We start from the raw sequence: 72,089 nt of genomic DNA, 5'->3' as shown, positions 1-72,089 counted from the left end.
TTTAATTAACAAATACAATTCTACTAAAATAAAATCTATTTCAAATTAGCAATCTACAAATAATTAATTTGGTTATAATTTTGTAATAAATATATTTTATAAAGTTTTCAAAAAACAAGATGTATATAAATATGTTGAGAACTAATTAGTTGAATGATGTATCTGACAAATATATATAAATTAATAAAAAGAATATATTATGGAATATTCTTTTTAGTGTAAAACATGGTGTAAAAAATTTTGTAGGTTTTTTTTTTTTTTTTTTTTTTTCGGACCACAAATCAACTTGGAAGTGGATATCATCATTTTTGATGAAACACAAGATGTCAAAGTTCGCGAATATCCGGTGTTGCCCTCCCTCATTGAGGTTGAGGGTTCAAGTCCCATCGTAGACATGCGTGGATTTAAGGAGTAGTTTAGGAATAGGTTAGATTTGCCGTTTAAAAAGAAAATAGAGACAAATTTGAAAAAGAAAAAAAATTTGGAATTCGCACAAGAAAAAGAACGATCGATCACAAAAATAAAAGTGTTATTAATGTAATACATGAGTCATCTATTCGGGAAGGATTTCAAAGTGGCTTTGAAGGTAAATAAATAGTAATTTTTACTATTTACTTGCTTATGTATTAAATGTTTTAATTTTTTATTATGTAATTCTGAATTTTAACAAATAAAATTTTAAAATTTTAAGATAAATGAAAATGTTAATGCTATTTGTCAATTTATGAGTATATGATGTGTCAAAAGTTCATTCATGGGAACAAAATGGTCTATGTCAATTGCTCTTTTTATTTTTGACCTTTTGTGTGTGTAATTGAAGTACGATTGTTTTTATTCTAAACGTATCATTACATTTCGTGAATGTCAATTTCATGTTGGTGCACCCTCCATGTGTAATCATACATTTTCAGCAAATTCGTTTAGATAATATGTTATATTAGTTTTTATTTTATATAATATATTGTTAACGTCAAACATGTCTATAGAGAACATTTGAAGAACAAATACAATGTCAAAGTTCAGTCCTATGAGATTCATTGTGGAGTAATTTGATAGAAGGATGACTCTGGTTATGGAAAGTTCAAGTTAAGACGTGTTGATTTATTTAGATTGCACAAAACATTGCGAAGGAAACTAACCCACGTTTCTATCAAGGATTCAAGCGGGACCAATAAAGTCAATGATGAAGAACATGCTACTTTAGATCTGAGAGTGACAAGTGCGATGTATTTGTGTAATGAAAAGGATATTGTTACAAATATATATGCATGAGATATCAACAAAAAAGAGCTTTGGAAGAAGATTGGACTATTGTATCAAGTCAAAGCCATCTTGAATCGGTTATAGCTCAAGGAGTAGTTTCATACTCCTTGTATAAATGAAGGTACAAAAATTTCCGAACATCCAAGTGTTCTTAAAAATATTGTAGTAGAGGCTACTAAAGTAAAAATTGAAAACAAAGATAAAGTATTGAGACTTATATTATCTTTGCTACCTATCCTTTGAGCGCATGAAGCATATTGTGATGTGTGGGAAAGAGACCCTAAAATATGTAGATGTTACTTGTAAATTCATGTACGGGGAAAAAGACTCGATGGTAACACTTATAACTTGTTAGAAAATCCGATTTTGGTATGGAAAGTCTAACCATGTCAAAAGAAATTGCCTAGATGGAGCATATTCGACTTTGGTACAACTGACATTTCTTTATTATTAACAATAGTGTTGTTTATTGAATTTGAAATCTTCATGGTATGTTCACGCTACTATAGAAAATGATATGTTTTGTTGGTAGATTCGTGGACTTACATATATGCATTGGTTTTGTATAAATGCAAGATGTGTAATGAAAATTGATGTCCTTTGTTAATGAATTTATCAGTATGGCGAATGGGGAGCTGTTCCATAAGTACTTTAGCAAAGTTCACATGTGACGATGATAAATTTGTTGTAACACCCTATTTCTGATGGTGTTTTTCCATTCTTTAGTTGGGGGTTTTATAGTCCAAAGTAAAGTAGAAGGATAGGGCGAAGCAGGAACCTATAAATTGCATTTACTAAAAATCTGCAATTTATCACATGGGACGTAGGACACCCTTTAAAAGGTGCGACACGCCTTCGACCCATGGGCTGATTGTGTTTTTAGGTTTTTTTTTGGGTATTTAAAGGCCATTAACCCATAGTGTTTGTCATTTCTCAGCCTCAATCAACCTCTTGATCAATCTTTAAGAAAGCCTAGCCCCTTTTTGAAGGTTTTGAGCATATCCTGTCACACCCCAGCTGACGGTGGAAACACCGGCTGGTGAGACGACATCATGAATCACATTAATAAACATATATTAAACACACAACAATAATGTAGTAAACAGGTACTTTATTCATTGAAAGAAGTAGGCTACAATATCCCATATTTTAGGGTACTAGAAAATGAAAGGTAAAAAACAAGCCTTAACAGATAGTGTAACACTCCGACTCTCAGGTATAAAATTTCAGTCTTATATTTACAATTCTACAAGTTGACTCGATGAGTTGGATGCCCTGACTCGTCGAGTAGGCACAGTTCTGGTCACGGGTTTTAAGTGACCAACTCGGCGAGTCGGAGGACGGACTCGACGAGTTGGAGCTAGAATGAGAGACCGTAATCCATGGGGTTTTGCACCCTATTTAAAGCATCCTTTGCCCCCTTATCCTCCCCTTACAACCCCTTGTGAGTCTAGAAACCCTAAATCGTCGTTTTTCTCTCTTTTTGTGTGATATTAAGCCTTGTGGTGAATTGTGGATGGAAGATCTTGAAGTATTCAAGCTTGGAACAAGAGGAAGGCTGTAGATCTGAGTTCTTTTTCATCTTAGCACCGTTCTGAGGTAACAAGTTGTTACCTAGACCTTCTTCTATATAGATCTATGCATGCATGAGATTATGGCAACTTTGGCAATGTTGATATGTTATTTTGGGTATTAGGCGTGATCTGAAGTTGCAACTTCAGATCTAGGATTATCTTGGTTTGTAAGATCATAAAGTTTCAGCCTTTAGTGAGTTAATACCTTCTTCATCCCTTAGAACCTTTCCCTAGCTTGATTTGGGCCATTATCACCTTGCATTGTAACATCCCATTTAAATATAACAATCAAATAATAAACCCGGAACCCCGAGAAGTGATTTTTATTGTTATTTCATATTATTATAACCCAAAACCAAATAATATCTAGTGGAGTGTTGGTTTTGGGAAGCCAAATGACAAGATTCGAAACTCCGGGGGTTAAAGTGTAATTTCAGGATGTATTTTGTAAAGATTTTTAGAAGTTAGGGTGTGTTTGGTAAGTATTGGACTCAATTTGAAAGTGATTCAGAAGGCATGGGCTAAATTGTAAAATTCAGACTTGATTTGAAAGGAATTATATGAGTAGGGGTCAAATGGGTAAATATGGGAGTTATTTTGAAAAGAGTTTGATGGAGATGGGCCATTCCTGCCATTTTAAAATGAAGTTGTCTAAGGATCGGGTATTTAAATGTTATATTGCCAAACCCTAACCCTAAATGAGACATTGGCCGTCACCCCACTCCATCTTCATCCTCCAGCCGTCTTTCCCCAACTCTCGACCACCACCATCTCGGTTGAGAGCCCAAACCGCCGGAGCAACCCCCCTCGCGTCCATCCAAATGTCGGGAAAGTGAACTACATGCATTGTTACCGCTGGTTACTCGTGGACTGCCCTCCGATCTTCCCCACCACCTCCTTCCATGGATGTCGACGAGCTTGTTGCCATGGCTGCCGATAACGGAGCTGCCGACGACAAGATCGATAGCCGCCAAGTCGAGGACCAACGACGGACATCGTGGCCACTGCTGTGACGGGCACAACAACCTCCATTCCGTGAATGGAAGTCTCTCTCTCTCTCTCTCTCCGTTCCGTTCGGGCCGCTGCTAGTGGTGGTCGCCGCCAATAACGGAGTTGCTGTCGGACTTCTCGTGTCACCGCCCCCAGGTGGGTGGCTGGGCTTATCTCGCGATCAAAATAGTGTGTGTTTTGTGTGTGTGATTGCCTTGGCCGGAGTCACAAGAGGGCCACCACCACCACCACCGTGAGGTGGTGGCTGCCACTCTCTAGCACCGTTTGTTGCCTCAAGGTGGTGGTGGGTGTAGTTACGGGAATTTTATTTTGGGTTATTGTGTGTATTATTGTAATTTGTAACCGGAATAATAATAGAAAAACTTGAAAACCACCACCGTGAGGTGGTGGCTACCGCCGTGTCGGGTGGCGGTGTGCTTGTCTCGTCGAGTTGATTCGTTTGGGGTGCTTGAAACCCTAATGGGCCTTGTAAGCCCTAATGGGCCCAATGAAGCCTAATGGGCATAAGGAAAACCCTAATGGACTTAATGATATTCTAGTGGGCCTAATGGGCCCAATAAAGCCCTAATTGACCTAAAAGCCCAACAAATTGATAAATGGGCTAGAAATTAGGTTGGAAACCCTAACTAGGGTTTGGAAAACCCTAATGCCAATAAAACCCTGACTTTGAGAATTAATCGGAACACACAAATGGGAATTATTTAATAGTTTGAAATATTAAATAATAATCATTGGCAAAGATTAATCTAAGCAATATTGTACTTAATGGATTAAGCCCTTATTGGATTAAGTCCTTATTGGATTAAGTCCTTAATGGGTTAAGTAAGAAACACTTAACCCTAATCATCATTTCATGTGAAACTGTAATTTCACTTGGGCCTTGATTTGGGCCTTCCTATAGGGTTTTGGTGGTTAGACTATTGATGGACCATCCAAGAACAAGTTATTGGACGAAAGTAATTCGATGGGCTTTAGGATATGGCCCATGTGAGGACTTGGGCCTAATTTGGAGGATTGGGCCATATGTTGGGCCTTGGCTCATTACTTGACTTTTGGGCTTTTGGAGTGTGAGTTGGACTTTGAGCTTGGAACCTAATTCTTAATTGGGTATTATTTGATGTTGACAGTTTGGGAATCTGTCAATCAGCAGCTGGAGCATACCTGCAGGACTTCAGCAGTGCCAGGTGAGTTCTCCTCACTATATCAACAGGGTCTATGACACCAAGGCCGATGCTTTATGATTGTATCCTGGTTATAGGATGTTGCTATACTATGTGATCTGTTAGATCCATATGATTATCTGTATATATGTTAGTGACCTGGTTAGGTCGGTATCCTGGTTATAGGATGTTGCTATACTATGTGATCTGTTAGATCCGTATGATTATCTGTATATATGTTAGTGACCCGGTTAGGTCGGTATCCTGGTTATAGGATGTTGCTATGCTATGTGATATGTTAGATCCGTATGATTATCTGTACATATGTTAGTGACCTGGTTAGGTTAGTATCCTGGGCATAGGATGATGCTATGCTATTTGATCTGTTAGATCAGTTGACTGTTATATATGCTAGCGTATAATATGTATGTGCACATGTTTGTTTGATTTGGGGTTTGGGTTGAGGCGGTCCTGCTTTGTGCGGAAGGCCAACATACCCAGGGCGGGCCGGATACACTATAGACCCAGGAGGGTATGACAGTCAGACCGAAGGACCGACGAGCGGTCCAGATAGGCTGAAGGCCCTACGAGGCGGTCCAGATGTGTCGAAGGCTCAGAGAGCGGTCCAGATAGACTGAAGGCCTACGAGGCGGTCCAGTCAAGCTGAAGGCTCATTATGCATGCTGTTATGTAGTTGTTGATATGATATGATTATGGTTATTTGAGGTTGGTATTTTGGGGGCAACTCACTAAGCCTTCGAGCTTACATTTATCGATTATTGTTTCAGGTATTCGGATGACCGTGGGAAGGTGAAGGCGTGATCGTGCACCTCCTTACATTTTTATGATTGATTCTGGGGATACTCTGATGTTTAAATTATTTTGAAAGTAAACTGTAATGACTTAATGGTTTTAAACGTCGTAAAAAGTTTTAAATTTGGCATGATTTTTATGGGTGTCACAAGTTGGTATCAGAGCCTTGGTTTGAGTGAATTGGAGGAACACTCGTGTGACTCCAGTCTCAAATCAAGGAAAAGATTTTCAAAATGATTTTCAAATGGTTTTCATAATAAGTAAAGGAGGATGTAGGGTGTATGATCAACCAAAGCCAGTAAGTAGACCCCAAAATACCATACAGTTATTTGATTATGTGATATGTTAGAACAACATGCTAGTGCTAGGCTAGGGTTCTTCAGGAATTGCATGATAGAATTGTCTGATTACATGATGCCTGCTAGCCTAGGGTTTCCTTTATATGAGATTGACATCATTACTGTAGTTGCTTAGTGTATGCATCACGGTTATACATAATTAAGATCTTATAGCCTGAGAATGTTTGATTTGGCCTTATGTTCTGTTCTTGTTTGATTGGGAGCTTAGGGTAGGATTGGATATTCGAAAGTCTATAAGGTCCAACGTTATGTATGGCTATTATACACTAGTGCTGCAGGGTTGGTCGAAGTTTCATTGATGGGTGGGTAGTGAGAGGCCGGGAGGCCAGTTATGAGATATTTAGCATTCCTCTAGGAGTGAGGATCTAGCGCTCGCTATGTTATGTATATTGTTAGGGTGTTGTAGTGATACTTGAGACAAATATGGGTAGGTGTGGAAGGTAGTATGGGCCCGTACTACTGAAAGCACAGGACCCATACACGTAGCAAGGAAGTCACAACCCCTATGGATTATCAGAGATCTTTCCGGAGTCTTACCAGAATGGTGGTTACGAGACGTCTTGAGACCGGATCTAGGTTAGGATCGGGAGCTGGCAGCCAGGATAGGCCAACATTGTCAGAGGACCGTGTTAGTGAGTTCATCCGGGAGGAGGTGATTGAGTTCGTCTGGGGACAGTTAACGGAGATGATTGGGTCTATTAAGACCACCATGGTTGAGTATTTCGACGAGCGCTAGGCAGCCATTGTTGAGACGGCTGCCACAGGAGCTTCAACAACTGTAACGTCGGCAGGGGGAGGAGCCAGTCGGGCTTCCTGGTATCGGGACTTCGATAAAGCAAAGCCCCGACCGTCGATAGGGTTTAGGACCCGATTATAGCCATGAGGTGGCCATATGATGTGGATGGATGTTGCTTCACATGTTCATGTCCTACTGAATAGAAGGTCAGGCACGCTCTGAACCTGCTGAGGTTCGGGGCGAAGGACTGGTGGGAACTTGTTACTGGGACGTATTCCGATGAGCAGACAACTGAAATTACTTAGGATCAGGGAGATGTTCGATACTTGTTACATTCCACAGGTTGAATGGGAGAGGCTAGCACATGAGTTACTGGATTTAAGGCTTCGGGGGTTTTGCTCGAGGCCGAAATGTGAGTTGCGAGGACTCCGGAAAGGAGTGATGATTATATTCAACTGGGGTTTTGCAGCTGGAAGTAGAATGGTTGATTGGTGGATTGGAATGTTGTTTTCTAGGGAAAGGATTGTGCCCTATCAGTTTACGAGCTCAAAGCATTGATCAGGCTTGTGACCCCAGGATCAGGTTGTATTTCGGCGCGGGGTTAGTTAGTCATCAGGATTAGCGACAGTAGTTCAATGCTGATGAGCACAGGTGGGTCAATGTGGCATAAGTGTGTTGTGAGGTCTGGTTCGCCTTGAATCTCTCGTATCGGGCGATAAGGATTGATTGTGCGATCTATTGCACTTTTGGGATTGTAGACTATGTCTTGGGAGTAGTTTTAGCCAGATTTGGGGCAAAAGTTGTTTGCAGTTCAGCTGTGGATGATTGAGCTAGTGAGTGAGACAGGGTGCGAGGCCCTGAATGATATGATTTTTTAGAGCCGAGAGCGGGAGGATTGTTGGAACACTTTGGGAAGAAGGGTATCATGTAGGAGGTCTGCGGACAGGGTCCCACAGGATGGTTATTCAACATTGTCAGGATTCTGTTTTTTTAGTAACCGTTATTGACTGGCAGGGGAAAGCGCCAAGGGAAGTAGATCATTGTTGAGACATTAGTTGGAGCATCTATTTTTTGGACTTTAAGATTTGGGTGTGGGATCATTCGGGCTTTAGGGACTATTGGTTTCCCAGGGATTCAGGAAGTGTTCATCTAGTTATTAGAAGCATGTGATCATTGTGGTTGGCTAGTAAAGGAGTTCTACTGGGAAGGGTCTGGTTGTCATCAGATCGATCATTGGAAAGTGAGAAGGATTGGGAATTCTCAAATTTTCATGTATTGTGAAGACTTAGTTGAATCTAAGTGGGGGAGAATCATCCCGGAATGTAGAAGCAGGATCGGTTCTGAAATGGGATAAGTTTCACATCGTTGTCAGGAAGGAAGACAACCCAAGTGGCTGTTTGGTTGGAGGGTTGTGTGAGTTGGGAGTTCGGTAAGACTCCCCAACATGGGAATCACGTCTTCTCGGTGCTGGATAGCAGAATTTGGGAACTCAGGTTGGGATTCTAGCAATTAATTAAGTTCAGTTGTGTGTTAGGACGAGTGCTTGTCGACCGGTATGGAAAGTGTTGTAACACTGCGGGGGTAGCCGTAGCATTCACTAGCAATCAGGTAGTATGGAAAGTGTTGTAAGACTGCGGGGTAGCTGTAGCATTCACTAGTGATCAGGTAGTATGGAAAGTGTTGTAGGACTGCAGGGGTAGCCGTAGCATTAACTAGTGATAAGGTAGTATGGAAAGTGTTGTAAGACTGCGGGGGTAGCCGTAGCATTCACTAGAAGTAGACAATGCTAGAGTGATGTAAGTCTGAGGGTGTAGCCGCCACATTCACTAGGTTGATAAATAGCATGGGCGTGTCGTTAGGACGCGGAAGGGACAGTAGTACCCACCAGTTTGGGTGTAGCGGTGCGGATATGGAAATCCATGGATTGGATTTCGGAATTTCCCAGTTGGATTAGATCTGGTTGAATTAAGTGATAAGACTGTAGAAACGCCACTACATTTATGAGATTAAGGAAGCAATGGATTACTCAAGGTTGTTTGTGATGTAAGGCCACCATTGGTCATGTAGGAATCGCCTTTAGCCGTGGATTTGGTAACGACGGGATTCGACACATGGATCCGAGTGGTTGGATCAGAAAGTTGTTAGAGTCGCAGTGACATGATAACTAGTGGCAACTAGTTCCAGGGAAGGATTTCGTTCGAAAGTCATGTGAGGCAACTATGTGGGAGACCTTTAGCTCCGCGACCGGGCTGGAACCCGGTATTTCAGATGAGTGGTACTCGGTTGTGACGAATCAGAGGATTTTAGATGGGATGCAAGGATAGGTCCTTGGATTTCACGTTATGGGTTAGACCCGATTTATGTATATAGTGGTATTCCAATCTAGGGTATTCCATTCTTAGGATGACCGAACCCTATGATTGATTGGATATGGTGTGTTTGGTATTCCAACCCGAGGGTTGATTGGACCAAACATGTGCATGATACGAGGGTATTCCATCCTAGGGATGACTGGACCCGTCGTAGGCATGCTTGGTATTCCAGCCCGAGGCTGATTGGTCCAGGTATGAGTATTTGTGCTTATGATCCGGTTATTATATGTATGTGGTTCGCGAACTAATGGAAACATTGTTTTGTTGATCCTAAAAGGGTTCATCTCCCAGTTTACACCCCGTTGTTCATTATATCCCTGGGAATTGATTACCAGAACGAGTTACTCGTGAAGGAGTACTTAATCTCTTGTCAAGAAAAGGATCATAGTTAGCAGTGTGGGATTTGTGATTCTGTTTTCTAGTGGGAACCTCAGGTTATCAGAAGTTGAGCAGCCAGTTGGGAGTTAAGTGCAATGCATTCGACAATGATCCAGTGTGGGCAATCTGTCAGGAAGCCAGACCATCTTGAGACTTCAGATTTTGGATCGAGTAAATGTGATCATATTGCAAGGTATTCGTTATTTTCAGGTTTTAGAACCCCGCACGGGTTGGTTACGGTTGCCTTGGAAAGGCTAGAGTTTTGCTTGGGATTGTAGTTCAAGTTATTTTGGCATGTAAGGAATGAGAAGAAACAATTTCGAGGACGAAATCATATTTAAGTGGGGGAGAGTTGTAACATCCCATTTAAATATAATAATCAAATAATAAACCTGGAACCCGAGAAGTGATTTTTATTGTTATTTCATATTATTATAGCCCAAAACCGAATAATATTTAGTGTAGTGTTGGTTTCGGGAAGCCAAATGACAAGATTCGAAACTCCGGGGGTTAAAGTGTAATTTCAGGATGTATTTTGTAAAGATTTTTAGAAGTTAGGGTGTGTTTGGTAAGTATTGGACTGAATTTGAAAGTGATTCAGAAGGCAGGGGGTAAATCGTAAAATTCAGACTTGATTTGAAAGGAATTATAGGAGCAAGGGTCAAATGGGTAAATATGGGAGTTATTTCGAAAAGAGTTTGATGGAGATGGTCCATTCCTGCCATTTTGTAATGAAGTTGTCTAAGGATCGGGCATTTAACTATTATATTGCCAAACCCTAACCCTAAATGAGACATTGGCCGTCACCCCACTCCATCTTCATCCTCCAGCCTCCTCTCCCCAACTCTCGGCCGCCACCATCTCGGTTGAGAGCCCAAACTGCCGAAGCAACCCCCCTCGTGTCCATTCTAATGTCGGGAAAGTGAACTACATGCATTGTTGCCGCTGGTTACTCGTGGACTGCCCTCCAGTCTTCCCCACCACCTCCTTCCATGGATGTCGATGAGCTTGCTGCCATGGCTGCCGATAACGGAGCTGCCGACGACAAGATCGATACCGGCCAAGTCGAGGACCAATAACGGACGTCATGGCCATTGCTGTGACGGGCACGACAACCTCCCTGCCGTGAATGGCAGTCTCTCTCTCTCTGTTCCGTTCGGGCCGCTGCTAGCGGTGGTCGCCGCCGATAATGGAGCTGCTGTCGGACCTCTCGTGTCATCGCCGCTAGGTGGGTGGCTGGGCTTATCTCGCGATCAAAATAGTGTGTGTTTTGTGTGTGTGATTGCCTTGGCCGGAGTCACAAGAGGGCCACCACCACCACCGAGAGGTGGTGGCTGCCACTCTCTACCACCGTTTTCTGCGATAAGGTGGTGGTGGGTGTAGTTATGGGAAGTTTATTTTGGGTTATTGTGTGTATTATTGTAATTTGTAACCGGAATAATAATCGAAAAACTTGAAAACCACCACCGTGAGGTGGTGGCTGCCTCCGTGTCGGGTGACGGTGTGCTTGTCTCGTCAAGTTGATTCGTTTGGGGTGCTTGAAACCCTAATGGGCCTTGTAAGCCCTAATGGGCCCAATGAAGCCTAATGGGCATAAGGAAAACCCTAATGGACTTAATGATATTCTAGTGGGCCTAATAGGCCCAATTAAGCCCTAATTGACCTAAAAGCCCAACAAATTGATAAATGGGCTAGAAATTGGGTTGGAAACCCTAATTAGGGTTTGGAAAACCCTAATGCCAATAAAACCCTGACTTTGAGAATTAATCGGAACACACACATGGGAATTATTTAATAGTTTGAAATATTAAATAATAATCATTGGCAAAGATTAATTTAAGCAACATTGTACTTAATGGATTAAGTCCTTATTGGATTAAGTCCTTAATGGGTTAAGTAAGAAACACTTAACCCTAATCATCATTTCATATGAAACCCTAATTTCACTTGGGCCTTGATTTGGGCCTTCCTATAGGGTTTTGGTGGTTAGACTATTGATAGACCATCCAAGAACAAGTTAATGGAACAAAGTAGTTAGATGGGCTTTAGGATAAGGCCCATGTGAGGACTTGGGCCCAATTTGGAAGATTAGGCCATATGTTGGGCCTTGACCCATTACTTGACTTTTGGGCTTTTAGAGTGTGAGTTGGACTTTGAGCTTGGAACCCAATTATTAATTGGGTATTATTTGATGTTGACAGTTCGGGAATCTGTCAATCAGCAGCTGGAGTGTACCTGTGGGACTTCAGCAGTGCCAGGTGAGTTCTCCTCACTATATCAACAGGGTTTACGGCACCAAGGTCGGCTCTTTATGATTGTATCCTGGTTATAGGATGTTGCTATACTATGTGATCTGTTAGATCCGTATGATTATCTATATATATGTTAGTGACCTGGTTAGGTCGGTATCCTGGTTATAGGATGTTGCTATACTATGTGATCTGTTAGATCCGTATGATTATCTGTATATATGTTAGTGACCTGGTTAGGTCGGTATCCTGGTTATAGGATGTTGCTATGCTATGTGATCTGTTAGATCCGTATGATTATCTGTACATATGTTAGTGACCTGGTTAGGTCAATATCCTGGGCATAGGATGATGCTATGCTATTTGATCTATTAGATCAGTTGACTATTATATATGTTAGCGTATGATATGTATGTGCACATGTTTGTTTGATTTGGGTTTGGGTTCAGGCGGTCCTGCTTTGTGCTGAAGGCCAACATACCTAGGGCGGGCCGGATAGACTACATACCCAGGAGGGTATGATAGTCAGACCGAAGGCCCGACGAGCGGTCCAGATAGGCTGAAGGCCCTACGAGGCGGTCCAAACGTGTCGAAGGCTCAGAGAGCGGTCCAGATAGACTGAAGACCTACGAGGCGGTCCAGTCAGGCTGAAGGCTCATTATGCATGATGTTCTGTAGTTTTTGATATGATATGATTATGGTTATTTGAGGTTGGTATTTTGGGGGTAACTCACTAAGCCTTCGAGCTTACATTTATCGATTATTGTTTCAGGTATTCGGATGACCGCGGGAAGGTGAAGGCGTGATCGTGCACCTCCTTACATTTTTATGATTGATTCTGGGAATACTCTGATGTTTAAATTATTTTGAAAGTAAACTGTAATGACTTAATGGTTTTAAACGTTGTAAAAAGTTTTAAAATTGGCATGATTTTTATGGGTGTTACATGCATGTACGTAAAGTTTGCAACTTTACGTAAGAAGTATACCTTAAGATCTTAGATATGCATTATGGAGCTTTAAAGTGGCTTAAAAATCGTCTGGATGGAGAAAGGACTGAAGGGAGTCGACGAGTTGCATGGTCAACTCGACGAGTCTGATGAAGATTGTCGTGCAAGGATTTCTGCATGGACTCGGCGAGTCAGTAGAGTGACTCGGCGAGTCAGCTAGGGTTTTCCCGACATTTGGACATGCATGAACTCGACGAGTTGCATGGAAACTCGACGTGTCAACCAGGGATTTCATGACTTCTCAAGTTCAGGAAGGGCTCGACGAGTCGGTGAACTGCACTCGACGAGTTGGGTCAACATGGACTGTTGACCTTGACCATTGACCTTGACTTTGACCAAGGATTTACTAGTTGAATTCTCAGGATATTTTGGTAATTTGGAAATTTATGGAAATGGTTTTATGGTAACTATAGGTTGTGGAGTTAGTGGCGGTGGTTCGAGAGTTTGAGCTTATCATTTCAGTTTGACAGTTGTGAGGTGAGTTTTCCTCACTATGCTTAAGGGTCTAAGGCACCAAGGCCAGCCTTTTTTTGATTGTGACTCTGATATGTTATGCTAGTATGAGCTGTTAGATTAGCATCCTGGTAGAGAGGATGGTATTATGTTGCTATGATCTGTAGATTAGTATCCTGGTAGATAGGATGATGTTATGCTAGTATGATAAGTTAGATCGGTTTGTATGTCTATAGACTATTATGTGATTATCTAATATATGTACACATGCTGATTGGTGGTTAAGGCTCCTCTTCTTTGTGAGAGAGCTAACAGACCTAGGCATTCCAACCCGATGGTTGTGGGCGGTGAGTATTCCATCCTGATGATGATTGGACTCTTAGTATGAGGGCATTCCAACCCGATGGTTGTGGGCATGGGGTATTCCATCCCGAGGATGACTGGACATATAGTATGAGTGGCATTCTAACCCGATGGTTGAGGGCTTGGGGTATTCCAACCCGATGGTTGATTGGACCCATAGTATGTTGTTTGTAATTATATGTGTATTGTTGTGTATGGGTATTTTGGGGGAAATCACTAAGCTTCGGGCTTACAGTTTCAGTTTTGGTTTCAGGTACCTCAGATGATCACAGGAAGGAAAAGGCATGATCGTATAGCTCCTCACATTTTATGACTATGTTTCTGGGATACTCTGATATGGAACTATTTTGGAAACAAATTTGTAATGACTATTGGTTTCTAAATGTTTTAAAAAGTTTAAATTTGGCTTGATTTTTATGGATGTTACAAATTGGTATCAGAGGCTTGGTTTGAGTGAATTGGAGGAACACTCGTAGGAATCCAGTCTCAAACTAAGGAAAATATTTCTAATATGATTTTAAATGGTTTTCAAAATGAGAAAAAGGAGGATGCAAGTGTACGATTAGTCGGAGCCAGTAAGTAAACCCCAAAATACCATGCTGTTATTTGATTATGTGATATGTTAGATCATTATGCTAGTACTAGGCTAGGGATCTTCAGGAATTGCATGATAGAATTTCCTGATTGTATGATGCCTGGTAGCCTAGGGTTTTCATTATACAAAATTGACATCATTACTATAGTTGCTTAGTGTATGCATCACGGGGTTACATAATTAAGATCTTATAGCCTAAGAATGTTTGGTTTGGCCTTATTTCCTGTTCTTGTTTGATGAAGGGCTTAGGGTAGGATCAGGTATTCGAAAGTCTATAGGGTCCAGCATTATGTATGACTAGCATACACTAGTGCTGTAGGGTTGGTGGAAGTTTCATGGATGGTTGAGTCATGTGAGGTCAGTAGACCAGTTATGAGATAGTTAGCTTCCCTATAGGAGAGAGGATTGATCGATGACCATGCATATGTATATTGTTAGGGCGTTGTGATGATACTTGAGACAAATATGGGTAGGTGTGGAAGGTAGTATGGGCCCGTACTACTAAAAGAATAGGACCCATACACGTAGCAAGGAAGTCACAATCCCTAGGGTTTGGTTGGGAGTTGGTTCCCTGTTGTTTACACGTATTATCTGATATCTTCCTGGTATATTTTCAGTATGGTGGTTATGAGGCATTTCGTGACTGGATCCGGATCGGGATCAGGACAAGACGATCAGGGCGCTCCAACAGAGCCCGAGGTGATCAGCCAGGGTGGGCCAGCATTGACAGAGGATCGAGTCAGAGAGATCATCCGCGGGGAGTTGGTCGGGATTATCCGGGGTCAGATTCCGAAGATGTTTGGTTCTATTGAAACCGCTATGATGGAGTACTTTGATGATAGGTATGCATCCCTTGTTGAGACGGCTGCCGCAGCATCTACAACAGCTGTAACAACGACAGGGGGAGGAGCTGGCAGAGCTTTTAAGTACCGGAACTTCGATAATAGAATGCCCCCGAAATTTGATGGTACTCAGGATCCGATCAGATCCATGAGTTGGCTGTCTGACGTGAAGGGCTGTTTCTTCACGTGCTCATTTCCTAGTGACCAGAAGGTTAGATGTGCCTTGAACCTGCTGAGGTCCGGTGGAGAATAATGATTGGGTCTTATTCGGATGATCAGAGAGCTGCTGTTAGTTGGGAGTAGTTCATGGATATGTTCCACGCTCGCTACATCCCACGGTGGAGCGGGAGCGGCTGACACAAGAGTTTTTGGACTTGAGACAGGATGGCGAGATAGTGGTGGAGATCACCCGCATGTTCATTGAGAGGGCGATGTTCTGCCCGAAGTTTGCTTATGATCAGGATCATATGACACGTTATCTGAGCATGATCAGGACGGATATACGACAGTTTATGGCGACCCAGCGTTGTGATATGCTTCTGGAACTACAGGAGGCCTCTAGGCGGTGTGAGTTGGAGATTGAGCTGTAGTTGAGGGAGCAGCGGCAGGCCTCGAGACAGTCACAACCGGCACTAAAGCGGTCTAAGACCGCCATTACTAGGACTGGAGGACAGTTGGGCCGCACTTGTAGGAAGCGCGGGAAGGCTCACTCGGGGGTTTGCCGATCGGGGAGTGGGTGACACAAATGTGGCAAGTAGGGCCACAATGCTAGGGATTTTAGGCAGCAGACTCCAACTCCTAGGGTCAGATTATGTTATCATTGTGAGCAGATGGGCCATATGAAGGCCCAATATCCCTTACTAGCTGCCAAGCCGACGTAGGCTCCTGTGCCGGCTAGACTGAGGATCATTGACGGGGGTCATGGTCGAGCAGCGCCCCCGAGGGCCCAAGTATGCGCCTTCCAGCTTACAGCAGAGGAGGCCAGAGCAACGCCAAACGTGGTTGCTGGTATGTTTTACTCCCTTATCTTACTGATTATCTCAACTTTATGCTTATATGTTTGTACCTGTGATTTTAGGTATGTTTTTAGTGAACTCCTTACCTGCTTTGGTATTATTTGACTCAGGGGCGAGTCGGTCGTTTGTTTCTCAGTCTTTCAGTAGGGAGTTCGGGTTGCCAGCGGGAGAGTTGAAGTGCCCGTTGCGAGATGCACGAGAGATGCACGGGCTGTCATCACAGCTGTAGGAACTCCTGGGCAAGAAGTTCATTCGTCTGAGTAGTTCGCCATGGGGAGCGCTGATACTCTTCATCAGGAAGAAGGATGGTTCGCACCGGATGTGCATCGACTACCAGGAGTTGAAGAAGTTGACGGTGAAGAACCGTTATCCACTCCCGAGGATAGATGATCTTTTCAATCAGTTGTAGGGAGCATCTTGGTTCTCCAAGATAGACCTGAGGTGCGAGTACCATCAGGTTAGGGTCAGGGAGGAGGACGTGGAGAAGACCGCATTCCGAACTTGTTATGGACATTACGAGTTCATGGTGATGCCGTTTGGGCTTACCAACGCGACAAAATTATTCATTGACCTGATGAATCGGGTCCGCGGACGAATCCTCAATCGCTCAGTCATAGTGTTCATAGAAGATATCTTGGTATATTCCAAGACCCGAGAGCAGCACGAGGAGCATCTGCGGGAGTTATTGGGAGTTCTGAGGCAAGAACGGCTTTATGACAAGTTCTCAAAATGCGAGTTTTAGTTATGAGGGGTCCAGTTCCTGGGACATCTCTTTAACTAGGAGGGGATTTTGGTCAATCCTACCAAAATCAAGGCGGTTATGCAGTGGGAAGTTCCGAAATCTCCCTCAGACATCAAGAGATTTTTGGGATTAGCAGGGTACTACCGGAGATTCATATATGATTTCTCTAAGATTGCAGTACCCCTCACTCGTCTGACGAGGAAGGGGGCGGATTTCCGGTGGCGCACCAAGCAGTAGAGGGCGTTTAAGACCCTCCAACAATAACTATGTGATGCTCCAGTTTTGACTCTCCCAGAGGGAGTTGAGGATTTTGTGGTGTTCTGTGATGCGTCCATCACGGGACTGGGAGTGGTCCTCATGCAGAGAGGACGGTGATAGCCTACGCGTCATGGCGGTTGATGCCGCACGAGACGAGATACCCTACTCATGATTTGGAGTTAGGAGCAGTGGTATTCACACTCAAGATTTGGAGACATTACCTCTATGGGATCTGCTGTACCATCTACACGGACCACAAAATCTTGAGACACATCATGGATTAGCCGAACCTGAACATGAGACAACATAGATGGCTAGACGTAGTCAAGGATTACGACTGTGAGATCCTTTACCACCCAGGTAAAGCGAATGTGGTTGCGGACGCTCTGAGCCACAAGTTAGCTGGATCTTCTACTCCAGTGACATGGATGAGGATTTTAGTGGATTCTCCACTGGTGGGCTTGATCAGGGAAGCCCAAGCGGAGGGTATGCGTCAGGAGAACTGGAAACTTTAGAGGATCATTCCTTACCATTCCTATCAAGCCAAACAACTTGAGCAACTCGACGACAACTCTTAATATGCCGCAGCCTTCCCAAGGAAACCGAAAGCAACCCTCGTAGGGCTCTACGACCCAAAGATGAATGAATTCGTTGCGACATAATCATATTTATTCAGTTTGAAACCTGAAGTATCGAGATGGTCTGACTCCCTGACAGACGCCCATACTGAACCAAAGCTGCATCCATCCCATATATTTCCCAACTGACTACTTAACTTCTAGTATTAGGGATTCCCATGATAAGTAGAACTACTTGACCAATTATCCCTGCAGATCACTTATACTTGGTAGTAAGCTCATATAATCCTTCAAGTAGGAGACCCATCCCTGCAACAGTTTGACTCAGATGAGAGCTGTGCAGTAGGGTCAAATCAACTACTATGAGATTATTTAATCCCATTGTGAGTGACTTATCACTTCCCAATCAACCAGTCACCTTGTCCGTACATGACATCCTATAACACCATTACTGCTCGAGACACTGAAGCTGTCCGAAGCACTGAACTTCCTGTAACACTAAACTGCCTGAAACAGTATGATGACTCCTTGCTGCTTTCCAAAATTCACCGAGACCTTCCTGGCCTCAGTTCGTCTGCAAGTCATTTGAAATACTGGGGTCCGGCCCGGTTGTTGAGCCTAAAGATTCCCACATAGTCACCTCACACGACTTTCGAACAAAATCCTCGTTTGACAATAGTTGCCACTAGTTATCTTGCCACTGTGGCTCTAATGACCTCCTGATCCAACCGATTGGGTCCATACGTCGAATCCCGACGTCACCAAATCCAAAGCTAAAGGTGAATGCTACATTGCCAAAGATAGCCTTATATCACAAATGACCTTATACGATCCATCATTTCCTTGATCCCATGGATGTAGTGGTGAGTCTACGGTCTCATCACTGGCTCAACCAGATCTAACCCATCTGGTTAATTCTGTAACCCAATATTTGGATTTTCCATGTCATCACTGTTGCACCCGAACTGGTGGGTACTACTGTTCCTTTCACGATCTAACAACACTCCCATGTTATCTGCCAACCTAGTGAATGCTACTGCTACACCTATAGTCTTACAACACCCTAGTACTACCTGCCAACCTTGTGAATGCTATGGCTACATCCGTAGTCTTACAACACTCTAGCACTATTTGCTAACCTTGTGAATTGGATACACCCACAGTCTTACAACACTCTATCACTATCTGCCAACCTTGTGAATGCTACGACAACACCCGCAATCTTACAACACTCTAGCACTATCTGCCAACGTTGTGAATGCTACACCTACACCTGCAGTGTTACAACACTTTAGCACTATCCACTAACCTTGGTCCTACCACCAATCCATCTATACCCATCCTAAGTCGAACACGTACTCGACCTAACACTCAATTGAACTCGATTCCTAATTGGACCCCTAACCTGGTTCTCGAAACCTGCTATCCGATGCCAAGGAAAAACGTGAACCAAATGTTGGAACATCTTCCGAATTCCCAACTCACACAATCCTCAACCTAGATGGCCACTCAGCCGCCTTCCTCCCTAAAGGGGATGCGAAAATCATCCTATTTTCACACCTATTTCTGCTCCTAAATACCTGGTCGATTCCCCCCCAGTTAGATTTGACTAAGTCTTCACAGCACGTGAGAATTGGAGGATTCCCAATCCTTTTTGATTTCTAATAATCCACTGTTGAGAACCTGTGCTCACCAATGGTAGTGACCAATTACCAGTCAAACCCTAATATCGTCCACCCTCTAAAATCTTTAAGAGTACTCTTGAAATCTGATCCAGTCCGATACCTCAATCCACCTCCCATGCTGGCGAATGGAGGCCTCAATCTTTACCCTGGCTGAAGAATCTTTGCTCCCATTTCCATTATCACAGCACCACTGAACTCTAACCGAACACAACCCATGCAAAAATACAATTCTCTTGGAACATCTAATGACCAAACATCTATGCGTCTAACACCTGTATACTTCTGGTACCGTTCCCAAACAAATGATGAAATCACTATACCCAACGATACAGGGGAGCTAGCCCGATGAACTAACCACAAACCTCTTACGCAATACCCCGGAGCCGGTCTCAACCTTAACCCAAAATGACATATGAACACTTGGAACTTGCTTATTCAAGATACGAACCCATGTTAATCCACCAACGATCCACGGTATGCAAATGACATATAACACTTCATGTTGATAAAACCATGAAGGGAACAAAAGATAACGTCTCCGAATTGTCGCCTGTTGGAGTCCTGGCCTCCTCTTTCTGACACTACAAAACCCGACTACTTTCTGCTGGGGCTCCTGCCCTACCCTCTCATCCTTCGGTGATTCTGAAAGTGGCCGGAACAGGCACACTCACTGCTCATCCCCTCAACATCGGACAGTCGGTCTTCTTGCGTCCACCTGGCTGCATAGGAGACATATCGAGCTTGCCCCTGGAGGGAAAACCCTGCTATCATGACCAATCCTGCCACACTCATTCCAACCCAAACCTCTGGAATGACAAGTCCCCTCGCGTAGTTTCCCTCACATGCTGCACAAATTTAGCCCTGCTGGCCTTTCATGTACTCGTCAGAATCTTGGATCTCTTTCCGGCACTCTCTAGTGTCTGCACCTGATCTAACCCCTTCTTACCAATGTACTCCAAATCTATCTCCCACTTACGGGCTATAGAAATCATATCATTCAGGGTCTCGCACTCTGAAAGACACACGAACTCCCTGATATCACCTCGCATCGTCTCATGATTCCTTACTTTCTTCATCAACTCTTCTGCTGCATGCTGTGGTACCAACAAAGCCCTCTCCTGGGACCTGACAGTGACCTCTACCACAGCCTCAGTAGTCTGGCGGAGACCCAAAAACTCTCGTGAAGATTGCTACAACTAAATTGCCGGAGCAAACTCCGCTAGAAACCCGGTCGAGCAATCATCCTATGACACATCATCCACCGCATCATCACCCAACTCACTACCAATCTTTTCCACCAATCACGTGCTCGTTCCTTCAACAGGAAGGAAGCACATCTGAACTTCACCGCCTCAGGGCAGAACTTGTCTTGAACGCGTAGTCATATCTACTAACCACCTTCTATTGCGAATGAGGTCCCCAATCCAATGATAGTCTAAAGTTCCACAACTTCGGAACTCCCAAAACGTCATCGCGCGCGTCCCTATCATAGTCATCACCTCAGTGTGAAATGCGATCATCCTCTCATCAAGAATCTATGAAATTCCCTCCTTGACCATACCGAAGATCACAAGAGTTTGGTCTATAACACTGCATGTAATCTCAACTGGGATAAGCTCCCTCATCTGATCATCGAGCTGCCCGGCTCCAGAGCCCGAGCCTGATCCCTCGCCGACACCAGAGCTGCCATTTGGTCTACCATGTAGCATTACCATGATGGAAACATACTATAACATCCATCCAAATACTACTCCAATACTGATGGATCACACACGCATTACAAGTTTCCTAGTTTCATCTCAGCCCTCCTTGACTCGAGTATGGATCCTCTGCTTTCAGTAGTACGAGCCCATACTACCTTCCACATCTATCCGTACTTTCCTCAAGGATTTCCTTGACTTACCAAGTCCCTTCTACTACTATTGCTTCCTATGCTAATCTCATCCCAGGCTTACCCTAGGGTAATCTACGACCTACTCTCCTCCATCAGCTGCATAAGAAGTCCCTGCTACCTTTCCCTTACTAGCTCGCGAATAACATCACATATTACTAAGACTAGATAATTATTCGAATGAGAGGTCTCTCCCTACAACGGTTAGAATCAAATGAGAGCTACGAAAATAGGGCTAAACCTAACCTTCTGAAATTATTTAGTCTTTGTAATATGTAACTTAACATATTCGTTTACTAGTTATCTAAAGATAACTAGAACTCTTAAAAGCACAAAGCAAGCAGCTTTCAGGCATTGGGTAACCAAAACAAAGCATATCCTAATCATGCCATCATACCACTAACTAATCAGTACTAGCATGTAATTCAATAAGCACATATAACAGGCACATAAGGCATATTCCTAGATCCTTATCCCTAATGTAGCATGCAATTCTCATACACATATAATAGGCAGATAAGGCATTCTTCCTAGATCCTTAGCCCTAATCTAGCATGTAGTTCTCATAATCATATCATATCATAATATAACATGTACATATATCTTGGGGAAAAATTACTTGAGCTCGGTCGATTGCATGCATCACATACCTTGTTCTTTATTCAAAACCCTTATTTTAAATTTTGGAAAAATTTATTTTTCTTGTAAAAATCTTTCAAGCCCTCGATTTGAGTTCAGACACCCCCGAAGGTGTGTCCGAATCCCTCAAACTAAGGCTCTGATACCAACTTGTAACATCCTAAAATTCAAGACAAAAAATTTCAATTTTGATTTAATAATTTATAAAACAGATTATTGAAAACATTGTCAAATCATCTCATTTCATAAAAATCCATAAGTCATATATATTAAAACATGTCATACGATAATAATGTCAGAGTACAAATCCCAGGAATCTCATGTGTGGAAAATCATATGTGTGATGCGCTGCAGTCATGCCGACTCCTTTCCTGTTGAAGAAGAGGTACTTTTCAACCAAAATTGTAAACCATAAGCACGAAGCTTAGTGAGTTCCCCCATCATACCACATACCATACAAATCACATACTGTCAAGCATACCGGGGTGCCCGACCTACCCCATGTCAGGCATATCTGGGTGCCCGACCTACCCTGCTAAGCATACCAGGGTGCTCAACCTACTCCATTGTCAGGCATACCGGGGTGCTCGACCTACCCCATGTCAGGCATATCTGGGTGCCCGACCTACCCTCCGGTGTATCTCAACCGGTTACAGGGATTATTACACCCCTTACGACTACCACATAATAACATAACATAAATGTACTGTTAAGCATACTCGGGTGCCCGATCTACCCCTTTGGTCCTTTCGACCGAATACGGGGACTATTCCCCTTACTACCACTATTACATGACATCATACCATACTAGCACATAAACATAACATATAGTGGCACACCAGACAATTATCACAAAGACAATGATCTAAAAAATATCTCCTACTAGTTGGTCGACATTATGGCCTTAGACCCACTTCTACTGGAAGGTAACTCACCTCATGGTACTGAACTCCACTGCAAGAAATCCTTAGCTGTTGTCCTGGCAACTCTTCGGACTATCAATACCAAAATATCACCCAATTAGCAATTGGGTTCCATACCATGATTCATAATCCATACTTGGGGTAAAATGACCATTTTACCCTTGGCCCACAAGAAACTTAACTAAGGCCCAAGTCCAAAACCAATCAAGTCCAAAACTCTAAAATCCATAAAGGCCCACTAATGGCCTAATTTTCCAAATTGGGCCCAAACCCTTACATGGGCCTTTCCTTAAATCCCATTTACTTTTTTTGAATCATTATACATGTCTATAGCTAGCCCATAAGAAAATCTAAAATGGCCCACAAGGCCCAATAAGGCCCAAATCCATCTTGGACCTAACCCAAGAAGGCCTAATCTCCAAAAGGCCTGAAATACTAAATGGGCTACCCTAACCAACTCCTGGTCCATGGTCCAAGGCCCAAAAATGTCAACAAAACAAAGTGAGTCAACCAGGCCGAGCACGCCCTGCGTACTCAGATGGTATGCCCAGCGTATCCCACTTTGGGCCAGTACGCGCAGCGTACGAGATGTACGCCTAACATACTCCTCTGAAGTCCAACCCTCTCCAAATAAGCACTTAATCACTTCAACCCTTGCTCAAACTCTCCAGTTTGACTTCTATAGGTGACTTTTCGAGTAAAGTTGGCAACTTTACTAACATGCATGGCTTAATAGGACTCTAGAACTCAAAATAGCTTTATGGATGGTCTTAACTCATGCTTGGACTCAAACACTTCACAAAGCTTGCACCTTTATGAGAGAGAGAACCTTAGAATGTCCAGATCTACAAGTTTGAGTCCCTAAAATGATCCTAGCTCACTAAGACCAAGAAAAAGGCTAAAAATGGCCAAAAAGCAACCCGAAAGAGGATCTATGAAATGGAAAGTCAAGATCAGAGCTTTTTACCTCCAATGGGTTGCAAAATATGAGAAATTTCTGGATCTACAAGCTCCCTTCCATGATGAACACTTGAACACCATCTTCTCTTCTTGTACACACACTAACAAGTCTTCTTTTAAGCTCCAAGGTCCATCCAAGGCAAATCTAGGGTTTCATGGACGTGAAAAGGGTGGAGGATGTCTTGAAATAACCTAAGGAGTGGTATAATGTTGCTTATATAGGGTCCAAGTTGGAAAATTAGGGTTTTGGTCTGAAGGGAGTACCCCCCGCGTACCCCTTTGTATGCCCGACATACTCATGAACCACCCGTGACTCATCTCCTTTATATGCTGGGCATACGCCAGCTTACGCTGGGCATACCCAACCAGGCACATGCATGCTTCCATGCATGGGACTGATCCGCCAACTCTTTCTATTAGGGGCTAATTCTGCCAAAACCTTCAAAGTGTCATAACTCACTCGTCCGAAGTCCATTTCCAATGAACCTTATATCCACGAAAAGGTGGTGAGAAGCCATACGCCCCTAACAACACGCCCAAGCCTTACATCCTTCTGAATAAAACCCAAAACCCCATAAAGAGCTCAAATTTCCACTTTACTGATATACCCTTAGGCTTCAAGACACAACCTAGCTCTAGGATCACCTCAATTACATTATCCATACTTAAATGGGTTTAGATCTCTCTCTTCAAAAGTCCCTAATCCTTCTGATAACCTATCCTTAGGCTGCAATCTAGGATTAGGAAAGCGATTCGGAACAGGGCATTACAATATTAATAACCCAACTTTAATAGCAAGTTTTTTGTTATTAATCCTGCAATAATATACAATACGACAAATATTACTTAATTCGAGGTTCCACACTAAGACCACTGTATTAGGTATTGAAATAGCATTATTACAATACAAAACTACTATTCTCTTGATTAAATAGATTCCTAATATAGTTTCAATAACATTTCTATAAAACTAATAGAAATAATACAATTATTTCATGTATTCCGCCCGAAAACGATAAAAAATTTTAAATTGGGTCGTAACACTCACTTGGTTGAAGTGTATGCGACAAACCAAAGATAATACGATTTTCTAGAAATTGGCAGCTTCACAGCCCAATGAATAGTAACTTTGACCGGTGAATAACGATCTTGACCGACATGAATAGTACTCAATCAGAGCTTGATCAGAAAATTGCCCAAAACTGATCGGAAAACTGCTCCGGAGACGACAGACGACGGTCGTCAGCGTGTTTGGCTCGTCGGAGGCTGCTGGTCGGTAGAGGCTGATCGGAGGAAGCTTCGTCAGAGATTAATCAACGGAAAAAGGGTTGGAATCTGGTTGTCAGGCTCGCTTGCTTTTTTCTGGTGCGACGACTCTTGGCGGCCGACGATGTGTGTGTGTGTGTGATAGATATATAGATTGATATATATATATATATATATATATATATATATATATATATATATATATAGAGAGAGAGAGAGAGAGAGAGGGAGTGAGAGGAAAGATGAGAGAGAGGTGAAAAGAAAAGAGGAGGGGTCCTTTCTTTTTATAGTAAACTCCAATTCGATCCAAGGGATGAGAACAAAAGCAATCCGACGGTGAAAATTCAATCCTAATTTTCAACCTTATCCTGCCCAGGCGACAAGATTTTGGGAAATTTCGAGTGGCAACGTTTTCATGAATAAAATCAAATGCTAGACATTTTTCTAAGAAAAACCGTTCAATTTTTAGTTGTGAATAAATAGCATAATTATCCAAACAAATCATTTGAAAATGTTTTTCAGACATTATTCGTTTATAGTCCCGAGCTTTCACTTTGTAAAAGATTAGATATGATGCATGTTGGAAAAGTTAGCTCTTGAATCAATTACTGCATCAAAACCTGATTTATAATATATAACTAAGTTTTTGATACGAAACTCGAAAATAATTCTACAGGTCGTACGAAGATTACTTACAGAAGAAGGCAAACCTTAGCCGGTCAACCTTATCCTTAACACCTCAGGGTATTTTTGGCTATAAAAAGCTAGGAACATGATAATCTCCTAAACTGAATGAGACTCATGGGAAAGCTGCTCGGGAGTAAAAATTCATTTCCTAATACATCTTGTTTTTCATTTGAAATCGGGTTTTGACACCTATCAGAAGGTAGGCTATTACTCGGTTGTCCTCATTCTTAAAACAATTGTATCTTTTGCGTAGAAACTCCGTTTTCGACGTACTTTATGTCCAAATTTTCCAATTTTCATCGACTAGGTGATGAGCCTATTGATACCACATAATAATGTCTAATACACATATCTCTTTCAATCTTATGCATTAACCTATACCTTATGTATACTAAAACTATTCGTTTATTAAGGATTCATATCAATCCAAGACACGAGTAATATTTTAGATGTATTTTAAAGTATAAAACCCTATAAATAACAAAACCTCCACTTTATTACACATTAGGTCTATTACAATAGTGATTAGGTTAACACTATTCGTTTAATGATGATCTAAATTTCTACAGTGTTCAAATTCTCCCCATTTTAAGAAAATTTTGTCCCAAAATTTTAACTTGTACTCCTCTCTAACACAACATTAATAAAAAGTTGAGGGTACTTGATCTTCATATGATCTTCCCTTTCCCAGGTAAACTCAGGTCCTTGCCTCAAGTTCCATCGTACCTTTACTATAGGAATACGAATTTGTTTAATCTCTTGATGTAACATCCTGTTTATAAAATAAATAAATAGATAAAAATTGATCAACGAATAGTCGCCCTAAATCCATATTATTTACAGGAGTGTTGGTTTTGGGGAACCAAATGTCATAAATTACATTATTTGGGGGGCTAAAGTGTATTTCTGGGATTTAGTGTGTGAAGATATTCAGTAGTCAGGGGTTGTTTGGTAAGATTGGTGTAACAACGAAATTTTCAAAACAATTTTTCATCAACCAAGTTCATATAAAAATATTCTCAAATATTTCCAATAGTATTTTTTGAAACATAACATATCCCAAGATCATAAAAATCAAACTCTCTCTAGTGTGTACGAGTCACGCCGGTACCTTTCCACGGTCCTCGCTAGTACCTGAAACACAAAACACAACAACTGTAAGCATAAATGCTTAGTGAGTTCCCCAAAATAACACATACGCCACTCGAGGCCATAATACGACCCTCCGGTCGATGTGTCTCAGCGGGACCCTCCAGTCTCGTAGCTCGTTGGACCCTCTGGTCTGGTCATAGGTCGTTGGGCCCTCCGGCCCGGTCTGTAACATCGGACCCTTCGGTCCGATCTATAACAACATACAACATTCATATAACACATAGTACATAATCTCATACATAACACATAAGACCCTCTGGTCAGCATATAATATACCACCCTAGGTACGTATAGTGAGAAGACTCACCTCAGGTGTCTCGGTAAGTCCCTGACTCGGTAGAAATATGATCTAGCCTCCGCCTAATCACATAAAGTAAATACTATCATAAATATAACTATACTCAAACCTTTCTTAACACCCTTAGAAGGGTAAAAGACCATTTTACCCCTCTCTTGGCTTAAAGGCCTCATTGTTGACCAAACCCTAAAAGTCAACAAAAGTCAACGGTCAAACTTTGACCCGACTTGTCGAGTGCACTTGGGCGACTCGGCGAGTCTACACGCGTTCGCTAATTCTTTAGTCCCGCTTGGCACGTCGAGTGCCTCCCCTTGCTCGACGAGTCACCCCTTGCATGAATCGCGGGGCCACCCCGACTCAACTCGCCGAGTCTCAAGAACAACTCGACGAGTTCTGCCTTGAACTCCAGTCCTTTAATCCCCCTCTGACTCACTGAGTTATTTCCCCAACTCGGAAAGTCTACCCACTGAGTGGTTTACGGGAAACCCTAACCCTACTCGCCGAGTCTGATCTTTGGACTCGGCGAGTTCATGCCATGCACAAACTCCATAGACCTCCTGAGGTCAGATCTGTTCCATTAATCCATAGATCTGACCTTCCCAAGCATGATAATCACGTAAAGTTCAGACCTTGACACTCAAATAGCATCTAGATGGTCTTACTTGGTGATTTAGTCCCAAAATAGCATCCTAAGTTCATGACTCCCAAAATAACTCCAAAAGCCCCAAGGGTTAAGGTCTCTGGACCTCTTTGAGTCCAGATCCAAAGCATGAACTCGAGAAGGGACCAATTGTTCCACAAATCCATCCTCTAAAGGGGTTAGAAAACCCTAACTCTAAGAATCAACACCAATCTGAAGAAGGTCCGAAAAATGCCTCAAGATGAAGTCTATGAGCTCTAAAATCACCAGAATCACACCTCCTTCAGCCTCCTCTTGCCTTGGTTTCCTCCTTCTTGCAATTACACCAACAAAATGATCACAAATGGCCTCTCCTTCCTCACAAACGCTCTAGATCTCTTAGGGTTTCTCTCTGGGGTTTGGTAGCCGCAAATGATGGCCCTAAGGGCCTTTAAATAGGTCCCAAACCCAGGAAATTAGGGTTTCATTAAACAGCATGGACTCGCCGAGTCCACTCATGAACTCGTCGAGTCCAGCTGTGAACTCGGATAAGAATCCGCGACCATACTCGGCGAGTTTAAACACCAACTCGCCGAGTCCCCTCTAAACTTCCAAAAATAAAAGAATAAAATATTATACCTGAGAATCCGGATGTTACAACTGGGACTTAAATTGAAAAGATATTGAAGTGTTGAGGGCTGCTTGGTAATTATTAGGATTATTTATGTAAGGAATTTTTGAAGTTAGGGTAGAAATGCCATAATGATGCTTTATCCAAACTAGTGGAAGAATCGATACACAATACATTATTTCCTAGGTTATCTACAACCGACACAGTTTCATACACACCATCACAAGGTAATGCTTTAAAATAAAGAACATTATTAAAGAAAGCATTAATACCACCATTATCATTATCAAATGAAAAGGTAAAACCTTGTTTTTACAAACCATGAAAGGAAATAATATTTCTTGCCATTTCAGGAGAATAACAACATTTATTCAAATCTAATGTTAACCCACTACTTAGAAATAAAGAATAAACTCCAATCTTGGTGACATGTGTCACTTTCCTATTTCCCATGATCAAGTTTATCTTCCAATGCTCCACATTCTCACTTCTCCTTTGTCCCTGCAAAATCACAACATATGTGAATACCACAACCTGTATCAAGGACCCAAGAATTAGAATAAGGTGAGTTATTAGACAATATAGTGTAAATACCTGCATGGTTGGGTTTTACTTTCCCATTCTTAACATCTTGCTGGTATTTTCGGCAGTTTCGCTTCCAGTGCGACTTTTCATGACAATAGAAGCATTCAGCCTCTTTAGGGTTAGCAGAAGGAGTGGCGAAACCTTTCTTGGTTCCACTTGAAGAGGAGCCATCAAGGGACTTTCCCTTGGTACCCTTCGAAGGTCTCTTCCTCTTCTTTCCTTTGCCTTGCCCGATTGCCAAGACAAGGGCCGTAGTAGGAGTAGGAGTTGTAAGAACCGACTTACCTTTAAGACCACTTTCCGCGGTCTTCAGAAGTCCTTGAAGTTTGCTGAGTGTAACTTCCTCCTTGTTCATGTGGTATGTCATGCGGAATTGATCATAACACGAGGGTAAGGAGTGCAAAATAATATCTATTGCCAACTCCTCTGGGAAGTTCACATTCAGTTTCAGCAAATGGTCCACATACCTTTGCATTTTCTGCATGTGGCCCGTGATGGGTTCACCATCCTTCATCTTGGTTGTTATCATGGAGGAGATGATCTCATATCGCTCTTGACGAGCACTCTGATGGTAGCAGTCCATCAAATCCTGGTGCATCTCAAAAGGATAGTAGTCCTCATAGGACTTTTGGAGCTCGGCTATCATAGTGGCCAACATGATACATGACACTTTGGTAGCATCTATTTCATGGGCTTGATATTCAGCGACCTCCTTAGGAGTAGCGGTTGGCTCGAGTTATTTAAGCTCCTTGCCGAGGACATATTCCTTGTCCTCATACCAAGTGACCATTCTGATGTTCCTGATATAATCCATAAAGTTGGATCCATCAATGATGACTCTACCACAAAGGTTCATGAGAGAGAAGGAGCCGGTAGGGTTTGAGCCAGAAGCAACATTGTTGGAAGGCATCTGAAAGGAAGAAAGACAAGTTTAGATTAGATATAAAGATAGAACTTAATAAAACACCCAAATGTAATATTAAGGCTAGGATCCAACACAATATTTTATAACTTAGAAGAGGGATGCCGTAATCCAAGCTATAAAATATTTGAAGGTAGGAGAATGACGATTCGCCAATTTCCACCATGAAAAACGAAATAAATTATTAGGTTTTAATTGGTTTTTGAAACTCCTAGATTCTTTGAGATTCATTGAACTTTTCAACGGCATGTTTCAATCTTGAGTGTGCCCTTCAGGTTTTGTGACCGGGATGCCGAGGATTACAAAACAAGGTGTGCAATAAACATGCAAATTACTTGGTACCCTCAATATTTACCCCTCAATCGATGTGCTAGTTAACCACACGTGCTCCATCGATACTATGATAAATATTAAGTTACCCTTTTCCTACCTTGTTAAGTCCAGGTTAGTGTGTCAGTTAACCACACACGCTCCACTAACGACTTAATCAAAGTGAAAACCGTAACTTCATGGGTTAGCACCTTATTCACATTTTCCTAAAGTAACTAAGATTGGGAATTTATAAAAAACATTTAGTTACTTTATTTTCATCATACTTTTAATGAAGATTTAGAAGTCCTTGTCCTACCCGTTCGGCTAACGACCCTCCGCCAGTCAAGGAAGCGGTGGGTGAGAGAGGACACCCATTAAGCTGTCATTTTATAGGCAACAACCTTATACCCCCTTATAGACCGACTTCGTGAATGAGGCCTACTAACGGTAAAACGAATTGTTCTTTTATATATATATATATATATATATATATATATATATATATATATATATATATATATATAATTAAGTTTAAATGAGAACTATTTTTAAAGTGAAAAACATGAGGAGAAATCTCAGTCAATCAATATATATAATTAATTAAATATAAAAATTATAATATTTTACATTAATAAAGGCAATGTTTGATTGTTTAACCAGCTTTAAAGAATATATCAATCAAACTCCTATAATTAAGTAACGTTTTATATTATCTCTAACAAACATTTATTAATTCTTCAATCATCAATCGTGTGTATCAGTCATCAATATTAACAAACCGAATCGTATACTCAAGTTAAGCTGTTATGAAAGTTGTCCGTAAAAATCCAATAATGGATTTGTCATTCTGCAACGAGTTTGATGATATAAACGAGATCAATGAAGAGGACGAGATCAATTACGCTCAAACTGCATCAGTCGATGACGATTTTTTGTCAAGTGATGATGAAGTTTATTCGATTGATGATGATAATAACACATTTGGAAAAGTCGACATCATGGATGACCACAATCAACAGGATTTCACATTGCTTGAAAATATTCATCAATCTATTCAAGTTCCTGGTATGTTTTTTTTAAGTTTGTTAAATATGTGTAAATTACATTACACAATTTTGTATATTGTTAGAATACTATAAAAAAATTGACATTTCAGTATCGTATACTATCTATTTAAGCTTACTTCATTAATGATTTGGTTTTTCTACTTACAGCTTTGGATTACATATTCTTTCTTGAATTTACAGTTTTGGATTATACAACATTAATATCACATTCCACGACATGTCCATTAAAGTAAAAACTCTAAAAAAATTAATTGCTGAAAATCGAATTAACTTTTACCTTAAACTAAATCATTTCAGACACATTGATCAAACAATCAACACATAGTCAACATAATAATCCATACATAACTAGTAGTAATAAAGGTTCAAATCACAACCAACATAATAACTTTAGACACATAACAAAAATAGATCCATACTACATTAACCATAAACAAAAACCTACCATCCCACCAAAGAAAGTTGTTTGTCAAAAAAAAAAAATACTAATCAACAAACTAGACCCAAAAAAACAAACACCTTCCGCATCAGCTTTTAACCAATTGCTTCATCAACGACTACTCTTAGATTCTCTTGAACTATTCTCTTCCTTGTCGCGTTATCCATCTTAACAAACTTTGCATACTCCTTTTCAAAATCACACTTCAAAATATTAAGATCTGACAAAAGCAACCTCACCAAATACTTGTACCTTAACTTCTGTAAATACATATTGTATTTTTAAATCCACAACTAGCCCACAATCCCACTTTGATGTTTGATCCCCCATAAAACTCTCCATATGTCGCATAAGGTAGATTCCACCATCATCTGAACGGTTGTGTGCTTGACACTTCATTTTCAACACCACCACATTCCTTGTCATCAGGGTCTTCACCTTCTTCTTACAGACATCATTTAGAAAACGACAGAATTTTTTTTGCTGTTAACAAAACATTACAAACAATCATTAATCATGTAACACAAATTGTACTAACCATTTATGTAATTACATAAACATATATTACGATTAATGATCTTATTTTCATACTTACCAGCACACGAGGTATGTTCCCATAGACCGACTCAACTGTTCCCACCAATCTCCTTTGATCAATTATCAAAATTGAAAAAAATTGAAGGTTAAAACATATGAGGTAGTAATTCCCATCAACAATGGGGAAGAAAAGCTACAACATTTTAATCAACATATAACACTTAATAAAGAAACAAATATATGTAATATTAAATATTTTATCATCATATTTTTATTACCAAATTCACGTTTTTTTAGCTCAGAATCATTTGCAAGATCTTCAATTGATGAGGAAACCATAACTTCAAACTCCTTGTATCTTACATCTTCATTTACCCTCTCGTCATACATTGATTCACGTTGGACATTACAATTAAACAACACAATAAGTAACACTAAATTTTTTAAAAACCGTTATTATATTTTTTAAAATAAACCATACTAGTGTGACTGTTGTATAAAAAGTCTAGAATATGATGAATCTTCCTTACTCTCTTCCAATTTGTTTAGTAGAACACTCCAACAGTCTATTACATTTGAATGAATATTCACTTTTGCTGCAATAGTTCTGGCATATTCTAGATGCATTCCAAACCCTTCTTTTGATTCCCATACGAGCTCCCTGCCTTTGTCATGGTTGTATACATAAGATATTTTACACAACATTAATCATAAAAAACAAATAAAAAAGTATGCAACTACACCTTTTATCCATTCCTAATCCAATAAAGCTTGTGTAACCAATAAATCTGTTTGCTCAACTAAATCTTTCAAGTCCACAACTCTTTGTACAAAAGGTGACTTCAATGTAGTTCCATGCTTCATTTCTCCTTTTTCTCTCATTTTAATCCCTACTACAGCTTCAACATTTCTCTTTGTCCTTTTAGGACATTCTTGTTCAACAATTGCATCATCTTTACCTTCATTCCCTTTCGAAGTATTCATCTCATCTGTACATTCATTAAGTCTAGCTTCAAACGATAGACAATCATTATTAAACATACTACTCTTTTTAGAGATGTTCCTTTCTATTTCATCAGCTTGCTTTATCTAACCAGGTGTTAATATACAAGGAGAATCAAAAGCAGAATTCCCATTGTACATTACAACTTCCATTCCTATATTCTGTTGATGTGAACCACCATGATGCTCAAATGAAACCTTATCTTTGCACATACCAGTTGGCTTCACAATTGTCGGGGACATTCCTTCCATTCCCTGATCTGAAGTATCCACATTCGATTCAGAATAAACTTTTAGTCCACTAAGTAAATCCTCCCCCATCTTATTTTTCAAATTAGTAATCATTTGGTTCATATCCTCAGTTGATTTTCCTCCTTCTGTTGCATTCACACTCGTACCATCAACCTCCATTCTATCTTCATGCCGATCAACAATTAAGGCTTTTAGTGTTATCCCATTAAAGATGTAAACAACCTTCTTAATCACTTCCTTCATTTTATCATTATTCGGATGTATTTCCATACACATCAAACTACTTGCCTCTACAACCTTTTTCTGCTCAACCAACCTTCCTACCATACTCTCAATAATCCCACAACTCTCCCACAATAATAATAAATGAACTGTTACTTTAACAATCTAATATTTTTTAGTGCTATACAATTAACAAACAATAAAATAAAATAATTACTATTCCTATTATATTTATTATAAAATCATTTTACCTCAACTGATCTATCTTTTGAATGATCTTGATTCATCATCGCATCATAAAACACACCATCCACATTTTCCCTTAAACTTAGATTCCCAAATACACCCCTGCTTACTTCATATTCTTCTAACACTCTTAGGTGCTCTGAATCAATTTCTATGATGAAGGGCCTATGCCTATGAAAATTTACATCTTCACATATCACTCTGTCTGCATACGCCATCTGCACAATTATATTCAATAATTTTTTCATTACAATTAATTTTTAATGATAAAAAAATTTAAAAGATTAAATCAATATTCAATATCATACCATTAGAAACGCTACACGTCCTGTGAAGTAGCAGTTTTTGTTATTTGGCCTCCATTTATTCTTGCTTTTTCCTAAACAGTCCACTATGCACTCACACCAGTTAATCCTTGACACATCTTTGCATTGAATTAACTTTTCAATAAAATTAATTCTACAAGACCCCATTGTCTCTGTTTCAGCAAAAGTCTTAATGAATAACGTCAAGAAATTCAGCTTAAACAACTCATTTGCAACATTTGTTTTCCTTATATTTTTCAAATAGTTCCCATTATAATAATTTCACTTACCATATTGTCCTTTCCAAGCTTCAAGCAAAGGATCATTCTTATCACATTCATCCAGTGTGTTAAAATCCAAACCCTTATTTAGAAGTCCAAACATATCTTCCACTGTCTCGTTTGTTATGGCCACTTCACCACTTTTAACCCTTATGGAATAAGAACTTGTTGTGAAGCTATCTACAACAAAATATGCTAGCTTTCCAGGTAGTGTATCAATCTTCATTCCCAGAAAAGATCCAAAACCCATATCGCGTACCATTTCTCTCTGGCTTTTTGACAAACTTTTCATGGCTAGATACAAAGAATTTGGAGACATACGAGTACTCAACCTTTGAAATTCAGTTCCTACCTTCCCTTCTTTACATTTTCCTTCAACTCCAATTACTTTTTTCCCTTTCACATTAACCTTTTTATCATTAACACTCTTGTCAACCCTTTTCCTTTTCATTTTCTTTTCATTCTTTCCAGAATCCACAAATGAATACATATTCATGTGCAAAAAACTAATCCCTCATATCATGTACTCATAAAAGGCTACACATTCACTTCCTATAACAATAACCATATTCACTTCCAGTTTACTCATTCACTTCCACATTCATTGCAGATTCCTCATTCACTTAATCAATAACAAACTGTAGGCATAAAACTTATCCCACAAAACTTCATTCACATTCATTACAGAATATTCGTTCATTTCCACACACATTCACTATTGCATAGTCATTCATATTCATTATTGATTACACATTCATTTACTTACCACATAAAAAACATTTATCATATTCAACACTTACCAATCTCAACAACTCTTATAAAAGACTACACATTCATTTACTCACACATCCACACATGCATTCAGATTCAATATAGATTACTTAGTCACTTCCATTCATATTCACTATTGAATGTACTTTCATTTACTTACCATAAATAACAACACTACTCATGCACCCATTCATACACGCATAGACATTGCTAAAATTATTTATTTACAACATCAAACTATGGCCTTAGAAGTAACACCATTCACTCCTACACTTATTAGATGTTGAATTTTTTATGCATCATTACTCATATTCTAAACAAGAAAAAACATTCATTAAAGCATCCACATAAATCCGCACAATCAATATTACCAAACTCAACAAAGAATATCACCTTCTACATAACAATTTCATAAACACATCTACATTTTTTCTATTGTTATTTTTCTATACAAACGTATGCGCCAAAAAGGAATACACATTTCAATCTTAATCATGGAACACAATTTCTAAAATTGAACCAATTTACAGTTTACGAATACCATTTAAGGTTTTACGAACTCTTTTTTTAAAAGATCAAACAAAATAAAGTTCAAAGTTTAATCAAACAACTCTATCACATACTCTACAATCACATGTAAATACGCATTCATTCAAAACAAAATTATAGCTCATATCACATTCACAACCAATTTTTTTTCAAGAAAACCAAACCAAACCTACGATCAAAACACACTCACTACCAACTACTTGTTACACAAAAAAACTTCGATTAACCGAAAAACATCCTAAACATCATAAATCCTCAGAAACCCCTAAAACAAAACCCTATTTCCGATCGTTGATCAAAAAACAAAAAATTAATCTTAATGTTACTTGATTCAATGTACAAGACTTCATCTTCTTCAAGATCGATAGCATTGTTAGTCGTATTAGTAAACTTTGACTGAGATCCCGCTTCCATCATTCTTGGACTCCTTCTCAAGCTCTGTGCTCTCGTCTACGTCATTTCGCTTCAATTTTATAACATAAAATGATTCACATAATATCTTGGATTTTTTTTGAAGATTCTATCAAGATCGTTTCACCCAAATGGAAACGATTTGGTTAGATTTTTCTTGGAGGGTTTATCGGGAACCGTTTGCAATTTCACACTATTACCTTATTTAACAATATCGTATGTTACATAAACCTCATTAAATACATAAATATCACTGTTGAATATTACCAGTATTAACAAAACATGTTAGAATACATATAAATTAGGAATACTTAATCTTGACCCCTTAAATACACCAAATCTAATGGCTAAAATTAGTCCTCATGTTCTCACATAAAAAAGTGTTCTCAATTTAACCTAGCCCTATATATATATATATATATATATATATATATATATATATATATATATATATATATAATGGTTAAATTTTAACTTTTAAAATTGTAGGGGTTGGAACTAAAGTTTTTTAAAGTGACTTTACATGTTCCAAAACTTGAGGGCAAGTTTTGTAACTTTCAAAACTTTTCATCTTTCATAACTTATGAGTTAATGATGTAATAAAACGAGCGACTTTTCATTTTATGTAACCTATGTCACTACTAGAAAAACAGTCTTTATGACGCGCAATGTGTGTCTTAAAAGGCTCAGACGACGCGCAAATGCATGTCAAGAAGGGCCCTGTCATAACGAGAGACGACACGCTTTTGCGCGTCGTCTATTTACGACGCGCAATTACGACTTGCATTTATGACGGGCGTTTACGATACACATTGCGTATCAAGGAAGGCCCTGTCATAAATGAAAATGACACGCATTTGCGTGTCGTAACCTTACGACGCACATTTACGACTCGCATTGCGTATCATTAAAGCCCCTGTCAAGAAAGGTCATGTCATAAATGAAGATGACACATATTTTTGCGTATCATAATTTTATATGTTTTAAAAAAATATTATTTATAGATTTACTAATTTTCAAATTAAATTTGTATTTAATGTCTCATAATAGAAAATAAAATATCATATACAAAAAAATACAATCCATTGCATAAATTTAATGTCATACAAATAATCGTTACATGGAAAGATAAAACAAATCAATAGAAGTTGTAACAAAATTTACAAACTAATTAGATACAAGAAATATAAAAAAATATACCCTCAAATGATTTTCAAAGTCTAATCTTCATGTCAGCTCTTCAACTCACTTCTGCAGTTTGTCCTTAGCTTCTCTAAGAGCTCCAGCATCTCTTGCAGCCTGTGACAACATATTATAATTTTTTAATTACTTTTTATTCTTATAATTCAAAGCATTTAGATAAAATTGTAATATATAATACTTAGATTTTTTTTACAGAAAATCCACTCACCAGCTTCAACATTCTTAATTCTTTCCTTGCTACCTTTGAGGAAACTCTCTTTACTTGATAACTTTCAGATGCATTAAGACAAAATACAAATCATTATATTTCTACCTTGTTCTTATTTTTAACCTTTAATTGAATTTCAAAATGAAAATGACAAGATTTTCTTACATTGTCCATTTAAGAAGTCTAGGCCTCTCTCATGTAAAATCTTCAAGTGAAAAACGTATCCAGACAAGAAAACATCAACACCTGCTTCATATGGACAATATTTCATTCCATAATCCTTCTCAAGACTAAACACAACATAATCAGAAACATTTGAATTTATCAAAACAAGTAAAGATAATATGCAATCCAGGGAAAACATGAGAATAATGAAAAGGAAAGAGCTAAACTTGGACTTTGACTTCAAACCGACTCCTTTTTAACTTCAGTATTCAAGCTTTTCTAGGTGAATTCCCTAACTCCTCTTTTGACCTGTACTAAAAATCATGTCTAGTAGTCTTACCAGGCATGTTAACTAATTATAAAACAAATCATATCAATATCTCAACTTTTTAACTAATGACAAAAATAACCTTGTCAATGCAGCGATCCGCATCCAGAAGATAATAGAAGTAAGAGAGTTGCTTGTACACATCAACCTCTGAATACTAGTCAACAATTAAATTTTCAATTTTTGATGAAGGGTAATGACAAAAATAGTGTTTTTGACTTTGAGATAACAGAAGCACGCTGGTTACTAATTTTTTGATCATAGACTGATACAACCCATAATTGATTATTAGAGGCCGGACGATAAAAGTTTGGCTTGGGCCTGTGACTTGTTAAAATATAATTAACTCCCAACATTTCATTATTTCTAATCATATACAATTTTCAAAACCTTGAGTTATTATTTATCAAATATATATAAATCTTACGAAGGTGTGTAAACAGGTCTTCCAGCCTCAAGATGCAACGTGACATGATTTTCCATAGATGATAAGAGTGACATGTGCTTGATTTCAGTATACCCCTGTAAAAAATAAACCATAATATCTCCAGCCTCAAGATGCAACGTGACATGATTTTCCATAGATGATAAGAGTGACATGTGCTTGATTTCAGTATACCCCTGTAAAAAATAAACCATAATACAATAATGAAAAAATATAAAATCAAATTTTAAAATACAAAAAATATAAAGACTCACAATGCTCTTGGCAAGTGCCTTTGCAAGAAGCTCTACTGGTGTTAGGCCGGAATCAACTCCTGAAAAAAATAATAGTTTAGTGGCTAAAAAAGTATATTTACAAAAATAATATAAATGTAAAAAAAAGGTTTAATACCTCTTTAGTGTCCTCTTTTTGCTCGTTTAGCTTCCTCGGGATAATTAAAATAAATAAAAACCATAATTTAACCTCACAAATATTAATTACGTCAAAGTTAAAAAACAACTTCATGAGTTTTTAAGAGATACTGAACAACTGCATTAACATATTTGAGGTGCAACTGCAAAAGAAATTGAGAAAGGAAGTATGAAAAACAATTTGCATCAATTATCATTTAAACAAGCCATTTACTAAATAGTTTTATTGATATAAACAAAAAACACCTCATTGCCCTTCAGAATCCCTACGACATAATCAGTTATTGATGGTGGCTTCCATGAAGTTGACAATACCTGTATATAAATACGCACAAGTTAATAAGTCAACCATGGAACTAGAAGAAGAATGAAGAAGAAGAAGCTGAAACAAATACAGACCTGGTTTGTCATTGTTTTGTCACCATCGACATTAAGATCAAAATTTTCAGAACCAACTTGAACAGACATATCAATCTTCACTTCAGCAGTTTGTGGGTTCAATTTAACCTGTAAAAATAGATTATTCAACTCCATTATTAGCATTTAAATAAATCCAAAGTATAATCCATTTAACATCAAAAACCCTTTGAAAAAGTATATGCAAGGATCAAGGGTTGAATATATAGTTACCTTCTAACACCTCTGCTGTAGATTGTATGGCCGCCATTGTTGCCTTAAAGGATATTGCAAAGCGTATAGCTGCAGAAGAGTAGCAAATCAGAGTTATATAGAGAACTTGGTTTGATGACAATTCCATTTATTAATACAAACTAACTAAATACGTCGACCTGCATTACATTTTTTTTGTTATACTGATAGAATCAGGTGCTCTGTTGCAGAATTTGGGTGCTTTTCTGTTAGAGATTGGACGAACGACCATGACACTGCGATTGGGACAGTCACCCGTGGGTTTTCATAACTTTTAATTATGTTTCCAAGTTTCTTATGTTATTTAACTAAAAACAAAAACCAAAAAATAAAAAAAAATATTACCTTGTTGTTGAGTGATGCAGTGGTGAATGCTGGACTTGCTGTTTTCATATCAACATCCGGACCGAATCCAATCATGGTGCATCCTCTACGTTTTCAACCTGGCACGAGTTTTCGAACAACCACACATCCACCTCCACCTCCACCTGTAGTTGTGACAGGGTCAGCCTCCGGCACTAGTAGTTTTGGTTCTGCTTTACGTCCAAGGAATATTGATATCAGAATACATACAGGTATGTATTACTATTCTCATATTCTGATATTAATGGGCTTCAATTCCATTTAATTCTTATATGCCCTTTCTTTAGGTTCAGCTTCAAATTTCATTAACAAGCCTTTAAGTGCAAACAGAAAAGAAATCTCTAGTTACTGAAACCCAAATCCATTAATCTACTAAATATTATTACAGGTATAAACAGGGAACATGTGATGCAACTAATTCATCCATCCAGTAAGGCATTACCAACCACACAGTCCTCTCACCAAATTACTATAATAATCCAATCTCTTATGTGAAATACCTTTTATAACCCTGACCTGGTTATCCTCAATAACATAATAATTAATAGTAAGTCAACATTCAACTATTATTTTAATTATTGAAGTGAAAGAGCTCACTGACATGCTGGAATTTGTATCTTATTTTTATGCAACAACTAAAACATCCCACTTCTTTCAGGCTATGTGGCTAGGAATTAATAGGAAACTGATAGCTTAAGAAGGAAGATGGGGTCAGTAACAGGTTGGGGAAGGAATACAAGTTAGTTCTACTTCTACACCGAAAGGAAATGAGTGTTTCTCAACTCAAGGAAAGGGGGTGTTGAGGCAGCCATAAATGCAAGGAGGCAGGTAGTGTTAGTCTAGGTATGTTGTATGGGTTAGAATGTCTACAAATTAACTCACAAGTCAAAATCAGCAACCATTAATGAATTTTGAAAAATTAAAGTGATTTCATTGTCTTGTCCCTCTTCTTCTTTTTTCATCTCCCCCGATTATCTTTTTTTCTAATAAGTTAAGAGAGAGGCAATCAAACTTTATTATAGTATGTCTAGGTGATTAAGATGTTTTTCAGATAAAATGACAACATAATGAACAAGAAAGCTAATTACTACTAACTCACTTACAACTTAGAAGAAGAAATCAATACTCAGCTAGATAACAAAACTTACTCGAAGAATTGATTAAACACTCAAATCAACAAAGCTAAATCCCTAATGATTTGCTAGAGATTCTCCCAAAGGTTCCAAGACCAGAACTAGCTAGAACTTGACAAAAGATAACACTCCTTCCATATACTACTCCTTTATAAACATTCTAAAGAAAATACCTAAAATGCCCCTCCACTAATAAGATGCTATTTATTTTCCCATACTACCCATTTCTATAATTGGATGTGTAGCAGTAACTAACACGTTTATCTATCCAATGTCTGGCCCAATTAGACTTTAGACATCTATTTAGTGCTTATTGCCAAAAAAGGTATGCCTTAGGGTGAATATTAAGGGTTCTGGATATGAGGAGGAATTCTAAGGTTACTTATATACAAGGGAAGCAGGTTTTGTTGAAATGATTATTAAAACAGCAGATTGTTTTATGTGGAGAAAAGAGGATAAAAGTTACTCGTCATATGCAGATGCCCAATTATCAGCAGAATCATCTCCCGGAATCCCTTCACCAACCTGGCGGCTAAATTCATCTGCCCATTCGTGGACTTCCAACCATGTTGTCGTTCAAAGGATAAAGCCCCAGCATTTGGGTCCCCACCGTGTTGTTGGGATAATTCATCATTCCAACCATCTGCACGGGGCCCCATGACTTGCGACTCCCCCCAATACTTGCGACTCCCCCCAATACTGATCCAGCTCTGCGTATCTACCAGGCATGTGCTCCCTAACCAACCCCCCATGATTATCGATCTCTAAAGAAGATAATAGAGCATTCACCTGAACAAGTATTTGTTAACTTAATTTTCATGGCTTAGAATTTGCTAGAATCCTGAAAAATCATTATACAAACATCAAAACAAGATATATATATATATATATATATATATATATATATATATATATAGAGAGAGAGAGAGAGAGAGAGAGAGAGAGAGATAAACATGTAACAAGGGTGAAGGGGTAGTTTAGACATTTACTAGATGGGACCGTACGCGTCGATTGAGTCGATATAATTCATCACAGAACAAAAATTTCTATTCAATTTAGAGAAACTAATCAAAGTTGTTATAAGAAATAATTGAAAAGTGAAGAAATTGTAGGTGTTACACAAAAAATTAAGAAATCGGGGAAGAAGAAGAAGAAGAAGAAGAAGAAGAGAATGTTAAACAAGAACCCTAGGCTCGCTCACAATTTGTCTCAGAGAATTGTAGTGAGCTATCGATCTAAATCAAAATGGAAGAGAATGTTGCTTAATTTTTGACTGCTAACTATAAAGAAGAAGAAGAAGACGAAGACGAAGATGAAGGCCTAGGGATTTTTCTTGCTAATTGGAAAGAGGCGGGGGGTTTAATTTTTGGGATTTAATAGGAAGGTGAAATCCCCCTTAAAAATGTGTGTTTCATTAAAATGTTATAAAGCGACACATTTAGACGACATATATTTTATGAAAGGCTCCCCCCGCATTTCTTTTTTTTTTTTTTCTTTTCTGACACTAATTTTAGGGCACACACAAATGCGTGTCAACTATCCTTCAAATTTTGCAAAACTGACATTATTTTTTAGGGCGCGCACAAATGCGCGTCCTCTATCAGCGAGTGTCGTTGTTTGCGCGTCATTAAAGGGCTGTTTTCTAGTAGTGTGTGTTTCTTTAATGGAATTTAAAAGAAAGACTTTTGGTAATCCATAACTTGAGGACAAATTATGGATTCTATTAAAACACATAAAGATCATGAATTAAACATTAAACAAGTAATTCTTATGATCTATCAAGAACTCATAAGAACATGAATATTTCCATCAAAATTTCAAGAACATATGAACACATATAAACATGAAAATTTGATATTAGCCATTGTAAATGGATTAGAACAACCATTAAACCATCTAAAACAAGTTTTATAACACCAAAACAGTTTAAGGTAATGTTTCTAGTCCATTTCCAGCAGCAAAACTCGAAAATCTGCATTCAGAGGCTCATACTCGTCGAGTGCAAGAGCCTACTCATCGAGTATAATGAATTTGGTCATGGACTCGTCGAGTCCCCCCATGGACTCGGCGAGTTCATGCTTCAGAGTGTAGAAAAAATTGAGTTTTTTTCACAATTTTGCATCAAGTATCAAACAAACAAGCCTTGGCACTGATACCACTAAAGAGTTTTGAGCATTCTAACACTCATATGGTGTACATGCAACCCTAGGGACCTTGGATCTATGTTTTATCTATGATACATGCAAATTCTTTTTTCCAAGGTTTATAACCTATCTAGCATACATGGGGAAATTTTAAACATAAAAGTTAGTAGGAAATACATACCTTGTAGTAGTTAGGATTCCTTGAAAACCTTGTGAGCGTAGCACCTCAAGTGTGATGCCTCAAATGTCTCACACAACACCAAATACACTTGGAATAACTTAGAGAGAAATGATACACTTCTTGAAATCAGCTAGCCCTCACTTGTATGCTTAGTGGCTGATTTTGGTGAAGAACATGAAGCTTATATAGTGTGTTACAATGAGGGTTACAACATGTAAACCCTAATTGTCATGACTTTTCATTTCCATGACCCATGGGTTATATAACCACCATGGAGCATCCTATGGGTTTTAGCCAAACTTGATAATCCATGGAGCATTAGCCCACTATATAAGTATGGGTGATTTACACCATCAACCCATATATTTAATTAGTCTTCTTTTGATCACTTAATTAATTCCAAATTAATTCTTGATCAATACTAACTAAATAATACTATTAATATATTAGAACTTATAATATATTAATAAACCTTAAGTGTTATTTCTCTCATTTTAGTCTATCCAAATGCATGATGCCATGCAACCCAAATGAACCATGCTAACCGGGTAACTTGACAATTTCCTTAAGATAATTTTTGGTCAACTTTTGCATTTTATCCGTCTCTTTGATTGGTAAGAAGTGAGCAGACTTGGTGAATCGATCGACCACTACCCATATGGTGTCATAACCGTTTGGAGTTTTAGGTAACTTCGTTATGAAATCCATATCTATTTGTTCCGATTTCCACTCAAGTATTACTGGCTGCTAGAGCAATCCTGATGGTTTCTGATATTCAACCTTAAATTTTGCACAAATTAGGCATTTTCGTACATAGGTGGCAATTTCTGCTTTCATATTGGGCCACCAATATAATCTTTTTAGATCCAGATACATCTTGTCTGAATTGGGTGGATGGAGTATATCGATCGGTGATCCTCATCCGTGACTAATTTCCGTAGATCACCAAACTTCGACGTCTAAATTTGCTCCATTAAGTATTGGGTCCCATCATTCCTAAGCTCGAACTGGTTATCCATACACCATAAGAGTTCGTTTGCAACATTCTCCTATTTTATAGCTTCGAGTTGTGCATCTCATATTTGTATGGTAAGGTTTGACTAAATCATCATTGTTAGAGCTTGAACCCTTCTAGTCTTGGTTCTTTCCTTTCGGCTCTAAGCATCCGGTACCACATTTTCTTTTCCAGGATGATAACAAATTTAACATTAGTAGTCATTCAACAGCTCTATTCGTCTTTGTTGTCTCATATTGAGTTCCTTCTGGTTGAAGATGTGCTGAACACTCCTGTGATCTGTAAATATAGTACATTTCATACCGTAAAAATAATGTCTCCATATCTTTAGTGTGAAGACTATGACTCCCAACTCAAGATCTTTGGTAGTGTAGTTATTTTCATGCACTTTGAGCTGCATAGAAGCATAAGAACTGACTTTGTTGTTTTGCATTAACACACATCCTAATCCTTGATGTGAAGCATCACATTACACTGCAAAATCATCTGTTCCTTCTTGTAGGGATATGAGTAGTGCACTATGATGGGTTTTGAGCATTCTAACACTTCCTAAGTGTACATGCAACCCTAATAACCTTGGATCTATGTTTGTCTAATTATCATGCAAAGTTGAATTCCAAGGTTATATTCCTATCTAGCATACATGGGGAACAATTTTAACTTGAATCATAGATAGAATAACTTACCTTGTTGTTGCTTGTGTTCCTTGAAACCTTGTGAGCCTAGCACCCCAAGTGTGATGCCTCAAATGCTTCACACAACACCAAATGCTCTTGGAAAGACTCTTGAGATAACACACACTTCTCAAAATCGGCCAAGCCCTCTAGTTTCTTAGTGTTCAACTTGTGTTACTTTGTGTAGCCAATTTTGTGGAGAATGGGACTCTTATATAGTGTTGGCACATCTAGGGTTACACCATGTAAACCCTAATGTGTCATGACTCTTCATTTCCATGACCCATGGGTTTGTAACTCCCATGGAGCATCCATGGAGTATCCTATGGGTAGAACCCAACTTGATAATCCATGGAGCCTTTTAGCCCACTATACAAGATATGAATGATTTACAAAATCAACCCATATATTTAATTAGTTATCCTTTGATCACTTAATTAATTCCAAATTAATTCTTGATCAAACTAATCAAATAATATTATTAATATATTAGAACTTATAATATATTAATAATCTCCAAGTGTTATTTCTCTCATTTAGTCTATCCAATTGCATGGTGCCATGCAACCCAAATGGACCATGCCGGGTCGGGTCAAGTACAAGCCCGAAATAGTTATGGACTTAGACACCTTATCCAACAGTCTCCCACTTGGATAAGTCTAATAACTATATCTCTAGTACTTCAGGAACCGACCGGCAATCGTAGCTCTTTCAAGGTCTCTTGGAACTGAGAAGATGATGATACGCCATTTAAGATAAGTGATCATATAATCCTCTGTTCTAGATATCAGCCGGACAAATACATGGAACATGTCTTGCTTATTGTCCAACATTTGTTTCCCGATTTCCGATTTGTTTGACATAGAACTTAATTGAACACATCAACTTAGTTCTGACCGGGCCCGATACATGGGTCAAAACAAAATCATCGAGGGGCCCAGATATCAGCTTCTAATCCAAGAAGGAACAGATAAACTTCGACTCATATGTTTGTTCTACCACTTATTGAATTACACACAAAAGTACGTTTTATAACATCGAGTTACCAATGCGGTTTTGTACAGTCAATGCATAACCAACTTGTAAGTAACAAATCATATCTCTAAGTTTGAAGACTTATATGATATTACCGTCTCACGATCACTCGAGATAAAATTCCATGAAGTGATTCCAGTGAGCGTGGGTTGTGTCCAATGCTCAGAACTTATGAGCACTCATGATTGTTGTAGCCTTGTCCAACACCTTAGACCTCTACAACCAAACATGACAGTCTTGATTCATATCTACTTCCAACATATGACCGACTGTGGAGGTTTGAATAATATGTTATACCAAACAAAATTATTCTGGAAGTCAAAACATGCAAAAGAAATATAGTAAACGATTGACAAGAGATAGCAACACTTTACTCATAAATAAAACACCTTTTATTCATCATCAAATGTCAATTACACTTTACAAATTTCCGGGTTATCTAACTACTAAAACTTATATCATCCTTCAGCCCTATGCTCCGAGCATGCTGAAGATGCTTAACCCTACTCAGTCCCTTCGTGAGGGGATCTGCTAGGTTCTCATCCGATGATACCCTCTTTGCCACGAGGTGTCCTTCTTCGATCCGATGTCTAATGAAATGGTATTTTCTGTCGATGTGTCTGGATCTCCCATGATCCCTTGGTTCCTTGGCTAAGGCAACAACACTTTCACTATCATAGAAAATCTCCATTGGCTCTTTAATAGCTGGTACAACTCCAAGGTCTCCAATGAAGTTCTTCAGCCATATCGCCTCCTTTGCTGCTTCACTAGCTGCAATATACTCTGATTCACAAGTAGAATCTGTCACTGTCTCTTGCTTGGAACTCTTCCAAGAAATTGCTCCTCCGTTTAGGGTAAAGACCCAGCCCGACTGGGAGCGGAAATTATCCCTATCAGTCTGGAAGCTAGCATCACTATACCCAACAACTTTCAAGTCATCACTCCCACCGAGGGTAAGGACCCAATCCTTAGTCCTTCGTAGGTACTTGAGGATATTCTTTACCGCAATCCAGTGTGCCTTGCCAGGGTTCGCCTGATACCTGCTAACCATGCTCAAGGCAAAAGCTACATCGGGTCGAGTACACGTCATAGCATACATGATCGATCCTACAGCCGAAGCGTAAGGTGTTCGACTCATTTCTGCTATCTCAGCCTCAGTGCTAGGGCTTTGTGTCTTACTCAATCTGGTGTTACTCTGGATGGGTAACTCTCCTTTCTTGGAATCCTGCATGCTGAATCTCTTCAGCACCTTATCCAAGTAGGTACTCTGACTAAGTCCAATTAGTCTTTTACTCCGATCTCTCAAGATTCTTATCCCTAGAATATAGGCAGCTTCACCAAGGTCCTTCATAGCAAAACACTTCCCAAGCCAGGACTTTACTTCCTGCAGGGTTGGAATGTCGTTTCCTATGAGTAGTATGTCATCCACATACAATACCAAAAAGCTAACTATACTCCCACTAGCCTTGACATACACACAAGATTCATCTTCACTCCTAGAAAAGCCAAATTCCTTGACCTTTTCATCAAAGCAAATATTCCATCTGCGAGGTGCTTGCTTCAATCCATAAATGGATTTCTCAAGCTTACACACTCTATTAGGGTACTCGTTGCTGACAAAACCCTCTGGCTGACTCATGTAAACATCTTCAGCCAACTTTCCATTAAGGAAAGCGGTTTTGACATCCATCTGCCATATTTCATAGCCATGAAATGCAGCTATGGCTAACAGAACCCGAATAGACTTAATCTTGGCTACCGGAGAAAAGGTCTCATCATAATCCACTCCAGGAATTTGAGAGAAGCCCTTTGCAACCAGTCTAGCCTTATAAGTGTGTACTTTACCATCCATGTCGGTCTTCTTCTTGAAGACCCATTTGCACCCTACTGTCTTACGACCTGGTACATTTTCAACCAAGTTCCAAACTTGATTGTCATACATGGATTGTATCTCGCTATCCATAGCCTCTTTCCATTTAGCAGACTCGGGGCCTGCCATGGCTTCCTCGTAGCTGTTAGGGTCATCTTGACTTACTAGTGTCTCATCACTAATAAGTGTCTCACCTTCTGCAGTAATATGGAATCCATAGTAATGCTCAGGTGCACTCCTAACTCTCGTGGAACGTCTCAGAGGTACAGATTTGTCAATTGGCTCAATAGGAGTTTCCTCCTCAAGTTGAGGGCTAGAGTTTGAAGTTCCTTCACCGCTTGATTCTTGAATTTCTTCAAGATCAATTTGCCTCCCACTGTCTCCTTGGCTTATAAACTCTCTTTCTCGAAAGACACCTCTTCTTGCTACAAAGACCACATTGTCACTAGGTCTGTAGAAGAGGTAACCAAAGGATCGCTGTGGGTAACCGATGAAAATACACCTCTCGCTTTGAGGTTCGAGCTTATCATGAGTCTCGCGTCTCACGAAAGCCTCGCAACCCCAAATCTCGATGTGGTCTAGTTTAGGTACTTTACCAGTCCACATCTCGTGAGGAGTTTTGGCAACTTTCTTTGTAGGGACTAGATTAAGAATATGGGCGGCAGTCTCTAAGGCATACCCCCAGAATGAGATTGGTAGCGTAGCTCGACTCATCATGGAACGAACCATATCTAGCAAGGTTCGATTACGCCTCTCAGCCACACCATTCAACTGTGGTGTCCTGGGAGGTGTCAATTGTGAGACTATCCCACATTCCCTTAGATAGTCGAGGAACTCTGAACTAAGATACTCACCTCCACGATCGGATCAAAGCATCTTAATGTTCCTGCCCAATTGATTCTCGACTTCCTGTTTAAATTCCTTAAACCTCTCGAAAGTCTCTGACTTATGCTTGATCAAGTAGACATATCCATATCTACTATAATCATCAGTAAAAGTCAAATAATAACGATTAGCATCCCTTGTGGCATGTTTGAATGGTCCACACACATCCGTGTGTATAAGGTCCAACAAACCTTCACCCCTCTCACACGAACCTGTGAAGGGTGACTTTGTCATTTTTCCAAGTAAGCATGATTCGCAACTATCATCTGACTTTAGGTCAAACGACTCCAAGACTCCATCCTTTTGGAGTTGGCCTATGCGCTTCTTGCTTATATGTCCAAGACGACAATGCCATAATGATGCTTTATCCAAGTTATTATTAGTAGAATCAATACACAAAACATTATTTCCTAAGTTATCAACAACAGATACAGCTTCATACACACCATCACAAGGTAATGCTTTAAAATAAAGAATATTATTAAAGAAAGCATCAATAGAACCAACTTCATTATTAAATGAAAAGGTAAACCCTTGTTTGTACAAAGCATGGAAGGAAATAATATTTCTTGCCATTCCTGGCGAATAACAACACTTATTCAGATCTAAACTAAACCCACTACTTAGCGATAAAGTATAAACTCCAATCTTGGTAACAGGTATAGCTTTCCTATTCCCCATGATCAAGTTTATCCTTCCTTGCTCCACATCCTCACTTCTTCTTAGTCCCTGCAAGTCACAACAAATGTGAATACCACACCCGGTATCAAGGACCCAAGAATTAGAATGGGGTGAGTTATTAGAAATGATAGTGTAAATACCTGCATGGTTGGGTTTAACTTTCCCATCCTTCACATCTTGCTGGTATTTTGGGCAGTTCCGCTTCCAATGAGCTTTTTCATGGCAATAGAAGCATTCAGCCTCTTTTGGGTCAGAAGAAGGAGTAATGAAACCTTTCTTGGTTCCACTTGAAGAAGAGCCATCAAGGGTCCGAGCCTTGGTACCCTTCGAAGATCTCTTTCTCTTCCTCCATCGATTCTTCCCAATTGCCAAAACCGGAGTAGAGTTTTGAGTAGGAGTGATAGCAACCGACTTCCCCTTAAGACCTGATTCTGCGGTCTTGAGAAGTCCCTGAAGTTTGCTGAGGGTGACTTCTTCCTTGTTCATGTGATATGTCATGCGGAATTGATCATAGCACGATGGTAAGGAATGCAAAATAATATCTATTGCAAGATCCTCCGGGAAGTTCACATTAAGCTTCAGTAAACGATCCACATACCTTTGCATTTTCTGCATGTGGCTCGTGACAGATTCCCCGTCCTTCTTCATGGTTGTTATCATGGAGCAGATGATTTCATACCTCTCTTGTCTTGCACTTTGATGGTATCTTTCCATCAAATCTTGGTGCATGTCATAAGGGTAGAAATCCTCATAAGACTTTTGGAGTTCCGCTGTCATCGTGGCCGTCATGATGCAAGCCACTTTCGTAGCATCCCTTTCATGTGCCCGAAATTCAGTGATCTCCTGAGGAGTTGCAGTGGACTCATCAATCTCCTTAAGCTCTTTGTCAAGGACATATTCTTTTTCCTCGTAGCGGGTAATCATCCTGATGTTTCTGATCCACTCATTGAAGTTGGATCCATCAAAGGTGACTTTCCCACACAAGTTCATAAGGGTAAAGGAGCCATTAGGATTAGAGCCATAAGCATTGTTGAAAGACATCTGAAGGAAAGAGGACAAGATTAGTTTAGATATAAGAGAGTCCTTAATAAAACACCCAAATGTAGTATTAAGGCTAGGATCCAATCACAATATAATATAACTTAGAAGAGGTATGCCGTAATCTAAGCTATATCATATTTGAAAGGTAGGTGAATGACGATTCACCAATTTCCACCACGAAAACCGCAATATTTTAGTATTAGGTTTTTGAATGGTTCTTAGAAATTCCTAGATTCTTTGAGATTCAATGAACTTTTCAAAGGCATGTTTCAATCTCGAGTGTGCCCTCCAAGTTTTGTGACTGGGATACCGAGGATCACAAAAAGAGGTGTGAAGTAACCATGCAAATCACTTGGTACCCTTAAAGTTTATCACTCAATCGATGTGCCGGTTAACCACACACGCTCCATCGATACTATAATAAACCCTAAGTCACCCTTTACCTACCTTGTTAAGTCCAAGTTAGTGTGCCGGTTAACCACACACGCTCCACCAACGACTTAATCAAAGTGTAAAGTGTAATTTCATGGAATAGCACCTTATTCACATTTTTCCTAAAGTAACTAAGATTGGGAATTTAATAAAACATTTAGTTACTTTATAATATTCATCATACTTTGAATGAGAATTAATAAGTCCTTGTCTTACCCGTTCAGCTAACGACCCTCCACCGATCAAGCAAGCGGTGGGTGAGAGTGGACACCCATTAAGTCACCATTTTATAGGCAACAACCTTATACCCACCTTATAGACCGGCTTTGTGAATGAGGCGTACTAGCGGTAAGACGACTTTGTTCTTATACATACATATATATATATATATATATATATATATATATATATATATATATATATATAATTATTAAATCATAATAATATAAGTATAAGGGTTGAATTTTAACTTTTAAAATTCTAGGGGTTGGAACTAAAGTTTTAACTTAACTTTACTTGTTCCAAAACTTGAGGGCAAGTTTTGTAAACTTTCAAAACTTTTCATTTCTTGTAACTTATGAGTTTATTAGAGTAATAAAATGAGGACTTTTCATTTTTCCTAACTCTTGTGTTCTTTTAATGGTTTTTAATCCAAGAGACTTTTGGTTTTCCATAACTTGAGGACAAGTTATGGACTCCATTAAAACACATTATGATCATGAATTAATCTACCACATAGGTTACAAATAATTCCTATGATCATCTAAACATCATAAGAACAAGAATATGAATATGAACACTTTCAAGAATCAAAATCACATTTAATCTTTGTAATTTCGATAACTTGTTGTTGTAAATGAGTTAGAAAAGACATTACACCTTCTAAAATAAGTTTTCAAGTACCAAAACATTTTAGGGTAATGATTCTGATCCATTTCCAGCAACTCAAGTCGAAATTCTGCACTCTGTCGACCCTACTCGCCGAGTGCATAAACCTACTCACCGAGTAGGTTGAAGATACACATGAACTCGACGAGTCCTCCCCATGGACTCGCCGAGTCCATCAGTCAGACAGCAGAATTTTCGACTTTCTTCAACTTTTAAGCACAAATAACAAACAAACAAGCCTAGGCTCTGATACCACTGATGGGTTTTGAGCATTCTAACACTTCCTAAGTGTACATGCAACCCTAATAACCTTGGATCTATGTTTGTCTAATTATCATGCAAAGTTGAATTCCAAGGTTATATTCCTATCTAGCATACATGGGGAACAATTTTAACTTGAATCATAGATAGAATAACTTACCTTGTTGTTGCTTGTGTTCCTTGAAACCTTGTGAGCCTAGCACCCCAAGTGTGATGCCTCAAATGCTTCACACAACACCAAATGCTCTTGGAAAGACTCTTGAGATAACACACACTTCTCAAAATCGGCCAAGCCCTCTAGTTTCTTAGTGTTCAACTTGTGTTACTTTGTGTAGCCAATTTTGTGGAGAATGGGACTCTTATATAGTGTTGGCACATCTAGGGTTACACCATGTAAACCCTAATGTGTCATGACTCTTCATTTCCATGACCCATGGGTTTGTAACTCCCATGGAGCATCCATGGAGTATCCTATGGGTAGAACCCAACTTGATAATCCATGGAGCCTTTTAGCCCACTATACAAGATATGAATGATTTACAAAATCAACCCATATATTTAATTAGTTATCCTTTGATCACTTAATTAATTCCAAATTAATTCTTGATCAAACTAATCAAATAATATTATTAATATATTAGAACTTATAATATATTAATAATCTCCAAGTGTTATTTCTCTCATTTAGTCTATCCAATTGCATGGTGCCATGCAACCCAAATGGACCATGCCGGGTCGGGTCAAGTACAAGCCCGAAATAGTTATGGACTTAGACACCTTATCCAACACACTACAAAGCATTTGCTTCAGCTTTTGAAACAAAGACTTTTGTTTTGTCATCCCAGTCAAATTTCTTATCTTTTTAGGTTAGCGTTGTGATAGGTTTGGTTATTTTGGAGAAATTATATATGATTCTCCGATAATAACCTACAAGCCCTAAAAATGGACGCACCTCCGTTGGAGCCTTTGGTGCTTCCTAATCCTTAATTGCCTCTATCCTGGAGGGATCTATGTGAATTCCTTTGTTACTGGCCACGTGTATTAGAAAATGTACTTCTCTAATCCAGAATTCGCACTTAGAGAGTGTGGTGTACAACTTTTCCTTTTTTAAAAGTTCTAAGATCAGCTGTAAGTGTTGACCATGTTCTTCTTTGGTTTGTGAATATATTAGTATGTCAGCGATGAATACTATCACCAATTTATCCAAGTAAGTTTTGCAAACATGGTTCAACAGATCCATGAATACTGCTATTGCATTGGTTAATCCAAAAGGCATAACCAGGAACTCGTAATGACCATAGCGAGTCCTAAATGCAGTATTTGGAATATCTTCCTCAAGCACTCTGGGTTGATGGTATCCTGATCTTAGATCAATCTTTGAATAATAGCTAGATCCTTGGAGTCGATCAAATAGGTCATCAATCCTTGGGAGTGGATATCTTTTTTCGATGGTTAATTTATTCAACTCCTGAAAATTGATACACATTCTGAAGGATCCACCCGTCTTATTAACGAATAACATTGGTGCTATCTCTGGTGAAAAGCTTGGTCTAATAAATCCATTGTCAAGAAGTTCTTAAAGTTGACTGGATAATTCGTGCATCTCAGATGGTGCTAATCTATAGGGATATTTCTCCACCGGTGGTGCTCTAGGTATCAAGTCGATACATAACTCAACTTGTCTCACTGGAGGTAATCCAGGTAAGTCTTATGGGACAATATCCGGAAAATCCAATACATATGGTGTCTTTGATCTCCTTACTCTTACAACACTTATCTACAGTACGGGCTAGAAAAGCGTAGCATTTATTGAATAAATATTTATGTGACTTTATACACAATATAATTTTAAGGCTTTTTCTTGACTTATCTCTGTAGATGATTAGGGTTTCATTGTTAGGAAAGGGTAGCCACACATGTTTCTCATTACATAATATCTCAGCTATACGGAGGGATAACCAATCCATGCTGATAATTATATCAAAGCTCTCAATTGTTACTGGCATTAAATTAGTGTGAAAGGCGTAGTTATGTAGAGTTAGTATACAGTTCTATAATATTTCTTGAGTATGTTGAGGTTAACCATTACCCATTTCTACCACATAAGTTTCATTAAGTATAATGGATTTATGACTTAATAATTCTCTAAAATTAGGGTTATAAAGCTCTTATCAACGCTTCAATCAAAAAGTACCGATGCATATATTTTGTTAACAGGAAACATACTGATCACATTCGGGTCATTTATTACATATCTAGCGCATATCACAAATGCCCATCCTTTGCCATCTCCTCCATGGTCCCTCAACGTTATACATTCTCTTTGGAAATGGCCTAGTTCCCCATATTCATAACAACCGTGATTTCCACTAGCATTGTTTCCAAGTTTGATGACCAAAGTTAGATTCCTACATTACTTAGCAGTATGACCCTTCTAGTTATAATTTTTTCATTACATCTCTCGACATGCACCCGTATGGTGAAAATTGCATTTGTTACACTTTGGTTCATTTCTGCTGTATTGTCTTTATATAGTAGGTGTATGTACAACTATCGTGTTCACCTTCTTAATGTTGTGCCTTTTCCTTGAGGATTGTGATCCTCTCGAGTTTTCATCAAACCTTCGTTTATTATCTCCAGCACTGTGTGCCTTGACGAATACACTAGTTAGTTAAGCTAAATTCTAGATGCTTGGTACTATCAAAAGGTAATTGTCCTTGAAGAAGTGACATTCACTTGAATATGAGGAATTGAACGGAAAATATACCTCCCAATCTTTGTATGTTAAGGAGTTACAAATACCAGGCACATGGTGGCTATACCATTAAATAGAGTGGTATAGGCTATAATTTCTGCACCATTCATGGTGAGATTCCATAGTTCTTGTTCTAACTTCTGCATTTCTTCGCTGGGGAAATATTCTTTTATGAGCATTTGTTTAAACTCATACCATGGAAGAGAATATGTTGCATCCATACCCATAGTCTTGGAATGATCATTCGACCATGACAGTGCCACATCCATAAACGTGCAAGTGGGGATTTTTACTTTACAGTCTTGGGAACAAGAGTTAATATGGAATATGGATTCCATTCTTTCTATCAAGCGGGTCACTCCTAATGGTTTTTACATGTAATAATGCGGAAAATACCTTATACTCTTAATGGTACATGCAACATAATTTGATCTATGTCATACCACTATTGAAGCAACATACTATTGAACAACAAAACTTCTATACCCTAATGGAAATCAAAATTCACAAAAGAATAATTTACCTCTTTATTGCAAACAAACCCTTTGATCCAAATAGATCAATATAATAGTCATTTTAAAACTAGATTCAATTGTGTGCAAGCCTCTAATGGTTCACACCCACAACACAAGCACCCTAGAAGAATGACGAGAAAGAGGAGAGAAGGGGCATATTTTTGGATTTGGTGTGTGGAATAGCATGGTCAAAAATTCCTAGGTATAAGGACCTATTTATAGTTGATTAGGAAACACCTAGAAACCCTAATATGAACATAAATTAATATTATTTCAAACAAGGCAGTTATCTAGTTCATTGATTATCTACGTGAAGGCTTCCAAAAGGCTCCAAGAGGAGCCTCCAACCGTCCAACATAGGAAGGTTCTGGAACATGTACTCTGCTCAACGTTTGAACAATTACAACTATAATCCTTTAATTTTTAATTAATTCTAATTAACCCAGAGTTAATTCCAAATTAATTCTAATTAATTATAACTAATTCTAAATAATATATTATTCATATAATATATTAATAAATCATATCTCTTTCTCTCTCTCTCTCTCTCTCTCTCTCTCTCTCCTATAATCAATCTAAGCAATTTCTTGGTTATGAGGGTAACCCCAAAAGGACTATACTTTTATTCACCAACAGTATACCAATTTAGTTAGGACCCTAGACACCTTAATCCAACAGTCTCCCACTTGGATAAGTCGCTAACTACAACTTCTTGTATAACTTCGAATAACAAGTAAATAGTATTTTGAAAGACACCACCATACTTTGTTGTCCTAAGAGAAGTGATCAACTATTCCTTTGTTCTTCCAAATATCGAATGAACATGAGCCATGGATTATAATCAATCTCTTGTCCATGATTCTATTTTGCGATATTCTCATTTTGTAATGACGTCATTAGGCTACCAATTGAACACATTAAATTAGCCCTATCTGGGCCCAACACTATAATGTTATCATCAAAACACCGAGAAGCCCAAATATATCACTTTTCCTATTAAGGAAAAAGGAACGAATAAACTTCAACTATATAATTATACAATTTCACTCATTGAGTCATACATGGAAATACCCTTTATTGGACCCAGTTACGAGATGCCTCGGAGTAAACCAATGTACAACCGACTCGTAAAATATGACTTACATATATCCGTTTTAATAATAAAGGATATTATCGTCTTAGAATTTCTCATGATTAAATCCATGAATTAATCTCTAATTGCGGGTTTAACCAATACTTAAAATCTCTATTTCTAAGTACTCATGAATTATGTAGCAATCCTAATGCAATGTCTAGTCTCTATGGACAATCTACAAACAATTCATGACAGTCTTAAACCAATACTTACTCCCAAAGTATGACCAACTGTGGTGGTTCGAATAACCTAATATCCTGGAAGTAAAACTTTCAAAGTGAAACACAATAATAAATTAATTGACAAATAGCATCATACATATTGAATATAAAGAAATCCCCATTTAATTAATCACTATTCAGTTACAATTTTATTGCTATATAGTTTCAAAATAACGTCAAAAATAACATCTAAAATTTAATATCTTCTCTCAGTCCAATGCTTCTAGTATGCTCAAAGTGCTTGAGCTTGCTCAGACCTTTCGTGAGAGGATCAAAAGGATTCACTTCTGATGATACATAATTCACCACAAGTGCACCCTCTTCAACCATATGTCTAATCTAGTGATATTTCCTCTCGATGTTCCTAGATCTACCATGATCTTTAGTTTCTTTTATTTAATCCATCGCACCCTCAATGTCATAGAAAATCTCCATTGGTTCTTGGATTGATGGAACAACTCCAAGATCTCCAATAAAATTCATTAACCACATAGCCTCCTTTTTTTCCTCGCTTGCTACGATGTATGCTGATTCACAACTAGAATCAGCCACCGTTTGTTGCTTGGAACATTTCCAAGTTATTGCTCCACCATTTAACAAGAAAACCCAAATAGATTGAGAATAACTATTATCTCGATCTGTTTGATAACTAGCATCACTATACCCACCGACCTTAAGTTCATATTTGCCGCCAAAAACTAAGATCATATCTTTCATTTTTTGCAAATACTTAAGAATTTTCTTTATTGCTGTCCAATGAGCTAAACCAGGATTTCCTTGATATCTACTAATCATGCTCAAAGCGTAAGCCACATCAGGTCGAGTACATGTTATAGGAAACTTGATCGATCCTACAGCCAAAGCATACGGAATCCGAATCATAGTAGCTATCTCCTTATCAATACTAGGGAATTGAGTCTTGCTCAACTTAATAGTATGATGCATGGCTAAGTCTCCTTTCTTGGAATTTCCCATCTTGAATCTTTTCAATATTTTATCCAAGTATGTACTCTGACTTAGTGCTAGTAACCGTTCCTGCCTGTTCCTGTAGATTCTTATAGCAAGAATATATATGTTTATATATATATATATATATATATATATATATATATATATATATATATATATAGCTTCTCCTAGATCCTTCATAGCGAAACATTTCCCAAGCCAAGACTTGACTTCCTGCAAGGTTAAAATACTATTTCCTATCAGGAGTATGTCATCCACATACAAAACTAGAAAAGTTACTATGCTCCCACTAGCTTTGACATACATGCAAGATTCATCCCCACTTCTATAAAATCCAAACTCTTTGATGTTTTCAAGGAAGCAAAGATTCCAGCTACGAGATGCCTGTTTTAGTCCATAGATGGAATTCTCAATCTTAAACACCTTATTAGGGAATTTGGCATGTATAAAGCCCTTTGGTTGAGCCATGTAAACATCCTCAACCATTTTCCCGTTAAGGGAAATAGTTTTGACATCTATTTGCATACTTCATAGTCATAGTGAGCAGCTATGACAAACATTACTCTAATTGACTTAATCTTAGAAACTGACCTGGTTTTGTAAATCTATACATCACCATCCATGTCAGTCTTTTTCTTGAAGACCCATTTACAGCCTACTGTCTTTTGAAAAGGTGTTTGATAAACCAAGGTCCACACTTGGTTATCATATATGGATTAGATCTTGCTATCCATTGCGTCTTTCCATTTAGCAGCCTCAAGGTCTGCCATCACTTCCTTATAGTTAGCAGGCTCATCCAAATTTACCAGTGTTTCATCACTAATAAATGTATCACCTTCTGCAGTTATATGTAAACCATAGAATTAAGGTGGCATGCTAACCCTACTGGACCAACGACGGGGAAATGAATTATCAATGGGTCAACAATTTCATTCTCAGGTTGAGATTTATCATCTTTAAAAGTTGTTTGATTGGCTGACTCTTGAATCTCTTCAAATTCAATCATGCTCCCACTATCCTCTTTGCAAATGAGCTCTATCTCGTGAAAGATTTCTCTTTGAGCTACAAACATGTTGGGTTAGTCATTTTTATAGATTTGATGATGCAAAATATATACATTAGAGTTAGTTAGTTAATCTGAAGATATGCTGATGGAAGTTCATATGTCGAAGACTAAAGAAAATCCCCTGATGACTGGAAGACCCTGAAGACTCTATCAGCACCATTTACTGAAGACTGATCAATGTGTCCATACGCTGATGGTTATACACTGATGACACTCACTGATGGTCATTCACTATCTGCTAAAGCTGAAGTTGAGCAGCTTGACCCTGATGCTGATGCCCTGATCAGCCTGACTCTCTGAAGCTGATGTTCTGATCAGCTTCTGAAGTATTGGTGTTGATATCCAAATCTGGAGAAGATCTATTTTGATACATTCCTTAATTAAAGGGATTCTCTAGATTAGATTAGTATATATACCACATTAAGGTGAAACCCTAATATATGGCTTGGTGCCGTCATTGTCTTGGTGACCGTCTTTGTGACAACCCGTTTTCTTGGTGAAACAACCTATTTCTTGGTGAACGAAGACTTTGTGCTACTTCTATGTTCTTTATTGTTCTTCATTGTTTAAATTCGATACGAATCTACAAAGGTTTTGGGACTTACAATTGGTGTTAGAGCAGGCTAGAACATTTGTTCTAGGATCTGTTGAAGATTCAAAAGTTCATTCCGTTCAGAAACTCGAAAATCAAAAGAAGGAGAAGAAGAAGATATCTTTTACATTCATCCAGATATGAAGAATACATCAGACATTTATAAGAGAGAGAATGGTATGCTTTCTTATCTTTGGTATTATCTAACTGTATCATGTATGTTTGATCCATATAATATTTCTCAATTGAGAGAAGAATTTCTTTAACACCCCGTTATTTCAAGTCTATGTAAATCCATATCATAGCATTAATACCATAGGAACTTGAATACCTTAAGGACAAGTTTCTATAAGTTATTTTATATACATACCTTGTAAATCATATTTATTTATAAGTTATGAACACTTATATTGAAACTAAACATTTATAACTCCATATACAAGTAAATATGAGTGAAGGGATCAAAGTTTAAGGCACAAAATGGCACACCACAATGAGTTAATGGTTCAAGAACATCTAGAAAGCAAGTTCACGGTCCAAAATAATAAACAAAGGAGTGTTCATGGTTGGAGTTTGAAGAGTCAAACCGTGAACACCTTTTAGATTGAAGAGTCAAACCGTGAACACATTAAGAGGTAAAAGTCAAACCGTGAACCCCTTTACACTTTGACCATAAGGCCGTAAACCCTTCACCATTTGATGTCTAGGCCGTAAACACTTCATTTTGGTAGTGTATGACCGTAAACCATCTTTAAATATCTTCATAATATTATCTAAAGTCATTTAAACTTACCAAATTATTTACAATAAAAAAGTTCCCATTTTAGTAAAACACCAACATATAAACTATAATAGGTATAGTTTTTTGGAACTTACATGTTACTTTTCAAAGATCAGATTACAATAAGAAAAACAAACATACAAACTATAATAGATATAGTTTGTGGATCATATATACTACTTTACAGGTTCAGAATAGCTTACGGGTAAGAAACCTATAAACTATGTTCAATATAGTTTATGAGATATACTTACAGTTTATCTATTACAAAGTGACTTTTCATTATTCTACACGTAACCGTCAATATAGCATTTGTGAGACTTACTTCAAGTACTTATCTAAGTACCAACCAAGACTTGAAATTATAACTAGAGTCTCCTTGAGGGAGAGCGTGCCACTTGTGTATAGATCTATACGAGACCGACAATCCCGCACCTAAGCTGCTTGCAACAGCTAGGCCGACAGGCCTGTGGTGACAAATGTCGTACTGATTGCGATGCCTGAAGACCGTCGTGTTCAGGCCATCTTAGGTCATCAAGCATGGTTATATTAAATCACAATTTGGTATTGAACTATACGATTAGTGTATGAATAAGTAAACAACTTCACATAGTTTTATTAAATAATGAAACTATAATACAATATTTTTACAAGTACAATGGGTAATCCAGATAGTTACAAATGTAAACGGTTCAAACGAGTACAAACACAAAACACTATTTCAATGTTGAGAAAATATACTTTTCATAGTTTTAGTGTGAATTAAAACTTTGTTATGTCATTCCAGAATACAATAACAATTACAGGTTTTTGAATAGAACACTTTACAACAGAAAATAGAGGATTTTATGAGAAAACACACTTACATTTTTAAGGAACAAACAACAGATTTCAATTACAAACATGCTTATGAACTCACCAACTTAATTGTTGACACATTTTCAAAACTACTTGTATTCTCAGGAAATCAGTAGACATGTACATACACAGATTTTTGAGAAGATGGAGCTTCATTGACTCATGTCTTTTAACTTTTTGGCGTCATGTATACAATGACTTGAACACATATGTAAAACTTATAGTTTTTTAATATATGGTTGTTGTACTTTGATTACTATCATGCAATTGTTGTGATACTGTACATGACGTCATCCACCCCTGAACGTTTCCGCTGTTCCGGTTTGGGGGTGTGACAGATTGGTATTAGAGCATTGTTTATAGTGAACTAAGTATATCAAACCATGAACGATATACAACTATAAATACAATGCGGTTGAAACGCTCTGAATAAAAGTTTACTTTTATAATCTAAGTATTTTATAAGAAGTATACTAACATGCATACATACAAGAAACAATATCACAGTGAAAACTATACAAATGTATTTAGATGTTGGACACTACAATTAAAGCTGGACAGTTATGTAATCATATATAGGATAAATGTAGCCTGATCAACTATATTTATTTGAGATACAACCAACATGTGTTTGGGAGTGATCGTGGTGTTGCAACAAGTCTAAAACATACCAAACCAATATACCGGAAGAATTCTAGAACCAAACATAAAGTTAAAATACTATAGGAGTATTTTATGACACTATAACACTGAAACAACAAGAGTCAAGAAGGTCATTTTTACTAGAAACAAACATGTTAAAACAATGAATCATTACTGGTAAATCTATAATTACTAAGTGTATACATAAGAGTTATATATAATTAAGATTTTATAGACATAGAATTTGTGATTTAGCTTTATTTCCTGTTCCTTGTTTGGTTGTGGACTTAGAGTAGGATCATTTATTCGAAGGTTTATTTGGTCTTGATTATTTATAGTTCGTATGCACTAAGTGATTATAGGAGGACCTAGTATGGAATACATTATACAAATTCCCTAGAAGTGTTGCTACAAATTTCATAAACTGAAATTGCAGTTGTTTACTTATATTAGTAAACTCCTATTATAAATCGCAAAACATTATGAAAGTAAGAATATGATGTGTTTAGAACTAATATATATTTGTTTAATATCACACGACTCATAATTTCTATAGAAAACTTATCATCATTTTTCTCGTAAATTATTTTAGAGAAAGATGCCTCCAAGATAGTGTAACAGAAAGAACAACAATCCACCAAATCCACCACCACCACCACCTCCACAATATGATGCTACTGTCTTTCAAGCAACAGTAGCCACCACCGTGGCTGCTGCCATGATGCAAATTAATGCCAGTAATGCCAGAGCTGGCAGTGGTGCTCACAATTCAAATCTTAGGGAAAGTCTTAGACGCCCTAGGGAGTGTTCATATAAAGAATTTATGAATGCCAAACCCAAATATGTCGATGGCACCAGAGGTGTCATTGCTCTGACTCGCTGGTTCGAGAAAACCGAATCAGTATTCGAAATTTGTGCTTGCCCTGAAGCAAGCAAAGTAAAGTTTGGAACATGCACCTTTCTAGAGAGAGCCCTTTCCTGATGGAATGGCTATGTCAAATCGCTATCTCTCCCAGTAGCCAATGCCATGAGTTGGGAAGACTTGAAAGTTCTGATGCTGGTAGAATATTTCCCCAGAGGCGAGATTCAAAATTTAGAGCAGGAGCTTTGGATTTTAATGATGAAGGACTCCGATATTACTGCTTATACAACCAGATTTAGTGACCTGGCTCTACTGTGTCCCGTGATGGTCACCCCGGAGAGTAAGAAAGTAGAAAGATACATCTGGGGGTTAAATCCCCCGACTCAAGGAAACGTTATTGCTGCCAACCCCATTACATTTGACAATGCCAAGCGTCTGGATCAAACACTTATAGATCATGGAGTTCGTCAAGGCTCCATGCCAGCTGTTCCTGAAAAGCTCAAAGAAGGAGGCAGCAAAAAGAAATTCTGGAATAAACAAAAGGGACAGTCAATACAAGAGCCTTCTAAGAAGCAACAAACGGTGGCAGTACAGACTGCTATTGTTCCAGCTACTGTTTCTACTCCTACTCCTACCACAGTTTCTGCTACTCCAGCAACCCCAAGTAGATATGCTGGAACTTTGCCAAAGTGCAACAAATGCAACATCCATCACACGGGAGTTTCCAGGGAAATGTACTTTAAGAATTACAACAGAAAGGGGCACACCGCCCGTTTCTATAAAGCACCCACACAACCAATCTCTCAAGTCCCGGTTGAGGGTGTCATTCAAGCTTGTTATGAGTGTGGCGAAACTGGGCACTTCAGGAGAAACTGTCCAAAATTAAAGAATGCTGGTGGTGTAGGGAGAATTCTGGTAATTGGCCATGAAGAAGCGATGACAGAACCTAACGTGGTTACCGGTACGTTTCTTCTCAACAATTCTTAAGGATGCATTCTTTTCGATAGTGGTGCAGAGAAAAGCTTTGCGAGCCATAAATTCAAACATCTACTAAAACAAAATCCTTAATCATTAAAAGACACATTCACAACAGAGATGGAAAACGGAAAGAATGAGAGCACAACTGACATAAACATAGGAGGCATACTTAATCTAAACAACCATTCATTTCAAATTGACCTTTTTCCGGTCTCGATTAAAAGCTTTGACATTATAATCGGCATGGATTGGTTAAATCTTCATTGTGCTAATATCCTATGTTTTGAAAGAGCCATTCGTCTTAATCTGCCAAGTAACGAATCTCTCGATATCTATGGTGACAAATCCAGTGCTAATCTTCAAATCATTTCTTGCGTCAAGTCCGAGAAGTATCTTCGAAAGGATTATTTGTGACAACCTGAAATTTCTTCCGTCTCTGTAACCCGTTTCTGTCAATAAAACTCGTCTTTATCGAATTGTTCTGTTAACATTTTTGGATTAGGTTATTTAAATTGAGACTTTTATTATGACTTCATGAGTGTCCAAACGCATAAGAAACACGTGAAACACCCTCGATATTCTTTTTAAAAGTTGCTAATTCACGACCATGTCGAGTTACGACAACTTAATTGGGTACGACCATAAGCTCCGTTTAACGTCGGTATCAGGTAGATTTCCACCGGGCCACAAACTCAAATCCTATATAAGGGTGAGTGGACTTCATTTGAAGCTTTTCCCACTCATAACACTCTCTCTCTACTCTCCCTCTACAAGCCAATTTTGATCCAAAAACACCCCTTTCAAGCTCCAAATTGGTAAGTGATCTATCCTAGCTTGTAGTTTAGCTTGTTTAGCATGCAAATCCATGTTTAAATCATCCAAAAGTATCAAAAACTTGTGTTTACAGCCTAGTCACAGCTCCAAACCGCAAACAACCATAAATGGGGTTTTGAAGCCCCAAAACCCTTCCAAATCACTTCTAGTGCTTACCTATGACTTAGGGACTTGCATGTACGAGTTTAGAACAACAAAATCTTGTCATTTGGGGAGTAAACATGAGTTTACGGTCCAAGAAAATTCTTGGACCGTAAACCCTCCTTCATAGCCCGTAAACACATTTAAGGTGTTAAATTGCCCCTTAAACACCTCCTATGGCTTGAGATAATGTCAAGAACCAACCACCATCGAATTAGGGACCTTAAACTTGAAAGAAAACATGACCATAAAGGGATTACGGCCGTAAACCCCCAAGGGAATGGTTCTTTGGCCGTAAACTCCCTTAAGGAGGTCAAATGGTGCCCTAACTTCCCCTTATGGCTTGGATTAATGCATAGAACCTTGTATTCTTTCATTTGAGACCCCAAATCATGAAATAAAGGGCCAAGTAAGAGTTTACGGCTATAAAATCTATGTTTACAGCCGTGAACTCCTCAAAGTGATCAAATTGAAGCCTTAGTCATTTCCTATGCCCTAGAATTGAACCTAGTCTAATTCTACAAGTGTTGTAAGACCTTTAAACATCCAAGAACACACCACCCATGAGTTTACGGCCGTAAACTCATGGAGATATGGTCAATGGGCCGTAATCTCCTCTAAGAGTTTACTCTTGAAGAGAAAACTCCATATCTAGGCCATACACCCCTTAGATGCAACCCGTATCATCCCTAACGCTTGAGATAAAGTGTTTTCGCGCCTCGGAATGTATTATCTTACTAAATTAGTAGTTCAAAGTCTAATTAGATACAATTATGTATCACCTCATGTTACATAGAAAACTCGCGCATGTTCAAGCCCTAAACTGATACTTAGCATCCTACCCGACACATTCTCGTCTGGTGAGTTCATACCCCTACACCTTTTTCCATGTTTTCATGTTTTAGGGGGGGGGGGGGGCATACAAGCAAAAGTACAAGGAAATCTTGTACTCAAACTTATTATTTCGTATGAAATGTTTCATATTTAGTATGCTTTTAACACATAAAACCGTATTACCAACCGTTTAACTTGTAGAGTTATCTTTTCAGATTAATTTGTGAAACTCATTATAAAATGTTATATTTTATATTTCAAAAATGATTTTCCATATCATTACTGGTGAAATTGTTAATCTTAGTATTCTTAACACGTCCTTGGTAACACTCCCCCTAGATACGAGAGTGAAGGACCAATAACATTAATCTTAGAACTTTTGAAGCGTACTTGATAACACTCCCCTAGATACGAGAGCAAAGGACCAACAAAACAGAATTTTCCGTATTATTACTTTTAAATTCATTAATCTTATGATTGGAGACACGTCCTTGTAACACTCCCCCTAGATACGAGAGTGTAGGAGTACCCCCGTAACCAGAATCTCCTGGAGGGAGAACGTGACTTGAGTGTATAGATCTATACGAGATTGACTACCCCGCACTTGGCTGCTAGCTACAGTGGGACCGACTGGTCCACAGGTGACAAAAGTCATAAAATGATACTGGCCCCGTTACGAGCCTTATCTAGTTTATTGTATGGTTATGGAACTCGAAACTTAGATTATGGAAATTTACTTGAATAATTAGTTTATTACCTACTTATCAGTTTTATATACGTGTTAAAACTAATATACTTTCCAAGGATAACCAAAGTTTCAGGGAAACTTTACTTAACATTGCTAGTATGGTAGATACTTGTACGCTTCATTTCGGATCGATAACCAACCATCAACTTTTAAGGAAAATAAGGGTTTTTCCTGGGATAACTTAACTTGTCATAAATAGACTGTTTAACAAATGGATAACCAAACTTCTTTTATAAGAAAATATGGGATTTTCTTGGAAAACAACTTTTCGTAAACTTAAAGGAACATTTTCTTTCACCAGAAACAAACCGCTTATGAACTCACTAGCTTTATGTTGATATTTTTAAAACTGCTTGTATTCTCAGGTTCATGTTAGACAGGTATCCCGCTTTCCTTTGTAGAAGATGGAGCGTATAGAAGTCTCGTCTTTACTTATGTTATACTAATGTATATATAAAACCTATATCACTTTGCTTTCAAACAAATGTAAATATTTCTATGTAATGTAATGGTTGTGTTTACTATGCTTGCTATGAACATTGGTTGTGATACTTATATGACGTCCTCCGCCCCGGAACGTTTCCGCCATCGGTTTCGGGGTGTGACAGATTGGTATCAGAGCCCTTGTTTATAGTGAACTAAGTATACCGAACCTTACATGGTATATAACTATAAACACTAAGGGGCCGAAGTGATTTGAACTAAAAGTATACTTTAAAATATAAGTATTTTTTTAAAAGTATACAAGAATACCTAACCGCAGGAATCCGTAACTACGTGTAGAACAAAACATAAGTAATTGGGTGTTGTACAATGCGGTTAAGCCTGGGCAGTTATGTAGTTGTGTCTAGGGTCAATATTGCCTGATCAACTATATTCATTCGAGACACGACCAACATGTGCTTGGGAGTGACTGCGGTGTGCAACAGGCCTATAACTTACCTAATATCCAAAAAACAAGTCATCGTCGCAGTGAAACGTAAAATACTATGGGAGTATTTTTCTAGAGCCAACTTCATTATAGAAATCCTCGTTCAAGTGTTGCCACTCATTTCCCTTAGCGATAATTTCCCTTGCTTTGATAACTTTCCTATATATTATCGCATAGTAAAACACTTTATCTGTCATAATGAGATATCTCTTGTTCCATATCTCTTGATTCAATTCAGAGGACTTACCATCCTCTCTTTCCTGATCATTTTAGATCAAGATGCCTCCAAGGAAAAGACCCAGCTCAAAGAACAACAATCCTCCTCCACCACCACCTCCCTCTCCATTTGACCCCGCCATATTCCAAGCAGCCGTTACTGCTGCTATGGCTGCTGCTATGTCACAAATGAACCCCGGTGGTTCAGGCGGGCCAGGAGGTGGTACTTAGCCCTAAAACCAGGAAGGTAGTCAGGGACACCAAAAGGAGTGTTCCTACAAAGATTTTATGAACGCGAAACCCACAACTTTCAATGGCACTGGAGGTGTTATTTCTTTGACTAAATGGTTTGAGAAAATCGAGTCTATTTTCGAAATTTGTTCCTGTTCGGAAGCCGATAAGGTGAAGTTCGCCGCCTGTACTTTCACCGATAAAGCCTTGACTTGGTGGAATGGCCGAGTCAAATCCTTAACCCTTCCTGTAGCCAATGCTATGGGTTAGGAGAGCATGAAGGAGCTTCTACTTGCAGAGTACTGCTCGCGGGGCGAAATGCAGAAATTGGAGCACGAGCTCTGGAATCTAAAGATGAAGGGTTCTGATGTCGCCGCTTACACCTCCAGATTTGAAGACCTGGCGCTTCTTTGTCCGGGAATGGTTACCCCGGAAAATAAAAATATTGAAAGATTCATCTGGGGGCTGACCCAGCCAACCAAAGGAAATGTTTTGGCTGCGAAGCCAAACACATTCGAAAACGCCAAATGCCTAGCGCAAACTCTGATTGACCATGGAGATGACCTTGGTGAAGTGGCCACCGCTCCTGAACCGGCAAAAAGGAGTGGTGAAATTTTTTTTGGAAGCAGAAAGAGGGTCAATCTTCGCAAAAGCCCTCAAAGAAGCAGCAAACTGTAGCAGTCCACGCTGCTACTACTCCTGCTGCTGTTTCATCCATCGCTTCTATAGCTCAAGCACCTACCAGTAGGTATGCTGATACCCTTCCTCGATGTGACAAGTGTAACTTCCACCATAACCGCAATCCATGTTGTGAACTGTCATGCTCCAACTATGGTAAAAAGGGGCATACGATTCGATTATGCAAAGCACCAACCCAATCAACCAATCAAACTTCCGGAGCGGGTGTCGGTCAGGCCTGCTACGGTTGTGGTGAAGTCAGACATTTCAAGAGAAACTGCCCCAAGGCAATAACAACTGGAAACACTGGAAGAGTTCTAACTGTGGGGCGAGATGAGGCAGTCGCCGATCCCACCGTCATCACGGGTACGTTCCTTCTTGACAACTCTTATGCTTGTATCCTTTTCGATTCTAGTGCTGAAAGAAGTTTTGTTAGCCATTCATTCAAACAACTCCTTAAATCTAACCCTCAACCCTTAACCGAAATGTTTACCATTGAGATGGCTAACGGTGAGAAAGAGAACGCTAACGATATATTCATAGGCTATAGTCTTACCCTGAATGATCATTCCTTTCCCATTTACCTAATGCCAGTTTCCATAAAGAGCTTTGATGTTATCATTGGCATGGATTGGTTGAGCCCTAATCATGTTGATATCCTTCGTTACGAAAAATCCATTCGTCTCAATCTCCCCTCTGGCCAGACTCTCATGATCTACGGCGATAAGCTTATTTCCAATCTTCGTATCATTTCATGCATCAAAGCTCAAAAACTTATGCGAAAGGAGTGTCACGCATTCCTAGCTCATGTAATCAATGAGAAACAAGAAGTTAAAGACCTCGAGAGCATCCCCGAAGTCTGCAACTTTCCTGATGTCTTTCCTGAAGAGCTCCCAGGAATTCCTCCCGAACGTCAAGTCGAGTTTCGCATCGACCTAATTCCTAGAGCTAATCCTGTAGCCAAATCTCCATATCGCTTAGCTCCAGCAGAAATGCAGGAGTTATCCAATCAACTCAATGAGCTGCTTAGCAAAGGGTTCATCAGACCGAGTTCCTCACCCTGGGGACCCCCGATATTGTTTGTTAAGAAGAAAGATGGATCCTTTCGGATGTGTATAGACTACCGTGAGCTAAACAAGTTGACCGTCAAAAACCGTTTTCCTCTTCCTCGAATAGATGACCTTTTCGATCAACTTCAGGGAGCCAGCTATTTCTCAAAGATAGACCTTAGATCAGGGTACCATCAGCTACAAGTTCATGAGAGTGATGTTTCTAAAACATCATTCAGGACTCGATATGGACACTACGAGTTTGTAGTGATGCCCTTCCATCTAACCAACGCACCGGCAGTGTTCATGGAACTGATGAACCGGGTGTGTCATCCCTTTCTGGACAAGTTCATTATCGTATTCATTGACGACATACTTGTCTATTCCAGAAGCAAAGAAGATCGCAAACAACACTTGAGATTAGTGTTGGAAACTCTTAGATCGGAAAAGCTGTACGCGAAATTCTCCAAGTGCGAATTCTGGATTCGGAAGGTAGTTTTCCTTGGTCCCGTGGTAAGCGAGGAGGGTATACACGTGGACCCGTCCAAAATCAAGGCAATAGAGAATTGGTCGGCACCGAAGACACCCACAAAAATCCGTCAATTCTTGGGTCTCGCCGGCTATTATCGTAGATTCATTCAAAATTTTTCCAGAATTGCCAAACCCCTAACCACTCTGACACAGAAAGGTGTACCCTTTTGTTGGAGTGAAAAGCAGGACACTGCATTCCAAACGTTAAAGCAAGCCTTGTGCAGTGCACCTATCTTGTCCCTGCCCGAAGGGACAGAGGATTTCGTTGTATATTGCAACGCGTCCAATAAGGGCTTAGGCTGTGTGCTTATGTAGAGAGGAAAAGTTATCGCTTATGCCTCGAGACAGCTGAAGGCACACGAAGTTAACTACACGACTCACAACTTGGAGTTAGGAGCAGTGGTCTTTGCACTGAAGATTTGGAGACATTATCTCTACGGAACTAAGTGTACGATCTTCACTAACCATAAAAGCCTGCAACACATCTTCAATTAGAAAGACTTAAACATGAGACAACGACGATGGGTAGAGCTGCTCAGTGACTACGAGTGTTAAATCCGCTACCATCCTGACAAGGCTAATGTGGTGGCAGATGCCCTTAGCCGAAAGGAAAGTTCAAGCTGTATGGTGAAGACATTGGCAATGACCATCCATTCCCACTTGTCCGCACAGATCCGAGAATCCCAGTTGGAAGCCCTGGAACCAGAGAACGTGGCGAACGAAACTTTGAGAGGAATGGATAAGAAACTTGAGATTAGAGGTGACGGAGTCTACTGTTTCATGGATCGAATCTGGACCCCAAAGTTCGGGGGTTTCAGGGAAGTTGTTATGAACAAAGCTCACAAGACCAGATACTCTGTTCACCCGGGTTCGGAAAAGATGTACCTGGATCTCAAGAAACAATACTTGTGGCCAAACATGAAAGCCAAAATCGCTGCCTTCATGGGCAAGTGTCTGACTTGCGCCAAGGTAAAGGTCGAGTATCAGAAGCCCTCGAGTCTGCTCCAGCAGCCCGAGATACCTGAGTGGAAATGGGAGATGATTACTATGGATTTCATCAGCAAGTTACCCAAATCTCCGAGTGGGTACGATGCCATTTGGGTAGTTGTCGACCGATTGACAAAATCCGCTCACTTCCTTCCAATTAAAGAATCGTTCAATATGGAAAGACTCACGCGAATCTACATCCAAGAGATAGTCCGACTGCACGGTGTACCTGTGTCCATTATCTCCGATCGAGATAGCAGGTTTACCTCAAGGTTTTGGCAGTCCCTTCAGAAAGCTCTTGGAACTAAGCTAGATATGAGTACAACTTATCATCCTCAGACAGATAGACAGAGTGAGAGAACTATCCAGACCCTGGAAGACATGCTGAGAGCATGTGTCATCGATTTCGGAAAGTCGTGGGACACTCATTTACCCTTGATCAAGTTCTCGTATAACAACAACTACCACACCAGCATCAAGGCTGCCCCGTTTGAAGCCCTCTACGGTCGCAAGTGTAGATCCCCTCTGTACTGGGCCGAGGAAGGGGACACGCAGCTAGCCAAGAGTCGAGTCCCCGACAATGCTGTCACTGGTCCTGAAATCATCCGTGAAACCACCGAGAAGATCATCCAAATCCAAGAACGACTAAAAGCTTCACGAGATAGAAAAAAGAGTTACGATGATAAACGATGGAAACCTCTGGAATTCCAGTTTGGAGATCGTGTCCTGTTGAAGGTCTCACTCTGGAAAGGCATGATACGCTTTGGGAAGCGCGGAAAACTTAACCCGAGGTACATAGGACCTTTCGAGATCCTCGCTAGGATCAGTCCCGTAACCTATAAACTCCGACTACTTCAAGAACTTGGCAACATCCACCCTGTATTCCACGTCTCTAACCTTAAGAAGTGCCTGTCCGATGAAAACCTCGTGATCCCTCTTAATGAAATCGAGATCAACGAAAACCTGAACTTTGTGGAAGAACCAATAGAAATCATGTATCGAGAGATCAAACGTACGAAACAAAGTCGTATCCCGATAGTGAAGGTTCGCTGGAATGCCATGCGGGGACCCGAATTCACTTGGGAGCACAAAGACTCGATGA

The 72,089-nt window shown here is 39.1% G+C and overlaps 1 long non-coding RNA gene and 1 pseudogene across 1 annotated transcript; both read right to left on the bottom strand.

Annotated features, from left to right (window-relative positions):
• Positions 1-38,871: 38,871 nt before the first annotated feature.
• On the bottom strand, positions 38,872-39,238 carry LOC145051464 (uncharacterized). The gene is made up of 3 exons (XR_013683636.1): positions 39,163-39,238; positions 39,027-39,085; positions 38,872-38,948 (listed from the first exon to the last, which is right to left on the bottom strand). It is a non-coding gene; the product is annotated as an uncharacterized LOC145051464 (long non-coding RNA).
• Positions 39,239-57,455: 18,217 nt separating this feature from the next.
• LOC145050211 (secreted RxLR effector protein 161 pseudogene) lies at positions 57,456-58,034 on the bottom strand (annotated as a pseudogene).
• Positions 58,035-72,089: the final 14,055 nt, after the last annotated feature.

Source organism: Lactuca serriola, chromosome 5 (genome assembly GCF_051521515.1).
Source record: "Lactuca serriola cultivar US96UC23 chromosome 5, Lser_US96UC23_V15, whole genome shotgun sequence".
Classification (NCBI taxonomy): Eukaryota; Viridiplantae; Streptophyta; class Magnoliopsida; order Asterales; family Asteraceae; genus Lactuca; species Lactuca serriola.
Note: the sequence above shows the minus strand (reverse complement) of the source record. Positions and strands in the feature narration are given on the sequence as shown.